Source organism: Cervus elaphus, chromosome 5 (assembly GCF_910594005.1).
Source record: "Cervus elaphus chromosome 5, mCerEla1.1, whole genome shotgun sequence".
Taxonomy (NCBI): domain Eukaryota; kingdom Metazoa; phylum Chordata; class Mammalia; order Artiodactyla; family Cervidae; genus Cervus; species Cervus elaphus.
In genome coordinates this window covers 115,820,992-115,887,604 of record NC_057819.1, presented here as the reverse complement: position 1 = coordinate 115,887,604, position 66,613 = coordinate 115,820,992, and the positions used below count along the sequence as shown (strand labels likewise).

At 48.2% G+C, this 66,613-nt stretch overlaps 1 protein-coding gene and 1 long non-coding RNA gene across 2 annotated transcripts; one reads left to right on the top strand and one right to left on the bottom strand.

The window, feature by feature from the left end:
* The first annotated feature begins 5,991 nt into the window (after positions 1 to 5,991).
* Positions 5,992 to 11,624, top strand: SOST (sclerostin). The gene is made up of 2 exons (XM_043904757.1): positions 5,992 to 7,027; positions 9,660 to 11,624. The coding sequence occupies exons 1-2, from the start codon at positions 6,811 to 6,813 to the stop codon at positions 10,079 to 10,081; spliced, it is 639 nt and encodes a 212-aa protein (XP_043760692.1). The 5' UTR covers positions 5,992 to 6,810; the 3' UTR covers positions 10,082 to 11,624.
* A 20,066-nt stretch (positions 11,625 to 31,690) lies between these two features.
* LOC122693466 lies at positions 31,691 to 42,235 on the bottom strand. The gene is made up of 4 exons (XR_006340906.1): positions 41,874 to 42,235; positions 34,453 to 34,681; positions 34,229 to 34,230; positions 31,691 to 32,089 (listed from the first exon to the last, which is right to left on the bottom strand). It is a non-coding gene; the product is annotated as an uncharacterized LOC122693466 (long non-coding RNA).
* Positions 42,236 to 66,613: the final 24,378 nt, after the last annotated feature.

Below are 66,613 nucleotides of genomic sequence, written 5' to 3'. Positions count from 1 at the left end.
TGGAAAATGTTCTACACTTTTATTTTTTCTGCTAAACAATATAGTGTACCCTCTGTTTCTTATATTCCCATTCATTTTACCAGCTACCTAGCATCCATTGTGTATGGACAAACTGTGATTTCTGTATACTGTCATTTTAAAGGTCCAGTCTGCTTTAATGAGCATCAAATATAAAATGAGACTCATGAATGATAATCACAGTGTTTTATCTGCTTTGTATCCAGTTAATTTCTGTTTTCCGTTGGGGTAGAACAGTGTCAGGCACAGCCTGATACTCAGAACTAAGGAAGGATGGTCTGTGCTCCCTTGTTAATTTCATGGGTGTGGAAATGTCCAAGCTAACTTTTAAAAAAAGACAGTCTCTGAGCTATGGCTTTCTGAATTTATGATCCCATTTATAAGAAGTTCAAATGCACGAAGGCTGCATTTTTTAAGTCTACATCAAAATGAGTTAATTTGCAGGCAATACCATGAGTGGGTCATCTCCAGTTCATTCAAAGCAGATGCATACCACATTGTTATAATGTGTGTGTGTATTATGTTTTTATTTATTTACTTAGGCTGGCCATGTGGTTGTGGGATCTTAGTTCCCCAATTGGGGATTGAGCCTGAGCCCTTGGCAGTGAAAGCACCAATTCCTAACCACTGGACCACCAGAGAATTCCCTATTATATTTTTAACTAATTAAAATGTACATGATTTTTAAACCATGAGCCATCTCTGTGGAAGCTTGGGTTCTGGGGGATCTAGTTTGAAGGCCCATGAACCAGAGGACTGCATATAGAGCCTGTGGGGCCACCCTGAGGAGGAGGAGGAGGGCAGAAAGAAGGGAAGGAATTGCTTCTGACGGGATAGACGTTTCTGAACACAAAGGGCGACAGAGTCTTCTTTGGTCAACTTTATTAGTCAGGCCCCGCTGAACTCTTCTTCAGCTAGGCCTTCCTTGTCTTTTAGACTTTTATGGTCATCTCTATTATTTCATTTTAGCAAGAATCCTGCCAAGTCAGTTTAGCCTGAATTCCCCATCCTCCATATCTGGTCACCTTCAATACCTGGTCAGGTTCCTCACCCCCCACCATCCCCAGGTGATGTCTGACCACCCCTGCCTGCCTTCAGCAAGAATCTTGTTAGGTTCCTTTTGCCAGAATCCTCCCTCACCCCCGATGTGTCCTCTTGGTAATTTTCCATTCATTGACTCCCCAACCCTGCTGTTTGGCTGTAAATTCTCACTTTCCTTGTTATATTCAGAGTTGAGTCCAATCTGTCTTCCCCACTACACAACCCCATTGCAGTGGTCCCTATACCTATTATGATGGTACCCCCACCTCCGTCTTTACCTTTCTTTCTTTTTTTTGGCTATGCTGGGTCTTCATTGCTGCACATGGTCTTTCTCTAGTTGCATCGAGTGGCTACTCTCTAGTTGCAGTGCACGGGTTTCTCATTGCAGTGGCTTCTCTTGTTGCATACGGGCTCTAGGTGCACAAGCTTCAGAAGCTGTGGCACATGGGCTCAGTAGCTGTGGCACACGGGCTTAATTCCATGGGATTTTCCCAGACCAGGGATTGCACTGAGTCCCCTGCAAAGGATTCTTAACCTCTGGACCATTAGGAAAGTCCCTTATTTATCATTTGAAACAAGGATTTACAGAGGGGCCTTCCTGCAGGCAGAGGGTGGCAGTTAGGTTCTGGGGATGACTCAGGGCCCCACCTTAAACAGCCTGGTCTGCCAGGCAGAAGGAAGTGGAGGTTTAATCGTGTTGGGGCTGGGGAGCCATTGGCCTGTTCTAAGCAGGAGGGTGAATGACACAGGCTCTTTAGTGCCATCCCTCAGGAGCTGCTGAACCAACAAGTAGATTTCCACCTGTCCGGAGACCCTGCCCTCTACAGAGAATGATTTCTCAACTGTGAATAAAGACAGGGTGATTTGGACTTCCCTCAGGGCAGACAACTGTCTGTAAACAGAGATTTCCCTCCAAATACAGATCCTCCATTTTTACCACTGATCTGTGGCAGCAAAATCTGTTTAAAAATACAGCCAAGGGACTTCTCAGTAGCTAAGACTCCATGCTTCCAGTGCAGCGGGCCCAGGTTTGATCCCTGGTCAAGGAACTAGATCCCACATGCCACAACTTAAGAGTTTGCATGCTGCAATTAAAGATCCCACAACCGGGAACAAAGATCAAAGGTCCCACACGCCACAACTAAGACCCAGATCAACCAAAGAAATCAAAATAAATATTTTTTTAAAGACTAGAGAAACAGATAAGGAAAAAAGATTTTAAAAAATATAAATAAAAATGCAGTCACTAAGAGTCCCAAGTTTCCATGAATTAGAGATGGGGGCTTGGGAACCAAGTAGAAACTGAAACTAACTTAGCTTTGCCAACACTTTCAGATTAAACATTCTACAAGCCTGAGGAGTCAGGAGCATAACTTACTTTCCAAATTTGGCCTATCCTTCAAAGTCTGGTCCAAATGCCACATCTTCCCAGATCCACCCCAGCAAGAAGAGGTTGTTCATTTCTCTGGCCCCAAACACTTTGTCCTTTTAAAAGAATGTATCTGAAACTTTCCTGAGTGGCACCAATCACTTTCTACTTGGTATTGGGGTTATGTGGATGAAGAATTTATTCCTTCCCTGATCCTGGAGCTCCTGGGTGGGGAGTATCTATCAGTTCATTGTGCCTGAGGACTTGCTTCATTAAATGTTTGACAAGTGAACTTAAGAATATGTAGCTTGATAGAAATGAAAACCAGTAAAATCATCCTGTAGAAAAACAGCCTTGCTAGAAATTCAACTACTGATAATTGAATTTAAATTATTAAATTCAATTTAAGGGACTTCCTTGATGGTCTGATGATTAAGACCACCCTTCCACTGAGGTGGCACAGGTTCAATCCCTGGTCAGGGAACTAAGATCTCACATGCTGCGTGATGTGGCCAAATAAATAAAATCAATTAAAAAAAATTTAACAGCCCATACTCAGGGTTGGCAGCCTTGTGGAAAAACATGCTGTTATGGATTAAATTGTTGATTGACTATGAATCCAAAATTCGTATGTTGAATCCAAGGACCTCAGAATGTGACCTTATTTGGAAGTAGGGTTGTTGCAGATATAATTAGTTGAGATGAGGTCATCAGGGTGGGTGATCCAACATGACTGATGCCCTTATGAAAAGGGGGAATTAGGACATACACATGCACACGGGGAGAATAGCATGTGAAGATGAAGACAGAGATTGGGGCAAAGCTTCTGCAAAACCAAGGAATGTCAAAGATTGCCAGTGAGCCCCCAGAAATCAGGGGAGAGGCACAGAACAGACTCTTCTTTGAAGCCCTTGGAAGGAACCAACCTTGCTAATGCTTTGATCTCAGATTTGTGCCTCCAGAAACTATGAGACAATAAATTTCCGTTGTTTAAGCCACTCAGTCTCTGGTACTTTGTTTCAGCAGCTCTAGCAAACTAGACACATGCCCATTTGTATGTCACTGTTGAGACTGCGGACTGTTTACGCTCTCAGACCCAGCATTCACTTCAGAAATAACCCTCCAGGTAAAAGAATACTTAATGGAATCAGTCATTCAGTTGCTCGGTCATGTCTGACTCTTTGCAACCCCATGGAATGCAGCACACCAGGCTTCCCTGTCCATTACCAACTCCCAGAGCTTGCTCAAACTCATGTCCATCAAATCAGTGATGCCATCCAACCATCTTATCCTCTCTTGTCCCCTTCTCCTCCTGCCTTCAGTCTTTCCCAGCATCAGGGTCTTTTCCAATGAGTCAGTTCTTCTCATCAGGTATCCAAAGTATTGGAGTTTCAGCATCAGCATCAGTCTTTCCAATGAATATTCAGGACTGATTTCCTTTAGGATTGAATACTCAGCAATAAAGAGGAACAGATTGTTGATACATGCAACAGCTCAGATGAATATCCAGGGAATGAGGCTGAGTGAAAAAATCCAGTCCTAAAAGGTTACATCCTGATTGATTCCATTTATATACCTGAGATGACAAAACTGTAGAAATGGGGAACAGATTCGTGGTGCCATAGGGTTAGAAGTAAAGGAGAAGGGCATGATTATAAAAGGGCAATGAGAGGCATCTTTGTAGTCAAGAGTTGTTCTTTGTCTTGACCATGATGGTGGTTACTTGAATCAATACATGATAAAGTTGCACAGAACTAACACACACACACACACACGTACAAATAAAACGGGAAATCTGAATAAGGCTGGTAGACTGTATCAATGTCAGTATCCTGACTTTTGCAAGATGTTATCATCAAAAGAAAATCAGCAGAGGGAATAGGAAATTTTCTCTATATTCTTACAAGTACATGTGAATTTACCATGACTCCAAAATAAAGTTTAACTCAAAAAATGACTTTGTCCAAGGATATTCATAGCATCCCTGCTGAGGACAGAGGAACATCGGAAATAACCTAAACTACCAACGACAGAAGTCAGCTAAAACCCTGAGGGTTTAACTCTGGGAAGTACTGTCTAGCTCTGAACAATGACAGGTCTGTGACTGAATAAATATAAAACTGAATCAGTGTTCAGTGAAAAAGCAGATGGCATCACAGCAGGTTCTCGTTGAGCCATTCTGTGAAAAGCATGGCTATACCTTGGCAGAGAGTAACTCAAAAGAATGGAGATAATTTACAAGTTCAAGTCTACTGGATCCTTCTTCTCTTCCTTCTCCTTCTTTTCTCTCCCTCTCACTCTCTGTTAAACATTATTTCAGTTTCAAATCCCAAGCCTCGCCATCCTCTGATCGCTGGCTCCTCCTTCCATCTCCAGCAGATGGCAGAAGTGTTACAAGGATGGTCCCCTTGGTCTCCGTTTCCTAGGGATGAGCTGCAGATCCCAACAGCAGGTGGGGCCCCAGCATCAAGTCCCTCCGGTTCAAGGAATCCAGACATCAGAACTGCCCTCTCCGAACTCCAGGGCAAGAAGTCTGGCCACAATAGGGTTAACAGTCCACATTCCAGAGTCAGGGAAAAGGAGGCTGGAAGGTCACAGACAAGAGGAGAGGGTTCGGAGGGCCCCCTTCTCACAACACAGCCAGCTCTGTTGGGAGAGATAGATCACCCGCAACAATGGCCACAGCTGTTTTCGTCTGCCCTGAAGGAAACTGAGTTAGGAAGCAGGTATCAGAGAGGGCCCTTCCTGCAGGGGCTTCTGTCTGGCTTGTAAAACTGTCAGAGCAGATGCATTTATGTGTCGAGTGATGGATGATGGAAAGGAGGGACAGACGGCCGCAGATGGACACAGTGACTTACAAGTCAAGACAGGTGGCAGAGGCTCTGCAGGTGGGGTGTGCTGATTCATTGCCCGGTGAAAATACCAAATACCACAGTCCACTTCCCAGCCTCCTTCAGGGCCTGGAGCGAGTGTGCCTCCTCCAACAATCCGCCTGCCACGAAAGCTTCCGCGGTGCTCCTTTCTCTTCCTGCACCTCAGGTGTGAATCTTCCTCCCCCTCCCCAGGCCCTCTTTCTTTTCCAGGGGGTGTGTGTGTATGTGGCTTAGTCGCTCAGTCGTGTCCAACTCTTTGCAACCTTATGGACTGCAGTCCACCAGGCTCCTCTGTCCATGGGACTCTCCAGGCAAGAATACTGGAGTGGGTTGCCATACCTTCCTCCAGGGGATCTTCCCAACTCAGGGATCAAATCCAGGTCTCCCACATTGAGGGCAGATTCTTTACTATCTGAGCAACCAGTGAAAGGTAGCAATTCCTTCTGAGCTCTCTGTAGCTAGCTGGACCTGGTATGGCTTCACCGAATGCATCCATCCCATGCTCTGCACTGATAAGGTTTTCCACACAGGACTCAAAGCTGGTTTTGAAGAATGTAATGGGCTGGGAAACAAGAAAAAAAAATATCAGCACTAAAAATGCTTGGCTTCCACTTTTGCTGAGAAAAGGGATTTTGTGCTCTCCACTTCTACCCACAGCCTGGCCCTGGAAATAACTGCCTTTGGCACATCAGCCTGCCAAGAAGTGCTTGTCACCAAGCACAAGATCCCCAAGGAGCCTGAGCCGAGGTTTCCTCCTTGTCTCCATCACCAGAGCCTGTTGACCTCTCACCCTGGCCTGGAAACCGGAATCCCTGCCCCCTCAGAAGAGGAAGCCCCTGCTGTGACCCTCCAGATTTCCCTCTTGCCTTCCAGAGGGATGATGACAAGCGGGGCCTTCTTGGTCAGGATAATTGATGCTGAGCCACATGTAGACCAATGAGGGTTCTTAAAAAGCTGCCTTCTGCCTCTGCCTGGGTCCATGGGGGGGCCAAATAGACACTGCTAGGGGCCGTTTTATTTTGGTGGGGTGACAAATGAACTTGGCCTGAGAGATGGGATCAGCAGGGCTAAGACCTGCGGAGGACTCAGAGCTGTAGTTTGCTTCATTAAGCTGGTCCCGAGTTTGTTTTGAGAAAGCCCGAGGGGCCCGGGGAGGTAGAGATGAGGAGCTGGAGCTCGTTTTGATATCCGAAAACTGCAGCCGCCTGCACGTGGGAGGCGCTGAGAGCAGGCTTGCCTCACACGCCCCCCTCACCGTTGGTCACCTGGGAGCACCAGCAGCAATTTGGGAGATTTCTGAGCTCGAGGAGGAGTCTTTGGGGAGGGTTTGCTCGGAGCACACCCCTTTCCCTCCTCCTGGGCTGAGGGAAGCATGGGACCAGCCCTGCCCCAGCCTGTCCTCATTGGCTGGCATGAGGCAGAGGGGGCTTTAAAAAGGCAAACGTGTCCAGGCTGGGGACCGGAGCCCGTGCTACTAGGAAGGCCGAGTGCCCTCCCCCAGCTGGCACGATGCAGCTCTCTCTTGCCCTGTGTCTCGTCTGCCTGCTGGTGCATGCAGCCTTCCGCGTGGTGGAGGGCCAGGGGTGGCAGGCCTTCAAGAATGATGCCACGGAAATCATCCCTGAGCTGGGCGAGTACCCTGAGCCTCTGCCAGAGCTGAACAACAAGACCATGAACCGGGCGGAGAACGGAGGGAGACCTCCGCACCATCCCTTTGAGACCAAAGGTATGTGATGCAGGAGAGTATTTTTAGCATAAGGGTCCTGGGAAGGTTCTCTTTGGGACTGTTACCAGCACCAGTGGATGGACAGCTTTGCCAGGAGGCCAGGGAAAGATGGCATGTCAGCTGTATCCTTGGAACTCAAGTGTGAGGGTGTGGGGCTGATAGGGTCCTGGGAGTGAAAGCCCAGAGCAGGAAGGAGGCTGAGGTGCTGAGGGTGCAGCCCTGGGACAGGTTCAGGGGCTCAGGAGGTTTCAAAGAATCCCCTCCTGACAAGAGAGGAGTAGGGTCCAACTGCTGACACAACTGGGGAGGGGACAAGGCAAGGAAGCTTCGCGTCTGTGAGCACCTGCTAGATGCAGACGCTACACGGACTATGCCTGAACCGCACCCCAGGGAACTCCCAAGTTCCTCCTCCCAAGGAGGCTTCAGAAATGAAGTGGCTTGTTAAGCCAGCTGAGATTTGAAGCCAGTTTGATCCAATTACAAGACAGCCCTGGCAGGGGACTGCCTGGGGGATGTCGGAGGCCAAAAGTCACAGCGAATCCTGGCAAAGCAGCGAGAAAGGGATGCCAGAGGGGCACCCCTTCAGCCCCTACCACCATGATCTATCCAGTGAGCTGGCCCTTGAAGGGAGGGGCGCTGCAGCTACCTGGGAGGGGCCCCTGGAGGGAAAGCAGCATCCTTGGGGCCGGGCGTGGACACAGGTGGCACCCTCTGTCCTGAGTCCCCACCCTAGACTCAGCCTTGCCTCCTTCCTCGGAGGGAGCCTGACCCTAGTGGAAGGGCAGAGACCCCACCTGGGTCCCTGGCTGGGTCTGCACAGAGAAGCCTGCGGGGCAGTGTGCGCAGCTGGCTCTGCAGCTGGCAGGAATGGCTGGGGGCGGGGGCCGGAATGATGCTCCAGAGGAAGGCCCTCTGGCTGCAGTCCAGGTGGGAGAGGAATCCACAGCCCCGGTCCTGGCATCCCATCCTGTCCCACCTCCCAACCAGCTGGGAATGGGGGCTCTGCAGAGGGCACCCCAGAGGAGCCTGCTCCTCCCCTGCTCCTGCCCAGGGAAGATCAAGTAAACTCAAGAGATGGGTTGTAAGGAACCCAAGACGTCCACCTCTCTGGGTTCCCATGAAACCCACAGGCGCAGAGGAAGCCACGTGCTCCAGAGTCACTCTATGCAGAGGAAGCACCTGACCTATGGGTACTATTCTTGGAAAGCCCCAAGCCTCCTTCCCTGGGCAAACAGGCCGTCCCCACGCACCACTCCTGCGGGCCTAGGAGCAGGGACAAGGGTGCCGGACCAGACCAGAAACCAAAAGGCTAGCCGAGGGAGGAAGGCAACCCCCTACATCCCCCACTGCTGTGCTTGTTCTCCAAGGTAGGGCGTGGGGGACTGGCCTTCTCTGTCTCCTCTTTGGTTTATGGTCATAGGATATTTTTCATCTCTTTGTGTCACATAGAAACTGACCCTATGAGACCCTTGGGGATCGACAGGTGCTCATATAAGGACCAGCTGTTTAAAAAAGCTCCTACCAGTCTAAGTCCATAGTAGGAGACATGATCAAGCTGTCTTCAGGCATCAAGCCAGACCTTAGAGCCCAAACATCCCCCGCCCAGGGAGCAGGTCTATGCCACCATTGGGTGTCCACAGAATAGCACAGAAGAGATGCGCCCAGCGCAGTGCCTGGTACACACCAGGTACTTAATAAGTGTTTGTGGCAACTGAAGCTTTAGGTTTTCAGTCAGATCTCGGCCCCCTGATAGGGAAGGAACGGTAGTAAAGTAGTAAAAGGCAGCCCTTTGGCCCCCCTCACCCCTCTGCCCAACATCCCCTGGTGCCCAGGCACACGACTTCCACTTTGCGGGAGCCTGGAGGTGCAGGGGCCTCAGAGGTGCAGAGTCAGGAGACCAGCTCTGCCTTTCCGGAAAGAGCTTTTCCTTCTCTGGGCCTCAGTAATAATCAGGGGGTTGGAGGTGCTGCCATCAGCTCCTTTCAAGTCTAAGGACTTCAGTCTCCTCCCCACCTCCCCTTCCATCCCTCTCCCCCTCAGTAGCTGCTCTGATTTATTACCATCAATTAACCCCTACTCTTTTCTCCATCCCCTCTGCACCCTGTCACCCCTCTCAACCTGCTAGAAAAGGAATTTGGGAGAAGTCAGAGCCATTCAGAAGGTGTGGCTAATAACTACCCTGCTGAGGCCAGGGGCCCTGTGGGACAGATGTGACTTAAGTCTGGCGAAGAGGGCCCCCTTGGAGAGGAATAATAACTGTAATAGCACCAACACTTCCAGCTCTATGTTCCAGGCAGCGTCCCCTGAATTATATATGTAAAGGATCGGCTCATTGAATCCTCAAGACAACCCATTCTACAGATAGGAAGCGCACAGAGGTTAAGCAACTTGTCCAAGCTCACACAGTCATGGAACTGATATTCGAACCGAAGCAGTCACTTGGCTCTGCAGTTTTAGGGCGAAAGGGTGGACCAGAGATCTTGCCACCAGCTCCAGAGTATCTGGGCCCTTCCCATAATAGACCTCCAGGGGCAAAAGCGTCCGGGGAGAGGCAGGTTTGGAAACGGCGGGCGGAGGTGGTTTGGGGGGAGCCGGGCCGGGTGGCCGCCCTCACGCGCGTCTCTCTCCGCAGACGCCTCCGAGTACAGCTGCCGGGAGCTGCACTTCACCCGCTACGTGACCGACGGGCCGTGCCGCAGCGCCAAGCCCGTCACCGAGCTGGTGTGCTCCGGCCAGTGCGGCCCGGCGCGCCTGCTGCCCAACGCCATCGGCCGCGGCAAGTGGTGGCGCCCGAGCGGGCCCGACTTCCGCTGCATCCCCGACCGCTACCGCGCGCAGCGGGTGCAGCTGTTGTGTCCGGGCGGCGCGGCGCCGCGCGCGCGCAAGGTGCGCCTGGTGGCCTCGTGCAAGTGCAAGCGCCTCACTCGCTTCCACAACCAGTCCGAGCTCAAGGACTTCGGGCCCGAGGCCGCGCGGCCGCAGACGGGCCGGAAGCTGCGGCCCCGCGCCCGGGGCACCAAAGCCAACCGGGCGGAGCTGGAGAACGCCTATTAGAGCTGACCCGCCGCCCCGCGGGCGGCCCCCAACCCAGGCGCCCCAGGTTTCCGCCCCCTGCGCGCGGTTTGATCGGTTGGGTTTCATTTTTAATACCTGCAACCCGGGGCCGGGGTGGGGTGCTGAGACCTTCCTGGCTGCAGGCCTTGTGGATCCCGGGGTCAGCAACCACCCCACCTCGCATCCGCGCAGCGGGGGTCCCGGGGGCAGGGGAGGGCGCTGAGAGTTACAGACACTGAGCCACGCAGCCCCGCCCCGCCGGGGCCGCCTACTTTTGATGGTCCCACTTGAGAGGAGGCGGAAAAGGAAGCATTTCATTGCCCAGGAACTGGTTAAGAGAATTCGATCCGATTCCCCTTCCCCCACCTCTCTGCCAGGCAGAAAAGCCTTGAGTGCCTTGCTGTGCCCAGAACACAAGGCTGGGTCCCTAGATGGGGTTTCTAGTCCTGCCCCTGCCCTCAGCGTGCCAGGTGATCTCGGACGATTACGCTCTTGTCTTCCTGGACTTCGAGTTCCTCTTTGTAAAATGGAAGTGGGGGTGGGATAAGCATCTGGAGCAATCTGCTGTCACGTGATTCCACGGACTCGGGTGCCCTTTGAATGGGCACAGGAGAGAGAGTTTGGATTGAATCATTGATGGGGTCGCTTCCAGAATTCGGAATTGTCATCCTCTGATCTGACAGCCAAAGATGAAAAAAGGAAAAGAGTCTATTTATGGCTGACAGACTCGTGGGAAAAGCTGTGGTGTGTCCCAGCCTGGGATCCCAGATGTTTCGCTACCTCCACTTTCCATCATAAAGGACACAGAAACAGCACCATCCATTGGAATAGTGAGGAAGGTCCCCAAGGGTGGCGGGAGGCACAGAGATTAGTCTCTGTACTCATAGAGCACCTCCCCCACCGTGCACCCATCATGGCCATATTTTATTTAAGGTCACCTTCTGTAGAGAAGCCCAAGGTCACAGCACACTGGGTTTGTGGGCCCAAGGGAGCAGCCACCACCCATTCAAAGACCAGAGGGTCCCTTTCAAGACCTCCTCCTGCCTACCACTCAAGGACACATTTCTGCTTGGAAAAGAGCTTCTTACTGCTGTTACATGTGATGGCATAGCTTACATTAAAATAATCTTATTGGGGAAAAAATTACAAGTGCTGTATATATGCTGAGAAACCGCAAAGCTTAAGAGCTGCCATCCAAAAATCTTTTGGAAAATCATTTCCAGGCACCACTTACTTTCTGTGCAGTTTTTAATTGCTTAAAAAAATTTTTTTTTTTTTTTAAACAGAAGCACATGCCATGTGAAAGCCTGCCCAGCTGGTTGTTTTTGTAATCTTTTCAAGTGGAATTTGTCCACAAGAATGAAAGTAGCAGTTTTTGTTTTTTTTCTAAAGAGTTAAGTTACATATTTATTTTCTCACTTAAGTTATTTATGCAAAAGTTTTTCTTGTAGAGAATGACAACGTTAATATTGCTTTATGAAATACCAGTCTGTTCTTTCAGAATCCAGAGGCATTGTTAATAAAGATAACGAATTGTTGCGGAGAGGATGTGGTCTTGTTTTGCCAACCACGTGTGGTCATTTCTGTCAACGTTAACATTCTTCTCTTGGTCACTAGAGCTCAAACCTGGGAGACACCTTTGACAGTGTTATGGTGGCCCTTGTGGCAATTACATCCTTCCTTTGAAAGGTCATGTTCATCCCTTTCTTTCCAAACCTAGACTTCATCCCTTCACCTCAGCCATTGTATTAACCTCAGCCTAGTCTCACTTCCGCAGCCTGGCCCCACACTCTCTTTCAAAAACACGGTTCTCCTCATGTCATACCTCTGTTCAAAAATTCCTCAGGACTTCCCTGGTGGTCCAGTGGTTAAGACTTCTGCTCCCAATGCAAGGTGACTGGGTTCAATCCCTGGTCAGGGAACTAGATCCCACATGCTGCAACTTAGAGTTCGCATTCCATAACTGAAGATCCCGAGTGCCACAATGAAGATCAAAGATCCCACGTGCCGCAACTAGGACCTAGTGCAGCCACATTAAAAGTATTTTAAATCCTTCAATAGCTCCTCCTATCCAGGATCAAGTTCAGGCTTCTCAGTCTGACATGGAAGACTGCTTGATCCCCATCCCCCACTCTCCCAAACTCCCTTAATGACTCCCAAGTGGCCCCAGACTGTCCTGACCTGTAATTTACTGCCCTCACTTACCACCCCCAACAACTCCTGCTCTTTCTTTGGGGTTCATGTTCCTTGTCACCTCTTCCCTGAACCTTCCAGAAATATTCCAACTCCCGCTGATCCCCTCTCCCCCGATGTCCGGCCCCTTTGTCCCTGTCACTCCTTGGACTTCTGATCCTATGTCTTCCATTTAGCATTCCTTCATGGGTCACCTGTCCCACCCAGCCAAGCCATGTTTAGTACCAGAATAGACACAAAGTCAAGTGTCAGGACCAGCTCACAGGAGTTCAGTCAAGCTTTTTCCCAAATGTGAATCTTATGCCTCCGTGATGAAAATGTAAACTCTTCACAAACAAGGATCATGACTTGTGCTTTTTTCAAAACTCCTGTCTCACTTCATAGTGCCAGGCACTAACAGAGACTCAAGAAATACTCTCCCTTTGCCATAAGAAGGGATGACCCTTTGCAAACATTTGAATCCAGCCCGTCTTGGGGTAACCCCACCCCAAGATCTTCCTCGTAATTTTCCCCCTTAACTTCTAATAATCCCTCCTAAACCCATTATCATCATCCACAAGCCTTTGATAGGTGTCAATGGATGTTGCTGCCTCCAGGCCCCAAGGAGACCTCAGTGAGACCCTGCAGAGAATCCATGCATCATGAGGAGAGCCCCAGGGCCCAGAACCAGAGCTCAGGTGGGAGATGGATACATCGCCCAGTCCCCCAGAGGCGATGTGTCACAGGTGGGTGGGCAATGGGCTCTGGAGCCAGGTTGGTGTTTGAATATGAGGACACGGAGTCACCAAGGGATTAAATGTTTTGCCCATAGCCAGCTGTGGGCTCAGATACTTACCCTGACACCCACTCGAGCTGCTCAGAGCCTGGTGGGCATGTGGGCAAGTAATCAGGTCACACTGTTCTGTACAAAGTGTTACAGGGACCAAGGATGGCAGCAATTTGCTCTGCGGTGGGTGGAAATGAGGGATCAAGCTTAGGGAGGGTTTCAGGGAGGTGGATTAGCAGTTTACCAGATAGAGAAGGGAGCATGGACATTCTAGGCAGAGGGCATGGCCCTAGCCAAGACACTGAGGCTGAAGGTTCATGGGTGGAGGAGACTCAATTCCTTAATGCGTACTGAGTCCTTGTCATGTGCGAGGCAGTGCTGGGGAACAGAGGATTCAAACCAACCCCCTAACCCCGAGTTAACACCTAGGGTCTGTTTCTGGGACCCGGAGATTTAGGAGGGATGACCCAGGCTATAATCCCATTACCACGAGGGGAAAAAAAACCCAAAGGCTAAATTGTAGGTCGGGTTAAGGGTTATTTATGGAAAGTTATATTCTACCTACATGGGGTCTATGAGCCTGGCGCCGATCAGAAACGGAACAGACAACAGGCTCAGTTGGGAGGGCAGTGTTGTGCTGTGGGAGTGTTATGTTCTGGGGGTGCAGCCAGACATGGGGCTTGTATTAATAGTCTGAGAGTCAGACAGACAGAGGGACAGAGGGAAATATTAATAGGTCTCTCTGTCTCTGTCTCTCAGACACACACACTTCTTGCTCTACCTATATCACAGCTACAGACCAGACCACCTTTGCACAAGGAGGTAGAGCAGAAGAAACTCAAAGAAGTCACAGGAACCCATTTTCCTTGAAGCAAGCAGGACTTGGGCAGCTGGGGAGGGTGGAGAACCTGCAAAAGGCACCTGCATGTGAGCTGAGCTCCCAGATGTGGCAGCTGGAGGCTGGTGCCATATCCCATACCCCTCCTACCTGATCCCAGACTCCCTAGATCCCGATCACCGAGCTCTGGGGCCTGCAGTCCTTCCTGCTCGCCCCTCCCCCTTCCTGTTGCGCATCCTCTGTGTTCTCTCTCGTCCATGCGCAGGCAGAAGGGGTCAGATCTGGCAACTTTGACCAGTAGCCAAAGTGCCTTTAGTGGCCAGAGGGGCGGAAGGCAGGGGGACTGTTGCTCTTAATACAATCATGTGTCTGGTTTGTCCAGGACACCTATGGGCTCAATGTAATTATTAACAGCTTCCCCTTTTAGTCTCAAAAATGTCCTGATTTGGACAATAAACTATCTGGCTCCCCTGTTATTAAGAGACACAACTTTCTGTGGAGGGACTGGGGTTACCCATTTCTAAATGCTGGTCCTTTCCCTGGGCTACTCCCTGGGTTCAGGGACCCTTTTGTCTGGCACTGCTCCCCAGGGCACCCCCAGTACCTAGCATGCAGTAGGTGCCTCATATGCATCATGGTTGCATAGTCGTTGTTCAGTTTCTATAGGATTTCTTTCCTCATGAGATTAGGTGGGCTTCCTAGGTGATGCTAGTGGTAAAGAATCTGCCTGCCAATGCAAGAGACCTAAGAGCATGCAGGTTCAATCCCTGGGTCTGGAAGATCCCCTGGAGTAGAGCGTGGCAACCCACTCCAGTATTCTTTTTTTTTTTTTTAATTGAAGGATAATTGCTTTACAGAATTTTGTTGTTTTCTGTTAAACCTCAACATGAATCAGCCATAGGTGTGTATATATATATCCCCTCCCTTTTGAACCTCCCTCCCATCTCCCTCCCCATCCCACCCCTCTAGGTTGACACAGAGCCATTGTTTGAGTTTCTTGAGACATACAGCAAATTCCCATTGGCTATCTTTTTTACATACTGTAATGTAAGTTTCCATGTTACTCTTTCCATATCTCACCCTCTCCTCCCCTCTCCCTATGTCCATAAGTCTATTCTCTAATGTCTGTTTCTCCATTGCTGCCCTTCAAATATATTCTTCAGTACCATTTTTCTAGATTCCGTTATATATGTGTTAGTATACGATATTTATCTTTCTCTTTCTGACTTACTTCACTCTGTATAATAGGTTCTAGGTTCATCCACCTCATTAGAACTGACTCAAATGCACTCTTTTTTATGGTTGAGTAATATTCCATTGTGTATATGTGCCACAACTTCTTTATCCATTCATCTGTCGATGGACATCTAGGTTGCTTCCACGTTCTAGCTATTGTAAACAGTGCTGCAATGAACAATGGGATACATGTGTCTTTTTCAATTTGGGTTTCCTCAGGGTATATGCCTAGGAGTGGGATTGCTGGGTCATATGGTGGTTTTATTCCTAGTTTTTTAAGGAATTTCCATATTGTCTTCCATAGTTTTCCACTTCAGTATTCTTGCCTGGAGAATCCCTGTGGACAGAGGAGCCTGGCGGGCTAAAGTCTATAGAGTAACAAAGAGTCAGGCACGACTGAGCGACTTACACACATGCACATGAGATTAGGTGAATGAAATGGACTGGGATGTCTGGATGATGGTGGGAGGAGGGAGAGGCTTGACCAGATTATTTCATTTTGGGTTTCTGAGGATAAGACACAGCTCTTACCCTCAAGCAGTTTCTAACCTTGCTCAGGGTCAAGCGGGAAACGAGGGCACCAGGTACCATGGTGGAGTATGTGACCATTTGCCCCCAGAGTGGCAGAGTCAGGAGGGGGTGGGGGGCTTGAGGAAACCAGGCAGGGGTGGGCTCCCTCTGAGCTTTGCAGGCTGCTAGGACTCAGAGAGGACAGGCAGTAGAAGGCAAAGGAGCTGGGAGGGGAGCGCTGGTGATGCTGGCATGGGACCTGGCACACAGAGGGCTCTGTCTAGCTATGATTATTACATAAGGAAGCAGAAGCCAGGAAGGAGAGAAGGGTGGGGGCAGAGGTAGATACTGTCTATCATGGCAGGAGAGAGGGGGCATCCACTAGCAAAGTGGAGGGGCTGAGTCCGTATAAGGGTGGCACTGACTCTCCGAGGAAAGGCAAGGAGCTGAATCGCAGGTGCCAAAGGGTGCCCCAAGCGATATTCTGTTCTCCACCAGCCTGGCAGTGCTGCTTTGGAGACCAAGTCCTGACTTTCTTACAACCTCCCTGGGCCCCAGTTCCCAATTTCCCTCCAAGTGCCTGGGTTACCTGAGCTTGGGTCCTGCCCATCGAGAAGGCCAGAGCTGGCAGTGGGCAACTGCAGGTGGGAGACTAGTACCCAGGAGGGACAGTAGGAAAGAGAGGTGGAAAAAGAGGAGCCCAGACCACAAACCTCACTTGCTTGACACCTTCCTGAGGGCTGATCCTGCCAGCAGTTTGAAGGCGGAGGCAGGAGAGATGCAGACAGGAGAGGCAGTGGGAGAAAGGAGAAGATGGACATGGGAAGGAGAAGAGAAATAATCATTCATTCATTCCACTGAAATTGACTGGGTGCCGGAGGCATGCCAGGCATCACCCTAGGTTCTGGGCACGTGGTCGCCATCATGGAGCCTCTTGAAGTTCACGGTCTAGTGCTGGCAGGGAGGTGGATATTAGAGAACAAGGAAATACATAGTGTGATGCCCAGGAGTGAAAAGTTCTGTAAAGAAAAATAAAGCTGGTGAGTAGACAGAGCACCATGGAGGTGGCCAGGTCAGGCCTCTTTGAGGAGGTGGTATTTGAGATGAAACCCAAATGCAGTGGGGGAGTGAGCCACACAAGGATGGGGTGGGACGGGGAGGGATGTGTGTGCCTGGAGGGGAACGGCAAGTGCAAAGGCCCTGAAGGTATGGAGGGGGTGGAGAAGCGACACCACTAATTGCCTTGGGTGCCTTTCAGGCGTCTCCATCCCAAGGCTGCTAACCCCTGATCTGGAAGCCAGCATAGTAATTATAATTATAGTAGGGAGAGGTGTGTGCGTGTGTGTGTATAAAAAAGAGAGACTCTCTCTTTGTATGTTCTCCTGTCTCTGTATGTTAAAGACCAAGTGACTCCCAGAAAAGAATAATTTGCATATTATTAATTATGTAGAGAATTCTCTAGGGGTCCTGCAGTTTGAGCTTCCCAGGTGAGACAGTGGTAAAGAATCTGTCTGCCAACACAAGAGATGCAAGAGATGCGGGCTTTATCCCTGGGCTGGGAAGATTCCCCTGGAGTAGGAAATGGCAACCCTCTCCGGTATTCTTGCTTGGAAAATTCCAAGGACAGAGAAGCCTGGAGGGCTACAGTCCATGGAGTTGCAAAGAGTTAGACATTACTGAGTGACTGAGCACATACACACATGGGACCTCCCTGGAGGTCCAGCAGTTAAGACTTCACCTTTCAACGCAGGGGTTATGGGTTCGATCCCTGGTCAGGAAGGCTAAGATCCCACGTGCCTAGCGGCCAAAAAGCCAAAACAGAGAACAGAAACAATATTGTAACAAATTCAATAAATATTTTTAAAATGGTCCACAAAAAAAATCTTTTAAAATTAATTATTTATTAATTAATAAATAATTATTAATCAACTATTCAAGCCTTTATTCTTTTTTTTTTTTTCAAGCCTTTATTCTTAAAGCATGAGATAAGTTTGATTAAAGTTGTGGGCATTGGACAGATGTCTTCTTTCTAAGACACACATATGTTATGGAGTCCATATATAAGAAAGTCCTCAGCTTTCTTATAGTGGCTGCCTGCAAAATTCAGCCGGGATTGGAAGCAAAGACTAGCTAGGCTGGGGAAAATGCAAACGTGTACATGTTGATTATTCTTCCCTGCCATGGTTCTAACCCAGACATATACATATGTGTAGACATATACATGTTTATTCTGAGACCCTGGATCAGGGGATGGAGATCTGAAGGGGAAATAGGTGTCTAGAAATTAATTCCTTTCAGAAAGATTTGTTCTTCTCGAAACTGGATAAGATCGTTCCCATCAAGGGGCACACTCATGTGGCAGCATCCACTACAAACCCCTTTCCTAGAAAACTGGCTTTCACCCACGCTGGTAAGTGTGCCTAGGACACTCTCCTTCCACATCTCTGGTCTAGAAAGTCCTCTTGACCTTCAAGTCTCAAATGCTGCTACCTTATGGGGGCAGACCACCATGCCATGTACACACCTCATCACAGAACATCACACGGGCTGAACCTGGCTACCTCTTCTATCAAATGTGAGTCTATGGGGGGCAGGGCCCCAGGCTTTGCACATTTGTAGCCCCAGTGTCTTTGCACAGGCTTGGCCAGAGTTGATGCTTAATACTTGTTTACTGAATTAATGGAGGTTTGGACAGTAGGGCATGATCTGAGCAGCAATGAAAACTCCAGCATCCTTCCAGCTGAGCAGCAGGCAAGAGCTCTGGGCCAACCTTTCCCAAAGTATTTCCTTCATTCAAGTTCCGTAGCTTTGCAATGCTGCTGGGGGCAGCGGGGCCCCTCCCAAGAAAACCAAGGCCATGGTTGTTTACCCAGGAAATTATCAAGCATGCAAATTACAGACACCTCTATCACTTGGCCAACAATTTGGTGTTGTGGTGTGAGGTTATTTCTATGTCTGAAGAAAACAGCTCAGCTCTGACTAAAGAAATAAATGATATCATTTTTCGTTCAGGCAACCAGATTCCTTGGTACAAAAGGCTCCCTGGGGAGGAACGCCGGGACAGCGTGGCTCCTCTGAGGCTATTTACATCTGTCAGCTTCTCTAATCTCTGGCCTGCCTTCCTCTGCCTGTTTCCTTCCTTCACACAGAGGTTGGTGTTGAGCCCTGTCCTCGCAAAGAGAATGCTGGGGCCACTGGTCCTCACGTATGCACTGAGGGTGGGTGGGGTGTGAGGTTTTGGCTGAGTGGCATTTGGGGTGTTTTTCCCCCTTTTTCTTAGAAAACAGCTTCAATTTAGATAATGACTCTCTTGGCTGGCTGGTGATCGCTATTTGGAGGGACTTATTTTTCCCTGTTCAATTTGGCTGGGAGAAATTGGATCTAAAGATTAACATTTTCTAAAAATGTTGCTGAACAGTTTGTAGGGCACCAAGGGATGTTTTCCGGGTCACCTGTTCATGATAGCCTGGGTATCTTTGTCTTAAAAGAAGAGCTGGAGCTGGAAACAGACTCCCAAGCCTTTTATGACCAATGGGGTCAGGATGGTTCTCCAAAATGTCACTGACTCTGCAGTGACTTTAATGGGAAGGGAATCTAAAAAAGAGGGGATGCTTGTATACGTCTAACTGATTCCCTTTGCAGTACAGCAGAAGCTAACACAACATTGTAAAGCAACTATACATCAGCAAAATTAATTTAAAGAAATGTCACTGAAATCCTGGGTAATAAAGGCCCTGAGAAGTCATTTGGCCCAGACTTTGCAGACATATTCCCTTTCCTGCACAGTCAGCTCCCATCTCCTCTCCAGCTGTCCCTCACCTCCACCTGACTCCCCACTCCACCCACACTGAATTCCTCAAAAATACCTGCTCATAGCTCATGACAATGCTGTTCCCTCTGCCTGGAATGTTCTTCCTGAATTCTCTGCACTCCAGTCTCAGCTCAGATGCCACCTCCTCCGAGGCCTGCCCTGACCTCCCCATCTGGAACAGGACTCTGCTGGTCTCTTTCCCACCCCTTCTCACAACGTGTCATTTTGCATTAGTGTCACGTTGCGTCTGCTTTGGCTGCCCAGTTGTAAGCTCTATCAGGCAGGGGCTGAGTTGGCCTCCTCCCCGCCGTGTCCTGTGCTGAGACCAGGAGCCCGGCACGCAGCAGGGCTCAGAAAATGTTTGCAAATGAATGAACTGGCAAGGGGCAGGGGGGCTGCCAGCACACACCCTCTACCACCCATGTTAAGAGGACTATTGCAGGCATTGTTTAAATACCGGATCGCAGTCACAGCCGAGCTGCTGTCAGCTCACACAGCCCTCCTCCCCGAGAGCGGGTAAGAGACCCAGACCTGGAAAAATGTTTGAAGCTTTTCTATTTCTCATCCTTTGTTTCTTTAGCACAAGATGCTTTCCTTCCCTTAATCACTGTATTTCCCTTCCCCGTTCCCACTATTCACTCCTTCATCAGACTTCATTTTTATAACAATACCATTTATAGAATCCATTTAGTGGTTCTCCTGGTCCTGTGTGCTGTCTGGGGGAGACCCAAGAGTACCCTCTGAAGTCAGGGTGGGGCTCCTTCACTCGGCAGTTTTTGCTTGGCTGACCAGCTGGGCATCTCCAGCCCAGACACCTGGAATGTCCCTGCCCCCTCATTCCCTCCATCCAACCCACGACCACCATGTATGTGGTTTTTACCTCCTTCTCTAGGCCTAATGGCTCTTGAATCCATTCATTTCTCTCCAGTACCACTCCCTGTTTTAGCCACCCTCTCCCCTGTCCCCACCTCCAAGGTTTTCCAGGCCCCTGGCCTTAACCTCCTCCAAGTCAGTTATGCAAAGGTGTGGAATCTGATCCTGCCCCTCCTCTACTTACCACTCATGATGGTGAGCCCTCACCTCAGCAGGCCCTGGGCCAGACTGATCAGACCTCCCAGTTCCAGCTCCTTCTCTTCCCAAAGCCCGGCAACCTCCCAGGTGCCTCGCTGGGCCCCTCTCAAAAACCACCCGACCCACACCCTCTCACACCTCTGGCTTTTACATAGTTGGTCACTCACCTACAAGCGTTTTCCTGCATCACCTGCTACTCTTGCCTCACTTACATCACTTTCTCCTGGAAGTTCTCCTGCCACCAAGTTTCCCAACCTGGGCCAGGACCCTCCACTGAATTCTCAGAGCAGATCGCACTTTCCCTTCTTGTGTCCTTGGCATAGAGTCCTTTTATGGCCAATTTACTGCTTATTTTCTCTGTTAGACTTGAAGCTTTCATGAGGACAGGGGCATGTTGTCTTGCTCAGGGCTGCAGAGAAGACCCTGATTTGAAAATTCTGTGACTTGGACATGCAGGAGCAGTCAAACTGGAAGGATACAAAATTGACCCAGGTTTGCCTCGGGAGCCCAGCCAGGAGGCTCTTCTCTCCCAGAATCAGAGTCCTGAGATCCCTGGGAAAGGAGGAGGCCCAGGCATCCTGTGGTCTGCTCTTGTCTTCAAGCAGCATGACCACGTTCCAGGAAGAAAAACCAAGGGAAAGCTCTCTGAGACCTGTAAATAAGACCTGGAGCCAAGGGGCTGGACCCACCTGTCTCTCCTCCTGGCAGGTGACCTGAGGAGGGCACAGCTCTCCTATCATCTGATTATGAGAGGGTTCACTCCTTCTCTAGCCCTGGATATTAAGAGGTCTACCCCAGGTGAGGTGTGTGTGTGTGTGTGTGTGTGTGTGTGTGTGTGTGTGTTGGGGGAGATGCTTATGGAGATTTTTTTGTTGTTGCTCTTAAAAAGGGACTCATGATAAAGATTGTATTGATCAGGATCCAGCCAAGGAAGTAGCATATATGGGAATAAGGGGTTTATTATAGGCCTGAGACTCCACAGTGGGAGGAGCTGGGGAAATGACGTTCTGAAAGGGGAATTGGATGATCAGAGAAAATATCACTCATCAGTCTTGCCACCAAGACTGTGGCAAGTTTGAGTGGCTGACAAGTTGGAGCTTGCAGGGAAACTTGAGAAACCAAGCATGTCCAGCCACCAAAGGGACTGCGATGTGAGCTAGTGTGGACGTCAGTGGGAGCCATGGCTCCACAAGGCCAGCGTTGGGACAGGGACCACAGGTTCTGGTTCCTGTCCCTTTCGTTTCTGACAGTCTCAGTGCTGAGAGTCAGTGCAGCTTCACTGCACTTTTCCAAATCTCACAAAATTTCCCCTTTTGACCTACTCTACCCCAGACCTATATGGAGAAAGGGATTCTGGGAAGTGTCATTCATTCCCAGACTAACCAAGTTGCTGTAATACAAGCCAGCCTAAGGATCTGCCCCTCATCTCCCCAGCTTCCTCTCCTTCACCTCCTCCGGTGCCCTGGCCCCTATTTACATTTCCCCATCCAGCCGCTGCAGTGCCCTTGATCTGCAAAGCCCATGCTTGCTCCCTTCTTGAGCTGGTTCACTCTACGTAGACTTCAGGATCTGAAGATCCCTGAGAAGCTTTTCCTCTCTGAGATTCCTGCTTTCCTCTGGGCTTCCAGAGGACATTGGGACAAACCCATACACTGGGACAAATCCCATCGCCTGCAGTGTCTTCCTCATCCCCAGGTCACCGAGTTTCTAAGGAACAAGAAGCCTGCAGTGTGAGCCTGTGCCCAGCACAGGGTGGGGTGTGGGGGCGCCCCAGGGAGACGCCGGGCACTCCAGCACAGAAGCCACTCAGCCACTGGTTGGTTTTGCTGTGCTTCAGAGTAACCTGGGGAGCTTGTTCAAAATTCAGGTTCCTGGTCCTCACCTCCTTGAGTTCTGACTGGGTAGCTCTGAAGTTGGGCCCAGGAACCTGCATTTTGTAGCAAACATGGTGAGTGATTCTAATGTTGGCTGTACCACCACATGAGGTTGACTCTTTCTGTTTGGGGTGAGCTTTTTTGTTTTTCCTCCTTTTTGGCCACACTCTGCAACACATGTTGCAGAGTTCTCCAACCAGGAATTGAACCTGTGCCCCCTGGAGTGGAAGCGTAGAGTCTTAACCACTGGACTGCCAGGGACATCCCTGAGCTTTTTTTTAAAAAAAAGTTTGATTTTTTTTATAGAGGAAAGTTCTGTCTCTTGTAACAGAAAAATAAACGACTACTACAGAATTTATTAACAATGCGTGTGTTAGTCACTCAATCATGCGACCCCATGGACTGTAGCCTGCCAGTCTCCTCTGTCCATGAGATTGTCCAGGCAAGGATACTGGAGTGGATTGCCATTCCCTTTTCTAGGGGATCTTCCTGCCCCAGGGATCGTTTGAACCTGGATCTCCTGCATTGCAGGCAGATTCTTTTCCATCTGAGCCACCAGAAAAGCCACTTACTGTCAAAATATTTCTAAGTCCCTACAGGTCATATTCAGCTTTCATTGAAAGCGTTGACGCCAGACTACGGGATTTAAAAGTTCCCATATTTCCTAAAGGGTTGGAGATGGGAGAGCCAAGGAAAAGGTGATGGGGGCACATGTAAAGTTTGTATGGAGCCCTACCAGGGGCCCAGCCTGGGCACAGAGGCCCAACAACATCTTGACCCCAAGAAAATCTTCCTGCCGACTTGGGAACCCATGCTGAGACATTCAGAGAAGGCATCAGTGGAGAAATGCTGAGGGGATGGTGGGTGGACTCAGGCCCGTGGGTGGGCACCAGAGCATGTGCCTTAGCAGCGCAGGATCTGAGGACCTCCCCTGCGGGTCTTCCAGGGAGCTAGAACAGGAAGTAAATTCTTTCCCTATCACATCAGGGATAAAGATCTGGTGTCCTGGAGGCACCTTGGGCCCAGTTGGCTGGGCATGCGGACATGTGCCGGGTGGAGGCAGCCAGCCTCAAGGCTGCAGAAGATTGACAGTGAAGGAGCTGGCACCAGGGCAGGAACCAGAGCATGCTGGCTCCCACAGAGCCGGGCCTTGCCAGCTTCAACATCTGCCTGGTCCTTCAAAGAAAGTGACCCAGGGCCCCAGGAGAAGGGGAGGAGACTCTCTGCCCTTCCAGACCTTCTCAGCCAGGTGGTGGGAATTTGGAGTGTCCTCGGCTTCTTCCAGAGGGCTGCTGGATGGGATGCTGACTCATTTATCTCCCAACCTGGGCCATTATTTTATTTAAAATACAGAGCAGGGACTTCCCTGATGGTCCCAGTGGTTAAGAATCCACTTTCCAATGCAGGGGACACTGGTTCGATCCCTGGTCAGGGAACTAAGATCCCACATGCTGTGGGACAACTAGACAGTGGGTGAACCGCAATAAAAGATCATGCAACTAAAACCTGAAGCAGCAAATAAATAAATTAAATTAAACACAGAGCAAATAACCCCACCCCTCCCAATCAACACAAAGCACAGCTTGCATTCAGGTATAATTCCTTAGTCTTGCTTCTTGTGTATATGTGTGTATGGTTGCAGGTCCGTAAAGTTATGCATTCTTCATGACAACGTAAGCATTTTCCATGTTGTTACAGAGTCTTCTTTTTTAAAAGAATATTTATTTATTTGGCTGTGCCAAGTCTTAGTTGCAACACGTGGGATTTTTAGCTGTGGCACACGAACATTTAGTTGCAGCATGCGGGATCCAGTTCCCTGACCTAGGATCAAATCTGGGTCCCCTGCATAGGGAACATGGAGTCTTAACCACTGGACCACCAGGGAAATCCCAATGCACAGTCTTCATAACCATTACTCCTAATGGCTGCCCAGGCCATTGGGATGGTGGGCAATGGTTTCCTTAAGAATCGACTATTGTCCTCTGACTCACGCATTAGTCACAATGTTCTGTTTCTAGCCCCAAACCCTGGTCCTCTCAATCTGGCCCCTTACTTCCTGACGTCGTCCTGAATTCTCACTCCTAGAGACTTTTCTCTTTATCTCCCAGTTGGTATGTCATGCTCACCCCTCAGAACTGACAACTCAGAGAATGCCATCTCAAAGACTGGAAAAACCTGAATTCCCATCCATTTGAGACTGCTAGTATATTACAAACAGAAGCTATGACACAAGAGGATTATAAAGATTGCCAAGTATTTGAAAGTTTACACTGAACAGATTGATACTTTTATCAGGTAATAATATGCTGGGACACTGTCATGAAACTCACAAGGAATGTACAAATCCATAAGGCATCACAGTTGGTGCTGACTCTCCAGGGGTGGAAGACAAGATCAAAGCCAAGTGACAAATGTTCTCTTTCAGTCTTGTCACAGTTGTTCTCTGGGACTGAGCATGAAACTGCATTTGAAAATAATAGCAAAAGTCTAAATTTGAGACTTACTGAGAATATTAGACCTTTGACAACAGCTCTCCAGACAGACACCATGCTCATACACAGTTTAAAAAAAATAATAAGGTAATTCAAAATGCTTCTCTATAACTGGCCTTTGACTTACCTTCTCAGGCTGACTATGTTATCCATCCTCAGATCTCATGACTTTTTGCCTGAGTACCTCCCCCATCAGGCTCAGATCCTGGGATGCTGCCTGGGTCACACCTTTGACTGTGCAAGTCAGCATTTGGAACATCTGATGCTTTATAATATTTTCATTATTATAAATATGGTAGATGGGATTCTCTGGCCCTGTCAGCCTCTTTCCCTTCTCTGTCATCATCCCTACTGAAGGGTGAGTCTTTTATTTTTTGTTTTAAAAAAAATTGCTTTTAAGTCATTATTGAATTTGTTACAATATTGCCTCTGTCCTACCTTTTGGTTTCTTGGTCAGGAGATGTGTGGGATCTTAGTTTACCGACCAGGGATCAAACCTTCACCCCCTGCATTAAAAGATGAAGTCAACCACTGGACCACCAGGGAAGTCCCAGAGAGAGAGTCTTTTAATGTCATAGATCATTACAATACCTTGAGAATCCACCATAATCAGAGAGTATGATTATGTTGAGGGTCCTCCACTCAGAGGACAGAGGGAATGTAAGGCAGGTGGTCGTGCCCACCTTGGACATTGAACATCTTTGCCCAGGTAGGTTTTTCTCTATTTAGGATTTTTTTTTTTTCCAGGAGAGGGATATTTCAGTGGTTCCCTGACAGATTGCCTGATTGCTTTCCAGCTGACAGGTACCAGTTTACAATCCCATGACCCAAACAGACCGAGAAAAATGTCCCTGTCCCGGCACATATTAATATGCAATAAATAAATGTTTAATAGCAAGCAGAATGGAAAATCCCACAGGCAGTGGGGCAGCATGCTGTTGCTGAAGAGAGAACATCTGGATTTGTAACCCCTGGGGCCACTTCAAATACATTTGCACAGGATTTAAAGGTCATTAGTAGATGTTGCTAAACGAAATCGATAAAATGGATACGGCACACTCTTCAAAGGTCTTAGAGCAGGGGCAGATGGGGTTTTATTCTCAGAAATCCCACAAGGCCTTGACGCTGATCCTCGTGGCAGGAATTAATTCAGGGCCCTGCCATCAGAAGGCTTCTGTGGCCACTGCTCTCCCCCACTGATGACTTCTTCCAGATTCAAATTCCTGGGGTACAAGTCTGATTGCTTTAGCTGTTTATCTAAACAAAAGGTAGAATACAACGGAATATTATTCATCTTAAAAAGGAAGGAAATTGTCACACACGCTACAACATGAATGAACCTTGAGGATAGGTTAAGTGAAATAATGAAAGAACAAACACTGTATCATTTATATGAGGTACCTAGAAGCAGTCAAATTCATAGAGACAGGGAAGTAGAAAGATGCTTGCTGGGGTTCAGGGGAGGTAGAAAATGAGAAGTTATCATTTAATCGGTATAGAGTTTCATTTTTGCACATGAAGAACATCCTGGAGATGGATGGTGGTAATAACTGCACAATGATATGAGTGTACTTAATGCCATAGAATTGTACACTTAAAAACAGTTAAGGAACTTACCTGACAGTCCAGTGGAAGACTCCACCTTCCACTTCCACCCACAGAGAGAGCAGGAGTTCGATCTCTTGTCAAGGAACTAAGATCGTGCATGCCGCAAGGTGTGGCCAAAATGAAAAGAAAATGGTCAAGATGGTAAAATTTATGTTATAGGTATTTTACTACAATTAAAACATTTTAAAAATCAATTGACTGTATATATGTGGGTTTATATTTATATATAAGGGCTTCCCTCGTAGCTCATTTGGTAAAGAATCTGCAATGCAGGAGATCCAGTTTCGACTCCTGGGTTGGGAAGATCCCCTGGAGAAGGAAATGGCAATCCATTCCCATTCTTGCCTGGAGAATCCCATGGACAGAGGCCTAGCAGGCTATAGTCCACGGGGTCACAAGAGTTGGACATGACTTAGCAACTGAAAGAAAAAGTGAAAAATGTATGTGCCATATGACCCAGCAATCCCACTGCTGGGCATACACACCGAGGAAACCAGAATTGAAAGAGACACGTGTACCCCAATGTATGTGAGACAGCAAAAGAGACACAGATGTATAGAACAGTCTTTTGGACTCTGTGGGAGAGGGCGAGGGTGGGATGATTTGGGAGAATGGCATTGAAACATGTATATTATCATATATGAAACAAATCGCCAGTCCAGGTTCGATGCATGGGACAGGGTGCTCGGGGCTGGTGCACTGGGATGACCCAGAGGGATGGGATGGGGAGGGAGGTGGGAGGGGGGTTCAGGATGGGGAACACATGTACACCCGTGGCAGATTCGTGTCAATGTATGGCAACACCAATACAATATTGTAAAGTAATTAGCCTCCAATTAAAAGAAATAAATTTATATTTAAAAAATTAAAAGAAAAAGTAGAAAGTGAAAGTGCATTGCTCAGTCGTGTCCGACTCTTTGCGACCTCGTGGTATGTAGCCTGCCAGGCTCCTCCATCCTTGGGATTTTCTAGGCAAGAATACTGGACTGGGTTGCCATTTCCTTCTCCAAGGGATCTTCCCGACCCAAGGATTGAACTCAGGTCTCCTGCATTGCAGACAGACTCTTTACTGTCTGAGCCATCACGGAATCCACTTAGCAACTAAACCACCACATATGGGTTTACAGAAGCTTTCAAAGAAATACTTCAAAGGACGCCTTTCAGATGTACAAGGAAAATGCTATCCTTAGTTCAAAATAAATCACAAGAACACGTTTAAAGTGAAGTTCTAGAACTGTGGTGGTACTTTCTAGAACTTTACTTTCAGGGTTGCATTCTTGTCACCTTCCCAAGGCATACCTGTTGGAGACTTGTTGTTTAAAGAGTAGTTTCTGGACCAGCAGCATCAGCATCACCTGGGAGTTTGCTAGAAAATCTTTGGCCACAATCCTGTTGCAATGAATCAGAATCTCTGGGGCTGGGGTCCAGGAATCTGTTTCACCAACTCTCCAGGTGATTCTTTGATCACCAAAATTTGAGAGGCAGTGAACTTTTCCTGTAAAGGGACAGAAAGATCATTGATGGAATCAGAGTAAATATTTTGGGTTTTGTGGGCCTAGAGACAAAAATCAAGAATGCTATGTGTGTACTTTTGTAACAAGAGAGTAAACAAATTTTCCACAAATTTTTATTAACAGAATTTAAGATATAATCATAATATTCTGGAACAATTTTTTGTAATACAGGTTTACTAATGAGAAGAATGGATTTTGAGGGGATAACTTTCACTGAATTGGAATTCATTAGATCAATTTCAAATGTTCATCTGTATAAACCATTCTTAGCTCACAGGCTGTTAAAACAAAAAAAAAAAAAGCAAAAAATAGGCCAAGGCTCAGATCTAGCCTGTGACCATACTTTGCCAACCCATCCTAGCACATGGTAACCGCTGGTGTGTTAGTAGTTTGGCTAGTATTGCTTGCTTTCTTCCAGTTTTAATTTTTTTAATTAATTAATTAATTTATTTTTGGCTGCACTGTGTCTTCGTTGCTGCACACAGGCTTCCTCTAGTTGCAGAGACGTGGCTACTCTCTAGTTGCTGTGCTCCGGCTTTGAATTCATCTATCCATCTGTCATTCATTTTGTTTATCCTTTTATTTTGTCTTCCCATTCTGTGGGGTGCATTTTCTCTCTGATTGTGACCTTTGATTCACTTAAATTTTTAATTTTGATGTAGTCCAATCTATCAATTTTTCTTTGTTACCTGTATTATTGGTGTCATAGCCAAGGAAATATCATTGCCAAATACAACGTCATGAAGCTTTTCCACGGTGTTTTCTTCTAAGAGCTTTATAGTTGTCATTCTTATGTTTAGGTCTTTGACCTGAGTTAATTTTTGTATATAGTATAATGTGAAGGGCTTCCCTGGTGGCTCAGCGGTGAAGAATCTGCTTGCAGTGCAGGAGACCCGGGTTCGATCCCTGGATTGGGAAGATCCCCTGGAAGAGGGCATGGCAACCACTCCAGTTTTCTTGCCTAGAGAATCCCATGGACAGAGGAACCTGGCAGCTGTAGTCCATAGGGTTGCACAGAGTCAGACTCAACTGAAGCGACTAAGCAGCTGCAGCAGCATAATGTCAAAGTCCAACTTCATTCTTTTGCGTATGGATATCCAGTTTTCTGGATATCCATAGATATCCATAGAAAAAGATTTTTCTTTCCCCGTTGAATGGTCCCTGCTCCCTTGTCAAAAACCACTTGATTATATATATGTATATGAGTTTGTTTCTGGGCTCTCTATTCTGTTCCATTCATCTAGATGTCTGTGCTGAATGTCTTTATGGTACTGTTGGGTTACTGTAGCTTTGTAGTAACTTTTGAAATCAGGAAATGTAAGACCTCCAACTTTTTTCTTTTTGAAAATTATTTTGGCTATTCAGGATCCATTGGGATTCCATATGAATTTCTGGATGGATTTTTCAATTTCTGAAAAAAAAAAAGCTATTGGAATTTTGATAGAGATTATATTTAATCTATAGATTGCTTTCAGTAGTGTTGACATCTTAATAATACTAAGCTTTGCAATCTATGAACATGAGATTTTTAAAAATTTTTCAGTGTTTTCCCCTCAGCAACATTTTGCAGTTTTCAGTGTACAAGTTCTTGCACCTCCTTGGTTAAGTTTATTCCTAAATATGTTATTCTTTTTGATACTATTGCATTAACTGATTGAGAAGGGTGTCAAGACTGTTTAATGGGGAAAGAATAGTTGTTTCAACAAATGGTGCTGGGACAAATAGATAGCCACAGGCAAATGAATAAATTTGGACCCATACTCCATGCCATATACAAAAATTAACCTAAAAAACGGATCAAAGACCTAACTGTAAAAGTTAAAAGTATAAAATTCTTAGAAGGAAACATAAATGTATATCTCCATGACCTTGGATTAGAAAATAGATATCTTCTTAGATATTACACTAAAAGCACAAGCAGCAAAATTTAAAAAATAGATCAATCATACTTTGCCAAAATTTAAAATTTCTGTGTATCAAAGAACACAATCAAGAAAGGGAAGAGACAGGACTTCCCTGGTGATCCAGTGGTTAAGACTCTGTGCTTCCATTGGAAGGGGAACAAGTTTGATCCTTAGTCAAGGAACTAAGATTCTGCATGCCACGTGACACAGTCAAAAAATTAAAAACACACACACACACATTTTTAAAAAAAGAAAATGAAGAGACAAACCACAAAAAATATTTGCAGGCCACATATTTAATAAGATTTAGCATCAAGAATATATAATAAACTCTTAAAATTCAAATAGATAAATAACCCAATTTAAAAATGAGGAAAGGATTTGAGCAGACATTTTTTCCAAAGATACACAAACAACCAATAAGCATGTGACGAGATGATTAACATCATTCGACATTAAGTAAATATAAAACAAACCACAATGATATATCATTAGGCACATACTAGGGTCTCAGACAGTAAAGAATCTGCCTGCAATGCAGAAGATGTGAGTTTGATCCCTGGGTCAGGAAGATTTCCTGGAGAAGGAAATGGCTACCCACTCCAGTATTCTTGCCTAGAAAATGCCATGGAAAGAGAAGCCTAACGGGCTACAGTCCATGGGGCTGCAAAGAGTCGGACATGACTGAGCGACTAACACTTTCACTTTTCAAGATGACAATAATCCAAAAAAAAAAAGGATAATAATAAGTGTTGTCAAGGATGTGGAGGAATTAAGACTCTCACACATTGCTGGTTGGAATGTAAAAGGGTAAACGCAGTCATTGTGGAAAGCAGTTCCACAGTTCCCCAAAAGAGATTTGTGTTTCTATGGAAGGGTCTGTAAAACTTCTTAAGCTTTGCTTTTTATTTAAATTCTGCCCTTGTGTCAATGTTCTATTAAATTTCAATTACGCAAAAGAGAAAAAAGAATGTCTACAAAATTTATAGCCATGTAGGGAATTCTCTGGTGGCCTAGTGGTTAGGATTCGTTGCTTTCACTGTGGAGGCCCACGTTTAATCCCTGGTCAGGGAACCATCTCCCATGCCACTTGGCACAGCCGAAAAAAAAAGAAAAGTAGTAGTAGTTCAAGCTACATGCTGCAAGCAAGGATGAAACCATATAACAGATAATCCCAGCTAAGTTTCAGCATCTGTGTGTGCAGAGAAAAAAAGACTGGAAGAAAACACACCAAAACATTATGAAATTATAGGTACTCTGTGTTCTTTTCTCTAAAGCCCATTATTTGATAAAAGTATTAAAAAAAAAAAAAGACTGCTGCTTCTTTGAGTGCAATTAAACTCTTTCAATAATATCTCTCTGCTTTTTTCCCCTCATCAAAGTCAATGGGAAAACAGAACTCACGAGAGAAAAAACACAAAAACTGCTGCTAAGTTAAGATGGAACACGGTCAAGGACACCACAATGGGGCTCTTGGGATTAGTGACCGACCTGAACTGGCTGTTTTGACTGGCTGACTTATCAAGAAGTGAATAATACCAGAGACAATCAAATACCGCATGGAAAAGAATTTATAGCACCTTTTGTGTTTGTGGTTGGAATGACCGCGGATGTGGTAAAGTCAGAATGTGTATCAGCGACCACAAAATAGATTTAGGTTTTTGTCTTGCAAAATCCATCTGAACTTCATGGCTCCAGTCAGGCAGCCCAGGGATTAAGTCATCACCCCAGGTAGAGCTTCAGTGAAGGCTAAATCAGATCCAGAGAGAAAGAGAACGCAACACCGGGGGTGTTCAAGAAATGTCGAAATACAATTTCCAAGTGTTTATTGCTGGAAAGAAAAGCTGGAGAGCGCAGGAAGCTTTAGAAAAGGGGCTTCAGATGCCTGATTGTCTGCAGAGGGTGAACCAGGAAGAACCAACTGACCTTTTGTTCCCGGAAGTGAATCTTTTCTGCAGCTCCTTGGCTGCCTTCTTTGAGATGGCTTCAATCCTACCAATATATGAGGGATGCTCTCTGGGTGCTCTTTCTCATCTTTGGTGCCCAGGGCTACAGGTCATGGTTGAAACTGAATGGCCCAGGGGCCCTTGGAGTCAGGGACTGCAGCCAGTCTCCATTGCTGCTGGATTATTCTTCCAGAATCCCAGTTACTCACCCTGTCATTCATCTTCTCATAAACCTTCATTTTAAACTAAAATGAAACAATATACGTAAAGTGCCTGGAACAGCATCTGGCAAAGAGCAAACACTCATTGCATATTAGCAATTGATTGCCATTAACTGTCATGATGAAGTCTTCCTAGATATTTTGTGTACATTTTAAAGAATGTGCCAGGTAAATGATGTCAGCTTTTAAATGAGATTTGAACCCCAGGTTTCCAATGGATATTTGGAAGACCAGGAGAAGCAAGTATTCATAAAATATACAAATGACTCATTATAAATCTTCCCCAAGAAATATTCTATATGAAGACACAGCACAGAAATTTGATTTATTTCTACTCTCTCTTGAAAGGCATTATAACACAAACTCCTGAGAGTTGTTTGGAAGCCCCACTCTTTTCCAGTCCTGGGGGAGACTGTCTCTCCCTCTTTCCACTCTAGGGTATCATCTTCCTATTTTCTTGTCTGTTTTCAACCACTGTTCAAAGCAAAGTGCTAAATCTCTCCTAACAGCTCCTTTTCTTCCTGTTGTTAGTTTCCCAATGCTGTTGTAACAAAGCTAGTGGCATAAAATAACACAAATCTATAACATTATACTTCTGGAGGTCAGAAGTCCACAATGGATCAGGATGCCGGCAGGGGAACTTCTCTGGTGGTCCAATGGTTAAGAATCTGCCTGCCAATGCACGGACACGGGTTCCATTCCTGGTCTGGGAAGATTTCACATGCTTTGGAGCAACTAAGCCTGTGCGCCACAACTACTGAGCCTGTGCTCTGCAACAACAGAAACTGTGCGATGAGAAGCCTGAGCACCGCAGATGGAGAAAGCTCTAGCACAGCCAAAAATAAATAAATAAATTGAATCAATTAATTAAAAAAATAAATAAAATTTTAAAAAGATGCCGGCAAGATTGTATTCCTATCTGTAGGCGAACACTTTTCTTGCCCCTTGCATCTTTTAGAGGTGGCCTATGTTCCTTGACTCATGGCCCCTTCCCTCTTCAAAGCCGGCAATGGCCGTCTTGAGATTTCTCACATCGCATCCCATGACTCTCACCCTTCTGCTTCCCTCTTTCACACATTGAAGAACCTTTGTGGTCACTTTGGGCATCCTGGATAACCCAGGATGCTCTCCACATTTCTAGATCCTTCCTCACATCTGTAAGTCCCTTTCGCTATGGAAGGTAACATATTCACAGCTTCCAGGCATTAGGATGTGGACCTCTGAGGGAGGGGAACTACTCTGCCAACTACATCTCTTGATCTTGAAATGTTCCCAGTCTCTGTCCAGCCCCACGGTCCTCCTCGTCACCTACCCGGGCTCCGCTTGCCCTTGCCCTCTCACCTTCCTGCAGGGTCCGAATGGCCCTTCCTGAAGTAGAGGCGCTGACTCCTGAGCTGGTCCTGGAGTGTGGGGAGGAGCAGGGATTCTGAGGCCAGACTGCTGGTGTCTGTGGGCCCCCGGGAAGCTGTGGGCCCTTGGGTACAGCTCTCAACCTCTCTGGGCCTGCTTCCTCACATACACAATGGGCACAAGAGGCGCACCTTCGTCACGGGGCTGTAGTTCACAGGCACATAGAACAGTGCCCGGCACTCAGTGCTGTTCTGAGATAGGCACTCTTTTGTTTTCTTGTTGGTGGGGAGAGGCCCTCTCAAACCGTGCAGCATGTGGGGTCTTAGTTCCCCGAGCAGGGATCGAACCTGCAGCCCCTACAGTGGAAGCTCGGAATCCTAACCATGGGATCTTCAGGCAAGTCCCTGGCTGCTGCTATTAATGAGCTCAGAGGCCCACCCTCCTTGGGAACAGCTCTTCTATCCTCCAGTCTGCCTTTGTAAAGGGTGCCTACTTGTTTTTCACTTTGAACAATTCAAAGACACCCAGAAACTTGGAACATCTTTCTAGCAACTTTGTCAACCAGTGTTTCTCCAAATGTCTACTTGCATCAGAATCCCTTGGGGTGCTTTTAAGAGTACACGTCCCCTGGCGGTTCAGTGGTTAGGACGCAGCACTTTCACTGCCATGGCCTGTGTTCAGTCCCTGCTTGGGGAACTAAGATCCCAGCATTAGCTGGTGGCACAGCCAAATAAATAAAATAAAAGCACACTTGATTCTTCTGCATGCTGAAGTTGGAGAACCCTAGTGTGGCATTCCAGAACAGGGGTTTACAACTTGTAATCAGAACAAGTGGGAAGAACCCCAGCTTGCTACCCCATTCCACCCTCTACTGCTAAGAACAGCACTGGCCACAGGGTCAGGAAGAAAAGTCCTCTAGGAAGGATGTTTAGCAAGGCAGGACCTTCTTAGGGACCTGCCATTAAGTGCCAGGGATGATCTTGACCCAAGAACAGCACTGGAAGGCAGGAAATAGGGAGAGGGAGGGAGACACTGACCATTTGGCCGATGGTGTTTATCCTTCTGGAGGCCCAGCCTTGCCCTATGTCCATCATCAGAAGGGGAGGAAGCTGGAGCCTCCAGCCAAAGCAGAAGTTGGGAAAGCCGGGAAGAAGCCCAGGCCATGTCAAAGTTTCAGGTCACCAGAAGTAGGAATTGTTGTCAGTTCAGCCCCTCTGCTGGGATCCTGCAGCTGATGTTAGGGAAGCTTCCAGAATCTTCTAGAACCTGCAGAGACCCCCAGAATTTTCTAGTCAGTGAATAGGAAGAATCTCTTCCCCACCTTTGAGACATTCCAGGCCTTTCCAGAGCCCACCCAAAACTTAAATAAGCACCCCACTGAGATGGTGAGACTCCAGAGCTAAAATAGACTTAAATAATATCCCAGAAAACTGTGTATTTTAGAAACTGGAATGTATGAGGCAGGGTTTTCTCTCCCTCTATTACAGCTTTCATGAAAGGGAAACAAATAATAACGCTCCCCCAGGCTAAAGTTAGAGTTGACGTATAGTTTACACCAGAAAATATACAGTTAGGTGTCAATTTGGAATGCATGTACTTCCAGTGTGAAATCCTCTCTGTGACCACAGGCTCCTTAAAGCCAAAGTCAAGGGCAGGGGCGGCCTCTGTGTGGTCCGAAAGCTCAGGAAGGGAGGGAAGTTGAATTTATTGAACGTTTACTATCTACCTGGCATTTATCTCCTTACAATGATTTTACAACAAAACTGTGAAATAGGTTTTCTTAACCTCATTTTACAGGTGGGGAAACTGAAGTTTGGAATGGATCGGTAATTTGCCCAATATCATGAATAGAGAGGGATCATTATCCTGAAACCAATCTGTCTAATGATTTATTTGCTTAATCACCTGCATGCATCTTTGAGTGTCCTAGTTCTCCCTGTTCTTCGAGTATTCTAAGGGCTTTGTTAAAAACTCATCTCAGAATATATTTCAAAAATAGTCTGCTGATTATTTTTCAAAGCTACTGGGTCCCACAGCTCAGTGAGTTGGGACTCACACCCAGTCAATCTGAGCCCCCTGCCCATGAGTTTAAGCTCCCCTTTCAATGAAAGGAGGAAGACAGGATTCCCCCTGAAATCTGACAAAGCTGGAGTTGGGGCGAGGGCAGAGGCAGAGGCAGAGGCTAAATGACCATACAAGATCCTCCCATCTGCCCTCTCCAGGGGAGGGAAGCCTTAAGCCTGTGCTGATGATCGCTTCTCTGGCTTCAGTTTTCTCTTCTGTCTGCCGAGGGCACAGGAGAGTATTCTCTAAGGCTGCTGCTGCTGCTGCTAAGTCGCTTTAATCGTGTCTGACTCTGCGTGACCCCATGGACGGCAGCCCACTAGGCTCCTCTGTCCCTGGGATTCTCCAGGCAAGAACACTGGAGTGGGTTGCCATTTCCTTCTCCAATGCATGAAAGTGAAAAGTGAAAGTGAAGTCGCTCAGTCGTGCCGACTCTCAGCAACCCCATGGACTGCAGCCTGCCAGGCTCCTCCGTCCATGGGATTTTCCAGGCAAGAATACTGGAGTGGGGTGCCATTGCCTTCTCCAATTCTCTAAGGCAGTGGTCCCCAGATGCTGGGGTATGTGTGCTGTGCATCAGAACACCAGGAGGAGCTTAAACCTAGATGCCTGGGCTTCCCTCCAGGCCTACTGAATTCAAATCTCTCAGTAGGGGCAAGGGCAGGGATGGGGAGCCAAGCATTTGATCTGTTCTCCAGATGCTTCTTCCATACCCCAAGGAATGGAACTCACTTCTTTATAGCATCTCCAGGCTTCCCGGGTGGTGCAGTGGTAAAGAATCCACCTGCAAATGCAGGAGACGCAAGAGATGTGGGTTTGATCCCTGGGTCTAGAAGATCCCCTGGAGGAGGAAATGGCAACCCACTCCAGTTTTCTCACCTAGAGAACCCCATGAACAGGAGCCTGGCAGGCTCCGATCCATGGGGTTTCAAAGAACAGGACACGACTGAGCACGCATGGTATCTCCAGGAGACTGGGTGTTCTGGGTCATCTTCCAATGCTTCCCCCTTGGCTACTGGTCTCTCGATAATAAGGCAAGGGTTAGTGGTCCCAGTTGTTGCCTCTAGATGGTGATACCTCAGTTGGCCATTCCTGCCCCATTTAACAGGTGATGAGTGTGGCTGCCCAGGAACTTGAAGGTGATTTAGGAGCCCTGTCCATCCTTCACAGTAGAAGACTACCTCCTGTTGGGAAGATGGAGTGACTCTGCTGGCTTCAGAGGCACCCCTGCCTTCGCAGGGTTATTGCTGTTCCTTAGGGGTTGCCAGTCTGAGGGCACTGGTCCAGATCTCTCCCACTTAGCCAGTTGCCTTGGTCATCTGTGCATCAGAACACCAGGAGGAGCTTAAACCTAGATGCCTGGGCTTCCCTCCAGGCCTACTGAATTCAAAAGCCTGTGCTTTTCTGGCTGCCCTTGAGGAATTTACTCAGGCTTCTCTTCAGTCTGATATCTCCTTTGCTGAGTAGCCTTGGGAAGGTCACTTAACCTCTCTGAGCCTCAGTCTCCCTTTGCAAAAAAGAAATGATAGTAGCCACTTCAGAAGGATTTTATGAGGATGAAACAAATCTCTGCCCAACTCTCAGGACACCCCACACTTTTCACTCAAAGTGCATGCATTAAGTAATTGTTTAATGTTTGTCTCTTGCTGGACTATGAGAACTGTGAGGCTCCAAGTCTATGTTCATGTTGTAGAGCCCAATGGGGCACTTAGCAGTTGTCCATGTTGAATAAATGATATGAGGAGGGGCAGGACCAGGAATGGAGTTTGTTGTCAGTGAGTCTTTATTCCTTTCCTTTACTTCCCTAAGATACTGCCAGGATCTCTTCTCCAGAATATATATTCCGTCTAGAATATACATTCATTTGTTACCAGCCATACACAGTAACAACTTCATTCACTCAAGTTCCCTAGAACAAGGGTCGCTAGCACACACTCACTGGCCTTCTTAGTGGCCTTCTGGCAGGTTGGCTTAATGGGTGGTAGAGGCATAGATATCAGAGACTAGGGGGTCCTACACTGTTCTAGTTATCTATGGCTACATACAAAAGCTCCCAAACCTGGTGGCATAAAACAATACCCATTTTATTAGGCTCACAAATTCAGAGGGTTAGGAACTGGATTCCAGCCCAATGGGGTGGCTTGTCTTGGCTCTACAACGCCAATGGCCTTAGCTGGGAAGACTCAAATAGTTGGAGGTGGCGCAAAAGTCTGAGGTCTGAAGTCATCTGGGGGCTTCTCTCACATGTCTGGTACCTGGGCTAGGATGATTCAGCGATGACAATCAGAGTGTCTACACAAGACCTCTTTATACGGTTTGGGCTTCCTCACAACATGGTGGCCTTGGAATAACTGAACTTACACAAAGTCTCAGGGCTACAAACACAAGAGTTCCCTTCCCCAGTTAACAAGGCAGAAGCTGATGGCTTGTGATGACCTAGACTCGGGAGTTACATAGCATCACTTCTCTATACTCTTGGCTGAAGCAATCACAAGCCTGCCAGTATTCAAGGAAAGGAGACATAGACCCTACATCTCAAGAGGAAGAGTATCAAAGAATTTGCAGCCATGTTTTAAGACTCTTGTGCATATCCCATGTTGCAGTAGCTTGTGATAGAACCTGGGATGGGGCCTGGTTCAGGAGAAGGGTTCAGAAGTGGTTTACCAAGTCCCAGGATCTTGGCCTGATACCGCTACTCACTCACATTACATGGAATCAGTGTGAGTCTTTTCCACTTTTTAAATCTTCTGTTTTCCCCTGTGACATTCAGGGTATAAAAGGCGACAGGATCAAACTTCTTCCCTTCTTTGTTGCTGGTGACCCTCGCTTTTAAGTGCGGACACAGCTCACAATAGGGACAAAGGTCAAAATGGCGTGTGGGCACCAACCAGTTTGGAAACTACCAGAGCAGAGGGGACTGTGCATCCACTATGTGTTGGGAACCCTGCTTTATCACGCATCCAGAGGCAATGGGAGCCTCCCTGGGCCCTGGGGATAATCAGGGGTCACCTGGCTTTCCCAAGGTCCCAAGGATGCCAAGGGAGATGCTGGGCAAGGCAGTGGTCCTGGAGAGTCTTGTGGGCAAGACTGTGGGAGGCAGAGTTCATGGACTGATGGTCACTGAAAAAGGATGTGGATTTAGCAGACACCAATGAGGTGGAGTGACCATGCCCCCAGAGCTGATGAAGACCGATACCAAAGGCCATGGCTCAGCACCCTCTGTCCTCCAGCTCCCTGTCCCAGGCCACAGAAGCCCTTGGAACTAAGGAGCTGCTCTGGGGAGATGGATGAGAAAATCCTGAATAGGTGAACTTAAATCTGAAATTTCTGAGTTCAGCTGAAATTGATTATAAGTAAATTAAATTTGCTGCTACCAGGTGGGATGGGCTCTCAAAGAGAGATATAGGAAAATAAAGTTGTGTTTTTTAGAAGCATCCTCCCCCCCAGTTATAGCTAGTTCACTTCTTCTTTCTCTTCAATCAGGAGCTGGTTGAGGTCTCCGGCCTTTCCAATGATCACATTCGCTATGGGTCTGACTTCCCAGACTTCTTGACTTTGTAGCTGCCACTGCAGCTACAGCTCAAGGAACTACCTAGAGGAGCACAGGGCATGTCTAGTGGGCTTTTGTTGGACCAGATCTGGAATGTGAGTCCTTCAGCCAACAGATCCTGTTAAGAAACCACTGTGTGCCACTATGAAAATGATACGGAGGTTCCTCAAAAAACAAGAAAGACAAAGACCGCATGATAGCACTTATATGTGAACTTTAAATGTGGACACAAACATATTTTCGAAACAAAAACAGACTTACAGAAATAGAGAACAGACTTGTAGCTGCCAAGGGGAACAGGGTATGGGGGAGGTAAGGACTGGAAGTTTGGGATTACCAGATACAAACTATTACATGTAGAATAGATAAACAACAAGGTCCCACTATATAGCACAGGGAACTATCTTTAGTATCCTGTGATAAACCATAATGGAAAAGAATGTGAAAAAGAATATATATAGCTGAGTCCCTTTGCTATATGGCAGAAATTAAACACAATGTTGTAAATCAGCTATACTTCAATAAAATTTAAAAAAAGGAAGAAGCCATTGCATGCAAGTCCTGGGCTGGGCATCATGCCTCGTTCTGGGGACAGCCAGTTGCATAAGACATAGGCCCTACTTTCAACACGCTTATAATCTTGTGGCTTCAAACACAGAAGACACTGGCTCTAGGACCTTCATTATGAATTGCTCCTGATGGCTGCTTTTGTGAAGAATTGGCATCAACACATCACTGGCTGATCAGTCAACAAGGATTTATTAAACACCTACTATATGCCAGGCTCCTAGGTGCTAAGGAAACATCAGTGAACAAACAATAGGAATATAAATAAATGGGCCTTGAAGGCCTCTTTTTTTATCTTGGTCCTGGCAAAGCAGGAACTGGTGCTTTGAGCTGAATGACCAGATGTTAAATTTAATTATAAGCATTTCCCACCCCCATGTTCACAGCCTGAACTCCCCATCCCCTTTTGATCCCCAGTCAAGGCCAACTTCAAAAATCCCTTGGTAATCAGCTGGGAGCTTGCAGGCCCCAGATAGTCCTTCAGCGGCCTGTGGGAATATCCCAAGAGAAATAATTTTTGTCAAAAGAATGCCAAGAGTTTAATTACTGTGTGGCCTGTCTTGCTGATTTCTATTTGACCAAGCAGAGCCCAGAGAGTTCCTAGGAAATCCTGTTGTGAGAGGCTGCGGCCTCCAGGGCCTGCTCTAGCCAGGGCAGGAACGAATCTGTGGCCTGTGCCTGAGCGGGGGCAGCAAAAATAGTTTGAATGCCTCCTCTGCATGTGGCCTTGGGTTTTACACTGGATACTGGGGGCAGTTTAATTAATAATGTCCACTGCTTGTCATTCATTATTAGCCAAAGAAGAGGGGTAGAGGGTAGGGGCAGCCAAGAGGGCAGGGGAGGCACTCTCCAAACAAGTTGCATCCGTAAATTAAAGTTATGCCCATCCATCTCAGGGGGCAGCTGCCGCCCGGCTGCCCCACGTTGTTCTCTTGTTCTGAGGCCAATCTTGTCTTTCTGCCAGGACTTTGCAGCAGCTCGCAGGGGGTTTGCATCAATGATTGTGATTCCCCTGTCACATCTCAGCAAAGGACTGTATGATGTGATACCCATGGGAAGGACAGAGAACGGAATGTGTCCTGGGTATTGGTTCCCATTCGGCCTGCAAACCAGAAGTCTACAGTGGGTTAAATCATGCACCTTAGACTCTCAGATCCCACTGTGCCCATGGCAGGAGGGCTCTTAGTTCCCTGACCAAGGATTGAATGGGTGCCCCCTGCATTGGAAGTCCTTTTTTTTTTTTTTGCAGCATTTTTCTTTTTTTTAAATTGCAGTATAATTGCTTTCTTTGGAGAAGGCAATGGCAACCCACTCCAGTACTCTTGCCTGGAAAATCCCATGGATGGAGGAGCCTGGTAGGCTGCAGTCCACGGGGTCGCTAAGAGTCTGACACGACTGAGCAACTTCCCTTTCACTTTTCACTTTCATGCATTGGAGAAGGAGGTGGTGACCCACTCCAGTGCTCTTGCCTGGAGAATCCCAGGGACGGGGCGGTAGGGGGGGGCCTGGTGGACTGCCGTCTATGGGGTCGCACAGAGTTGGACAGGACTGAAGCGACTTAGCAGCAGTAGCAGCATTGCTTTCTTTACACTGTTGTGTTAGTTTCTGCTGCACAACATAAATCAACTATAAAGTGAAGTCACTCAGTTGTGTCTGGCTCTTTGTGACCCCATGGACTGTAGTCCAACAGGCTCCTCCGTCCATGGGATTTTCCAGGCAAGAGTACTGGAGTGGTTTGCCATTTCCTTCTCCAAATCTGCTTCCTCTTGAACCTCCCTCCCGCTGCCACCCCCACCCCCATCTCACCCCTCTAAGTCATCACAGAGCTCTGAGCTGAGCTCTGAGCAGCCTCCCACTAGCTGTTTATTTCACACACGGTAGTGTATACATGTCAGTGCTCCTCCCTCTATTCATCCCACCCTCCTCTTCCCACTCTCTGTCCACAAGTCTGTTCTCTATGTCTGCGTCTCTATTTCTGCCCTGCATAGAAGTTTTGTCAATATCATTCTTCTAGATTCTACACATATGCATTAATATGCGATATTTGTTTTTCTCTTTCTGACTTACTCCACTCTGTGTGACAGACTCTAGGTTCATCCACATCAGAAAGTACTGACTCTTAACCACTAGACCTCCAGGGAAGTCCCACCCCTTTTCTCTTTTGCAAATGCTACGTCAGAGTAGTTACCTAGTGCTGTTGAAAAGATGAAATGGGGTGACATTTGGCAAGAGGACAGCACAGTGCCAAGCACCTGACCAGTGCTCAGCAAACCTTACCTATTAACATCATCAGCCATTCAAAGAACATGGGCTGAAGGTCCGCCCTGTAATATGAGTAAGATGAGATTCCTGATTTTGAGCTGGTAAAGCCGGGGCAGAGAGGCAAAGGCTGGAGAAGCCAAGATCAGCTGGTTTATGCTGCAGTAACACATGATTCCATGGTTCCAGAGGCCTCGTGCATCACAGTCAAGTTCATTTCTCTCTCACGCTTTATGCATGTCATGAGTCAGTTCCACTTTCCTTTACTCTAGTGCCAGGCTGGCAGCGCGGTTTCTGGATGGGGCATTGCCATCCTTTGCAGCAAAGTGGAAAGAGAGCATGGTGAACCATAGTTAGCCTTGAAAGCTTCTGTTCCTCACTGACTCATGAGTCCCACTTCACAGCCCAGGGCAAGTCACATGGTCAAGCCTGAGTGAGGCCAGTGAGTCAGGGAAGCAGTTTCCTTCTCCAGAGAGGAGGAGGGAATATCTGTGAACAATAGGACAGCGAAGCCCAGGCCAGCAAGCAGATAATTACAGGCTGGGAGAAGTAGCATATACTTCTACACAGCCGGCAAGGGAAAGGGGCTGACTCTGCCTGGAGAGCAAGGAAAACTTCCTGGAGGAGGTGACCTATGAGCTGGATCTTGAAGAATGTGCAAGAGTTCACCTGGCAGAGAAAACAGGAAACATTTGGCAGAGTGGACAAGGCATGGGATTGTGGAAAATCCTGCTGGGGGGGAGGGTAGGAGAGGGGGGTTGCTAACTGCACAGATGAACTGGGCAGTGGGCAGGGATGCTCTTTGACCATCATGATAGAGATTTGGAACTTTTCTCCAAGGGTGATAGAGAGGTACTGAGCAAGGAGATAATGATTTTGGAGTTTCGTTTTGTTTTGCGGGCTGCGCTGTGTGGCATGCGGGATCTTACTTCCCCATCCAGGGATTGAACATGTGCCCCCTGCAGTGGAAGCGCAGAGCCGTAACCACTGCATTACCAAGGAAGTCCTGGAGATAAGATTTTGAACCTTCGTGTGGCTGAATGTGTGATGCTTTCATCCTAAGCGCAGAGAAGCAGCCAAAGAAAAAGCTGCCCTAAATCAGGGAGAACACCACCCCACCCCCCCACCTCACCCCCAAGAGGCAAGGTTTTCTGTACTGGAGCCCAGATAGGAACGATCTCTCCGGGTCTCCTTTCCTGCTGCCAGAGACGGGGCACACTTGCTGGCGAATGCTACCAGGGCGCAGTAGGGACCGCGATCCCGGCCGGGCTGAGCCCCGCGGACCCGCTTGACCCCGCGCCACCCCCACCTCCCCGGCCCCCGCGCTGGGAGAGAGGCCCCTCCCGGCTTCTGGAGGCCTGGCGTGGCGGATATTTGTCTGTGATACGATTGTAATTTGGGCGCCTTTTGGCCGCAGTAAATTGTCCTGTTTGCACAGCGCCAGGCTGAAATAGCCCGGCGCGCGCGCCCCAGGAAATGAGCTCAGGGCCGGGCCGCCGCGGGGAGCGCGCTGCAGCCGCCCCGGCGCTCCCTGCGCCCCCGCCGGGGTCCGCGTGCGGGCGGAGCGGCTATTTTTTCATTTGACCGACTTAAACAGGTAATTTGAATTATGATCATGAAAAAGTGCCTCGAGGCTCTGTCTGCCGCTGACAGCTCAGAGCAAAGTGAGAGACTCTGCAGACGGAGACTTGGGGTGGTGGGGGCGGCTACAAAATCTTCCTTTGGGGGAGGAAAAGGGGATGGAGGAAGAAGGGCCGGGAAACAAGACTTGGTCTGAGATGGGGTTCTTCGACTACCTCCCATGAGGCAAGAAAGCAAGCCAAAACCCGAAGTGACAAATTACAACTTTTCCAAAAATGACTTCTCAATAGGACTCTACATCCGTGGAAGAGGGCAATGGAAGTACCGTTACACCTGCCGTCCCCGCCCCTATATGCAACACAACAGCTATTAAAACTAAATAAAATATTTATTTAATATGTATTTATTTATTTGGCTGAACTGGTCTTAGCTGCGCAGGCGGGATCTTTGGTGCAGCCAGAGAACTCTTAGTTGCCTCCTTTGAGATCTAGCTTTCTGACCAGGGATGAAATCAGGGCCCTCTGCGTTGAGAGCGCTGAGTCTTAGCCACCAGGGAAGTCCCTCAACAACTACTGTAATGCCTCTAGCTTGGGGCGAATCTTCGCCCCTACATATACACTTGTCAGCTTTGGAATAATCATGGCATGTATACAATCCTATGCTCCTTTTCCTACCTGTTTTTCATTTCTAAACACTGCTTCTTGTGGTTACACAATTTCCCAGTGTACCATCCTTACTGGTAGCGGAATATTTCATTGGATGGATGCGACATCATTTATAGCACCATCCCCCTATGTTGGCGCCAATTTTCCCTGTCATAAATAACGTCACAGTAAATGTCTCTGTAGATACAGAATTGTTCTCGCTTCCTGGTGAATTATTTCCTTAGGCTTAATTCCCAGGAGGAAGATTATTGGGCCAAAGGCGATGAACATTTTTATGTCACTTGATGTTATTGCCAAATTGATTTCCAAAAGGGTTGTGTCTGATGATTTACAAGTTCAAATGGAGGAGCTCACCAAAGGTGTACACTGTGCTTCCTTAGCCGCATACAAAGGACATGACCTTGGGGGTCAGGAAGCAGGTCCCTAGGGGCAGCTGCAGGTGGGGGTGGGGTAGAAGTACAGATGAGGAGTGAGGGATAGGAGCGCCTCACCGGAGTGTTACTTCAGGAAGGCCAGGCTCCTGGATTTTGGACCTTCTCTCCTGCTGTGTCTGTTCCCTCTGTTGGCTGTTCAGAGCTGTCACTCCCAAGCCATCCTCAGTGTCCATCCTCAGAGTTCTTCCTGCCAGGGCCACCTGGGAACTGGCCCTGTTTAGGCCCTGAATCATCATGATTTGCTGAGCCAGCTATATCATGAGATGGGAGCTGTTTGCACCTTTGGCTTCTTGGCATCTTTGTTTTCTGAGCCGCAGAGCTAACGCCTCTTTGACAGTCTGGGGTGGGCGGGGGCGGGCAGCGGGAATTTGTAGCAGAAACCTCCTATCTCACAGTCCATCCAGGTCCTTGCTGGGTTCAGTGTTGGTGGAATCTTCTGTGTTTACAAAGACAAAGAGAGGAAGACAAAACATGTTGTCTCACCCCAACTCTCCGATTTATTGAAGTCATTTCTCCCACGGTCACTTTTGGTGGCACCCCACATGACATCCTTGCACTGTTTTGTTGCATTCCTGGCAACATTGAGAAGAAAGCACTTGTAGGGGCCAGTTGGACAAAGGGAAGACAGACTTGATTTCTTCTCCTCTGCAGTAACCCATATATTCTTGGGACAAGCCACTCAGAGAACGTGGGTCCCAACTTTTCTGACAAGACCAAGACCAAGACCAAATTCTGGATGGATCAGCCACATCGTAACTGTCCTTAAAACCCTAAGTCCTTGACAAAGTATTGTTTATGCTCCCACGTCTTCCTCCCATGGCTGCACCGTGGAGAAGTGGACAGAAGGTGGCCCTGGCAGGAGGGAGGGACCCTGAGGTGACAGTGAGGCAGAGCCTTGGAAGTGACTTAGATCTGAACGCCTGACAGGGGAGGGAGAGGGCAGGACAGGGAGTCAGAAAGCTCCTGGGATACACCGTTACCTGCCAGGGAGAGCCCAGATCCAGGGAACACTGTGCTTTGCTCTGACCCTGCAGGTCCGTAGCACCTGTCTTCAGGGCCTGCTTCCTGAAGGACCGCTGGAAAGTCACCACATTATTCCAGAGGGTGTCACACTCAGAATTACATTTCTCCATCCCAGGATGCCAAGATCCAGCTGTGCCTCTGATCCCCATCTCCTCAGGTGAATTTCATGCTCATGGGCTGCCTTGCCTGAGAGGACAGAGGGAAACCATTTTCACTCCAGCTGCCTGGAGATCACGGTGCTGGTACCTCATGGGATCCCACCACGGCTCCTTCCCTGATGATCCTTAGCAAAGCAGAAGCTCACAGACAGGTGGACTCCACAGACTGGTAATGGGTTCACCCTTAGTCCCTGCTGGGTGAAAATGGGTGTAAACAGGGGACCTGGGTGCTCACTCTTAAGTCAGTCCTTTCCTGCTGTGGGCTGTTTTCCCATAGGCACCGCCTGCTAGCAGGCATCCCTCCCCCTGTCTTACTCAGCTGTTTTCAGTCCCTTCAGCTCAAGTCCCCAATCTGGAACATTGTCCCAGTGTCTCCAGTTCTCACAGTCTAACTCATTTTGTACTCTGTGATGGCACCCCCTGATGAGGACTCAACGTCCCTGCTCCAAATGTCTGAAAGGTCCAGTGAAACCCAGCTTCACTTCCTCACCTGGTTCATGGTCTCTTGCATCATCTATCTCCCTGGGACATCAGGACCCCTGGGGGTGCTGCCCGTGTCTTACGCATCACTTGAACATGGTGCTCCCCACCCCAGGGCCTGCCTCTTGGAGCATCGATCCATTTCAATTGTGTGTCCATCTCCTTCTGAACCTGACCTGGGTCTTGGTTGCAAGTGATAGAAACTGATACTGGCTAAGAAGTAGCAAGGGAGTTGATTGGAAGAATATAAATGAGCACGGGAGGCTCAGGAAGGCTGGATACCAGGAGAGAATGGGCAAGGGAGGCCAGAGGAAACAAGCCAGCATCACACCTCAGGAACTGGGGTTAGGAGGGAACTGCCCAGTTACCACCCCGACTGGCAACTCCTGTCACCACTATGGAAATCACTGCCAGGTGTGAATTCTGGGCAAGATGGAGGGTCAGAGGGGGTTGGATTGGCTAAACCTGGGTCACATGTCCAACCCCAGACAGAAGTAGGGGGATGTGGCCTCCCCAGCTTCTGGGGTGGGATCTCCGATTCACCCTACCAGGCCTACTCCATAGGAGACTCCACCCACCAATGTGGGATGCTGAGCAGCACGCCAAATGACAAATGTCTAAGTCACTAAGGGCTTCCCTTGTGGCTCAGCTGGTAAAGAATCCACCTGCAATGTGGGAGACTTGGGTTTGATCCCCTGGGTTGGGAAGATCCCCTGGAGAAGGGATAGGCTTCCCACTCCAGTGTTCTGGCCTGGAGAATTCCATGGACTGTATATAGTCCTTGGGGTCACAAAGAATCAGACACGACTGAGTAACTTTCACTTCAAGTTACTGAGAATCTGCCAAGTGTTACTCTGATGCTAGAATATGGACATGAGGAAGCCAGACACCAGCCGGGCAGGGAGGCTGGTGGGAAAGTAATCCCAGATCTGTTAGTCATTTATGGGCATCCACTCCATGCCAGGCACTGTCCACGGGCTTTCTCAGACATCATCCCATTTAATCCTCACTGTGGTCAGAGCTCAACTAAAGGGGCTAAGGGTCAAGGGAGCAGCAGGTTGGCCAAGTTGTTATGACAGCATCACAGAGAAGCTACCATCTAGCTGGGTCTAAGATACAGTAGGTAGACTCAAGGCAGGGAGAAGAAAAGGAAAGGCATTCCAGACAGAAGGAACAGCATGTGTTAAAGCACAGAGGCAGGACAAAGTCAGAGCATGCTCAGGTCATCATGGCTGCCTGGTGTGGTAGGAATAAAGGGCACGCAGGTGGGCTGGGGGCTGTGTCAGAGATGAGGAAGCCTCGAATCATATGGCAATAAAAATAGCTACTCTTTCTCAAAAACTTAGTAAATGACAATCTTTATACAAGACCCTTCCTATTTATTGGTTCTTCCCTGGTGGCTTAGACAGTAAAGAATCTGCCTGCAGTGCAGAAAACCCAAGTTTGATCCCTGGGTTGGGAAGACCTCCTGGAGAAGGGAATGGCTACCCACTCCAGTATTCTTGCCTGGAGAATTCTATCGACAGAGAAGCCTGGCAGGCTATATAGTCCATGGGGTCACAAAGAGTCAGACACAACTGAGCGACTAACACTTTCACTTTTTCACTTCATATTTATTATCTCCTTGAATCATTACTTTTGCTTGAAGAAACTGAGGATTGGAGAAGTTAAGTGATTTGCTCAAGATTACACAGCTAGGAAACTGGTAGAACCAGGACTTGAACCAGAGCCCATGTATCCACCACCGAAGCTGCCAGAAGTAGCACGCATGTCCTGCCAGTGATTATCTTCCACAAGGACTTGTGGGATTCCCTGTCTACTCCATCTTCCCGTCCCATGAATAGTGACCTCCATAGTTCGTTGAGTGTGGCTTGTCTTACCCTTTGCTCCATCAGGTCACATCAAGGAGGCTCCAGCAGAACTCATTCCTTTGCATCATGGTATTAGAAAGTCACTTTCCTATTACCACTTCTTAGTTCTGTATTCAAGGAAGAGGAACTGCCCACAGAATCTTTTGTGGGGAGGGGGGGATTCTTGAAAGGAGAAAATACAGCTCCTGCTTTGGTTGAGTCCTTTCAAGGCACTTCCAGACAGAGGGACAGATGCAGAGGGCATCTATCATGCTGGTTTTGTGCTAACCCAGCCACCTCATTTAATAGTATCATGACCATAGGCAAGTGGACTTAAACCTCTGTGCCCCAATTTCCTCATTTATAGAACAGAATATAAAACAGACTCAGTATGATTTAATGCACATCCAGTGTTGTTACCTCTGTGCAGAGCATGGCCAGAGGCATGAGAGCAAATCTGTAATGGCCAGAAGAAGGACAGGTCTGCCCTGGTTGAGGAATCAGGAAAATTTCGTCGATAAAGTTGAATTTGGGCCCAGCTTTCAAGAACATGTAGGACTGTAAAATTCTGAATGGGGAAACATCAGTTCAGGTGGAAGAAATAGCAGATGTCAAAGGCTGGAGGTAAGAGAGGGGAGAGCACTTTTGCACCTCAAAATAAGCCCTGATCATCTGACAGCCTCTAAATATCTTTCTTCCCGATGCTTCCTGACAGCTGTGTGTTTGAACATAGAAAGATCAGAGAAGTTTCTTTCATTGACAGGCTGGTCTTATGAGTTGGGTGAGGGTAGCAGCCCTTCCATCCTGAGGCTTTCTCACCCAGGCTGACATCTGCATGAGACTTCACAGTACTGTATAAAGACGCTAATGTCAAGTCCTGTCCTGGAAGAGTCCAGACTGGGGACTGAAGGGAGGAAGCCATTTCCTAGAAGAGCCATGGATCTAAGTCTCCACTCTTCTCCTCACTGTTCATGTGAACTTAAGCAAGTGGCTTCACAGCTCTGAGCCTTGGTTTCTGTATCTGTAAAATGGGGATGGTAAGAATTGTGCCTAGCATCCCAGTGTGCCCTCACACTCTTTGTATTGTCTTGAGGATTAGGAAACCCAGGTGCCTGCCCTTTAGGAACTTCCTCTTTCTGCCCCCTACCCCGTAGAGCCAAGGGGCCTCTACAGCTCAGCTGGGGTCTTGAATGGGAGCCCAGGGATGGGGGAGGCAACCAGAGAGTTTTGGTTCCTCTAGGGCACTCAGGAGAATGTAATGAGCAGTTCCAGATCCTGAGGCCCATGGCACTCACTGGGTCTGACTACTCAGAACCTCTTCTCCAACTTCCCTCACCGTTCTATGAACTCCCTTTTGCCCTTCCAATGAGTTTCTGGTTTGCTTAAGTTCACTGGATCCCAGGTCAACGACTTTCAGTCAAACAGTCCTCCCAACACAGCACTTTTATCCAACTCATAGATTTTTCATAGAGATTAAAGATGAATGCAAATGGCTGGCACATCACAAGGGGACCATAGATGGTTGTTGTCACCATGCTATTCTCAGTTAATCTCCATAATAACCCATACATGAGGCAGGGGAATATACCCATTAGACAGATGAAGAAACAGAGGCTCAAAGAGATGAAGTGGCTATCCTGAGTTTCCTCTCTAAAAGGTAGAGCAGGGACTCAATCTCAGAGTGTCTGATTGCAATGTCTCTATGCCATATACTGTCCTCCACTGCCCCTGGGCTCCTTCTGTGCTGGTATACCTCACCAAAGTATCGATATTACCCATCAGCTGAAACTACATTGCTTCCCAGAATGCCTACTGCAGCTCAGGTATTGGCCCTGCAGAGCTTGGCAGGCTCCTAGAACATCGCTCTGGGGGGGCGGCCAAGCCCTCCACGTGAGTGTCCTGCAGCCGGGGGCTTGTCCCTGCTGTCTCAGGTAAAACTTTGGAAACCTCAACCCTTAATTACTGCCTGGCACAGGGCACCCAGTGGTTTCCGGGTGACTTGTATTGACTCGCGCAGTCTTCATTGGACATGGGTCTGGGCTAAATTTAAACCCTGTCACAGACAATTTAACAGTTTTCTGTGGGGGGGTAATTTAATGGTAAACCATAATTACCGATACAACTGATACCTTAATTCCCAAAACAATCTGTGGAGGTGTGTGGAATTCAAATCAGTCCAATTAGAATTTCATCTTCTCATAATAAAATACAGCATAATTGCTAATTGCCCCCTGGCTCGCCATATTTTAAGGCAGAAATTTGGGGTTGTTTTTTAATATGGCTTTTATTTTAAAGTGTTTGTTTTCAATTTTGGACCATTGCCCATGAGAGGAAAAAGATCCAGGTTGCTGTACTCGGGACTTCTGTGGGGCCTCAGTGCTTATTCTTTTGGCAAGAGCAAGAGGCCTAGGAGAGGGCCAGGTATACGCAGGGCTCCAGGGATATCAGAGGTCCAGGTCTTAGCAAGGCTGAGGGAAGCTCTGTTGATATAAGCCACTGGAGTTTTAGGGCACTTTTGAGTTGACAAAGCAACCTGATGAACACTAGAGTCAGGCATGCAGAGGTTCAAAGCCAGACCATAGGATGTGGGGCAAGTTATTTACCCTCTGAGTGACTCAGGTGTGAGATCTGTAAAATGGGTACAATTGACCTTCCTTATGGAGTTGTTGTGAAGACTGACATGGCATCTGGCACATAGTCAACCTTCCAGAACTGGTAGCTATATTGTTATAAATTCATTCATTTGTCCACTCAACACAAACATGCTGAGCTCTATAGGTGCCAGGCATGGTTTAGGTGATGATATAGGATATAATGGGCCTTCCCAGGTGGTGCAGTGGTAAAGAATCCACCTGCCTATGCTGGAGATGCAAGAGACTTGGGTTCGATCCCTGGAACAGGAAGATTCCCCTGGAATAAGAAATGGCAACCTGCTCCAGTATTCTTGTCTGTAAAAGCCCGTGGACAGAGGAGCCTGGCAGGCTACAGTTCATGGAGTTGCAGAGTCAGACACAGCTGAGCACATAAACACAAACACACAGGATATAACAGTGAAAGTACCGGTCAAACTGCTCCATCGTAGTGAGAAGACAGCTGGTGGGGCGCAAATAAAGATAAAACAATCTGACCCCTGCAAGAATGATGGCTTGGGTTCACACAGTGTAGTCAGGGAAGACCTCACTGAGGAGGTGGTATCTGAGGTTACCCACCCTCCCTAGAAAGCTGAGTTTACAGATTAGGAAACGGAGGCTTAGAGGTGAAACCCTGGGTGGCTTGGACATCCCCCTAAATTTGGGAAAGATGAGATGGGAGGAGCAATTTCTTAGTGAAAAGGAACTAGGTAGTCAGACTGCAAAGGCCACGGAGAGGTGGCCAGGACCTGAGGTGCTGAAATCTCAGTTGGAAGGTGTCCTCAGGATCACCTGGAAGTCACTGAGGAGGAAAAAGTACTCAGGCAGTGGAGTCTGAAAGGCCTGGCTTCAGATCCTGGCCCTCACCGCCCAATTAGCCGTGTGATCCATGACCACTGCTTCATCTCTCCCAGGCAGCATCCACTCCCCTATAAACTGAGAACAAGAAAGCTGTGTCACAAGGCTTTGTGGGCAAGGGCTTGTGTGGGATCATGCATGTCGAGAACATGGTACATACTGGACACTTAAGAAGTTCCAAGTCTGTCCCCCTACTTTTTAAAAAATTATTTATTTATTTACTTCTTGCTGAGCTGGGTTTGTGTTGCTGCTCGTGGGCTTTCTCTAGTTGCAGCGAGTGGGGGCTACTCTTCATTGTGGTGCATGGGATTCTCATTGCAGTGGCTTCTCTTGTTATGGAGTGCAGACTCTAGAACACGGGCTCCAGTAGTTGTGGTACCCAGGCTTTAGTCGCCCATGTCATGTGGAATCTTCCTGGCCCAGGCCTCGAACCCGTGTCTCTTGCATTGGCAGGTGGATTCTTATCCACTATACCACCAAGTGAGTCCCCGTCCCCCTACTTTTAAAAACTCAGGCCCAGAGAGGGAAAGTGACTTGCCCAAGATCACACAGCAAGTTGTGGCAGAGAGTAGGCAGGTTTTAGCCTGGTGTTCTTCTCACCTTTCCTGACAGCCTGGAGGCAGCTTCTCAGTGGCCCGGGAGAGGGTCTTTACAGGGCAATTGCTGACAGGCAGAAGGTCAGAGAAAGTTTCAAGGAAGGGAGAAAGAGGATTTAGCCAAGAGGCAGCCCACTCTGACATGTATCAGAGTTAGTACAAAATAAGCCGCCCTGATTTTGAATTCAGGCATTTGCTGGGTGTGTCAGAAACACCGAGGAGGTGCAGAGCCATTTTCTGGGTTTGGAGGAGGTTGGAGGGATGCGGGGGGACTGGTCTGGAATGGAGACATATTGCTCCAGGACGACCCCCTTCTGCTGAGAAGCCCTCTGGCATTCCCAGACGGGCTCTCCCCTCCCCGAATGACAAATCCACTGTCCAGCTGAGATGCAAGGGGCCTCCAAGATTAAAAACCTGGTCACCCACTGGTTGTGGGGCAAATGGCTCCTATTACGAGAGGGCTCCAGGGGCCTGGGAACCCAGCAGGGTTTGGGCAGGCACCTGCTGACACCATCTTATCCGGGGCCAGGGCCATTCACTGCCCACATGGAGGTGGGGGTCTGGGGGATCCACCTCAGCTCCCTGAACCTTGGCAGTAATTACCACTCTTGGGCTGGCCACTGCCAAGACCACCCCATGGATGGGAATGTGGGTCTAGGCTGAACGGGGCTTGGCCTACTGCTTGGGGGCTTCCCTTCCCACAACTAGGGCCTGGGGGATGGGGTTAGGGGGACCAATTCAGACTTCCAGAAGTCCACGGGAGAAGCAGTGAGATTGAAGGACAGGGTCTCTAGAGACAGGGGCTGAGAGGCTGGGAAGACTCATGGGGTTTCAGACACAATTTTAGCCAAGGGACCCCCTCATCTCCTGCCCCATGGCCTCAGAGGCTTTTATGAATATAATTTTTAGGCTCCCAGGTGCCCTCCTAACTTCTGTAATGGCAGGTGTAAATGACACTCTGAACAAACACAATTCCTAGTATCGACTTGATTTTTGTCCCTCATTTTCCTTTCAATTGTCTCTCATGAGAGAATCTCCCTTCTTTCTGAATGAGAACCCCACAGGCCCATGATTTTTCTGTCCATTCTTAGGTAAGAGAGAATTCTAAGGTCACTTTAAGTCACAAACATGGTCTCAGTTCACATGCTGGAATTTCTGGGTTCTGTGCAATATTACTGTAGGAGGAATAGCCCCTTAGAGTAATGTTAACTAAAATAAGACAGTGTCTACATTTGTCTTCTGACACATTCTCACATACTCACTCATTCTGCAAACTCTGGTCCAGGGTCCATATGTGGTTGGCACTGGTTGGGAATGCTCCAGAAACACAGAAGACAGCCTCAACTGGGTGTTCAAAGACCTGCACTCAGTCATGCATCTCACAATGACCAGAAGTTCAAAAACACCCAGAGTAAGGGAAAACCCATCTCTATCCTGTTGAGGCAACAATCAGGAAGCATAGTGCCCTGTAGTTTAGAGGATACTTCAAAAGACCACATCTCCTTTAACCTTTGGCACCACCCATTTTACTGATGGGAAAACTGGGCCTCAGAACGATTAACTATCATGCATAATAACACTCTGTTCATAAATCGCAAAGTTTAGACTTGAACCAAAGTCTTCTAGCCCCAATTTTGGACTCTCTGCCTCACCACCGCCTCTGGAATATTTAGGGTCATGATCTGACTCTCTCTTTTGTTACCTGTGTGGGAGAAGAGCGAGGCAGCGCACTGCAGTCTGAGAACTAACCGAGGAAGAAGGGCAGGCGGGCTAAATCTTTCTCCACCATCAGCAGAAAGCAAGCAGGGCTCAGACCGTCACTGTGACCAGGGAAGCCAGAAGGTGAAACTCTATAAATCTGGGAACCACATAAGCCCTTCAGTGCTATGATAGTATTGGTGAAAGAAAAAATGTAGGGAAAAGCTAAGATTTGGAATTGTTCAAAAGAGTAAAAACTGTTCGGAGGTTGAAACGAACAGTGGCTATGGGAGCTCTTGGCTCACATTCAGTCTCCCAGACCCCCCATCTTTAGGAGAGGTTTTCTTTTCCTAAGAGTTCAGAGAGAAGTCCCAGAATAGATCCTCATTGGCTCTAGCAGGTCATGTGTCCCTACACCAGCCACTATGGCTGGAGGATTCTGTGATCTGATTGGCCAAGCCTGGTCACGTGATTGGTCTGTGGCATGGCAAAGTGGGATCAGCTTCCTTTGAACTACCTGTAAGGCTGGTAGGGAAAAGGCTATTTCCAGAAAGAGGAAAGAAGAAATAGGAAATTAGATAGGAAAGAAGGCTTTGTATGACAGATCATGGATTTCTACTTTATAAAGTGACAGTAGGAGCTAGTAGATGCTTTGACCCAGGGAAAAGACATTATCAGCAGGGAGGTGAGTCCCTCCTGATTATAAATCATGAGTAGCAGCAGTGAAATTGTTGCTACTCATGACTTAAAATCATTAGGTGTCAGTTAAACATACATAGTATCTATTAATGTAAACCACTTAGCAATATGGCATAATGACTAAGAGAATAAAACCTGGTTTTGTCACTTACCAATGACTTTGAGGAAGTTTCTTAACTTCTCTATGCCTCAGTTTCCTCATCAGCAAAATGGGTATAATAACAATAGCTCTTCCTAGGTTTGTTGTGCAGATTAAACGGATTGATACACGAAGGAGGGAATGTTTTCGCAGTTCCCAGGAGCCAGGACACCTCAGAAGGCTTTGGAGAAGCCTCTGGCTCTGGCGGCACAGACCCGCCCAGACTGGCCTGGCAGCAGTAGCCAGCCTGAGCAGAGACCCACTTGCACGCTGCCCTCCTCAGCCTCTCTCGGCTGACAAACAGGAAGGTGGCAGGGCTGCCTGGTTGCCCCTGCCGCCCCCACAGCCCTGTGTCTGGCCCCAACCTTCACCTCTACTCAAGGCTGCGGTGAATTTGGATGGTGCTACTCTCACCGCAAACCACAGTCCATCACAAATTGCCCTGTGGTGAGTTGCAAGCACATTTATAATTGATGGAATCAGGGGGTGAGAGCTCATTGCTGAGTTGTTTAGTAAACAAAACCCTGGGCCCTTGGGTGGGGAGTAGGGATGCTTGAGAGAAAAGGACAGGACAGAAAAAGGGGGAACCAGCTCCCTCTGAGAATGTTTGAAAGGCTCCACCTGTCAGCTTTTGTTTTTATTATCAAACTTATTTTGAAAATGTTCAGTTCTACAGAAAAGTTGCAAGAATGTTGCAAAACGTCCAAATGCCTGTCACCTAAATTCTCCCATTCTTAGCATTTTGCCATATTTGCTTTCGTTCTTTCTTGCTGTGCATACATATAGCTAATATAATAAAATACATCGCTGTTCTTCTTAGTCTTTTATTTTGCTAAACCATTTAAGAGTAAGTTGCAGAGATCATGATCGGCCCGCTCCTCAAATACTCCAAGGACATTTTCCTACATCCCTATAGGAAAATGCTCAATCTCAAGAAGTTGAATACCAACACAGTACTATGATCTAATTTCCAGTCCATTTTCTAATTCCGCTGATTGTCCAATACCATCTTTTATAGCAGCTCTTTGTTTCAATCCAGCCAGACAAACTCTTCAATAGTTGAAGTCCCAGGAAACAGACCCCTTTGCCCTCTGCCTCACGGCTGGCCAGGACCAGCAGTCATATAGGGGGAATGAAGCTCTGATCAGAAAACAAGGCCAAGCTTGGGAGGGCAAGTGGGGCCAGATGTAAGATCTGGCTAAGCTTGGGGAGCCCTGAAAGCTTCTTCTAGGAGATCCCAGAGGATGGAGTCCAGGTGCGTTGGGGGAGGAGAATACTGGTTCTCAAAGTTATTGGGAGCCCAAGGGAGACAGGAGGCTCCCATGCCTCCCGTGACAGCACCAATCCCTGGGCCCAGTTTGGTGGGGGGAGGGGAGCTGTGTTAGGGAGATGGGGAGACAACCAACATTTAGGCACAGGAGCTGGGAGGAGATGGGCAGCTTTGTCATCTGAATGCTAAACGATTAGTTTATACGTTCCTTCAACAAGTGTGTTGCACCCTCACTGTGTGCTGAGAACTATTCTAGATGCTGGGGATAAAACTTGGATTGCGCCCCAGCTCCAGCCCCTGTTTATGTTCTATTGAAAGATGTGACAGTTTGGGAGTCTTTAAAATATATTTATTTATTTGGCTGCACTGGTCTTAGTTGCGTCACATGGGATCTTTATTGTGGCATACAGGATCTGGTTCCCTGACCAGGGATCAAACCCGGGCCCCATGCACTGGGAGCGTGGAGTCTTAGCCAGTGGACCACCAGGGAAGTTCCCGGGGGATATGATAGTTTGGACTGCAGTTACGGAAAGAGTCACTCACCTCCCACCCCCGACCCGCCCCACCCATACATCCACACACTTCTTGTGAGGGGTATATATTTCCTCACTCTGCTGATATTAGACTTAGCCATGATGTTTCTTTAGCCAGTAGAATGTTAGTGGCTTGCTCCTTGGAAGAAGAGCTATGACCAACCTAGTTGGCATATTAAAAAGTAGAGATATCACTTTGCCAACAAAGGTCCATATAGTCAAAGCTATGGTTTTTCCAGTAGTCATGTATGGATGTGAGAGTTGGACCATAAAGAAGGCTGAGTGCCAAAGAATTGCTGCTTTCTAACTGTGGTGCTAGAGAAGACTCTTGAGAGTCCCTTAGACAGCAAGGAGATCAAACTAGTCAATCCTCAAGGAACTCAACCCTGAATATTCATTGGAAGGACTGATGCTGAAGCTGAAGCCCCAGTACTTTGGCCATCTGTTGCGAAGAGCTGACTCATTGGAAAAGATGCTGGGAAAGACTGAGGGCAGGAGGAGAAGAGGGTGACGGAGGATAAGATGGTTGGATGGCATCATCAAAACAATGGACATGAGTTTGAGCAAGCTGTGGGAGATAGTGAAGGACAGGGAAGCCTGGCGTGCTGCAGTCCATGGAGCTGCAAAGAATCAGACATGACTAAGCAACTGAACACCACCACCACTATGAGCATCCTTAAACGTGCTGTGACATTTAACTTGGGTTTTAAGTTCCTGCCATTCACCACCATGGAAAGGCTAAGTCCCACTGGTTCAAGGACAATGAAGAATTACCTGGATCTGCAGTGGAGCTACAACGTGGGGCTGTGCTGCCGAGCAGCCCCACAGACTCACGAATAAGAGAAAAAAGAAATGCTGTTGTTTTAAGCCCCTGAGTACTGGGGTGGTTTGTTACACAGCATTGCTTCAGTAATAGCTGACTAAGATGGGCAGCGGCAACAGAAACCAGCCACCAAGTAAATGCACCATGTCAGGGGGTGATAGAGACAGGAAGAAAAGGAAAGCTGGAGAAGAGGAAGAGGGCAGTGGGTACCGCTGAGCTTGGGCAGCCAGGGAAGGCTCTCCGATAAGGGGCCTGGGGGAAGGAAGTGGGGATGAGTCATGTGGTTTTATCTAGGGGAGGCAATTTCAGTCATAGGAAATGGCAAGTGCATAGGTCCCGAGGTAGGAATGAGCTTCCTGGAGGAGCAAGTCTGAGGCTGGAGGAGCAGGAGCCAACGGAATTGGGGGTGACACAAGACGGCTCAGGAAGGGTGCTGGGGCCAGACCCTGTGGGAAGGATGTGGACTTTTATTCTCATCATCTAGTATAACTCGTAAGCTGTCTGATGAAAGAGCTCGAGAACACGTGCAAGGGCAGAGGGGTTGGGGGGTCACTGGCTGAGCCCCCTGCTTTGAGGCCTACAAGGAAAGGACCATTGTAGGCCACAATCCGGCCAGTGTCCGGGGGCCTTTTCCCAATTCATCTTCCTGCTTCTCTGTGAGGCCCTCCCCACCCTTGGCCTCGGTGACCCTTCCCTACGCTTCCTCCCCTCCGATGTCTCCAACACCCCCAATGCCTTCTCTGCTCCCCTAGCCCTTCACTGGGCCTTCCCGACACCGACCCCTCCACTTCCTGCTCCCCCCAGTCAGCTCTCAAGGTGGGAATGACTCTCAGCTCTCCAGCCCCATCTTCTCTCTGGGACCCTGGCATTCCGTCACGAGCTCCCTACTTAGCCGTGTCCCCCCAGGTAGCCTCACACTCCAGACTTGGCCTAAACTAAGGCCATCCCCAGGGGAGGGGCTCTCAGAGACTGTCTGAGACCTAGGAGATTCGTAGATCCCCTCCTTACCCCCAGAGTCCATTCAAGTTCACAGGTCAGCACCCCTGGGCCACCAGTTCCATTTTGATAAAATGCCAATTTCAAAATGGCACTCCTTAGCCCCCACCTTGGGTGGCTGCTCCCTCCCGGAGATGGAGAAACCCTTCTAGGGCCAGCACTGAATAGCCTCTCCAGTTGGTCTCAGGTTACCTTCGTTCCCTGGGTAGACCCTCCCCTCCAGCGTAATGGGACCCTCTCCTCTGCCATGACCTCCAGCACATTTTCACCTCTGTCTTCGTCTTGCCTTGAGCACATCATGTATTTACTGAGGGCCTACTGCGTGCAAGGCACTGTCTAGGGTGCTGAGAAGCAGAGGGGTACCCAGCAGACTCCATCTCTGTCTTCTTGGAGTCTACAGCCCCTGGAGCCCCTCAGGGGGCCCCTACCACCCTCCCCGATCTTTTCCTTACCATCCCCCCTCCAGGTGGGGCCACTCAAAGGCTCAGTGACCAAGTGGCCTCTCCACTACTTGGCTGGCTTGGCACTTAAACATATCTTGCCTTGAGTCTGCTTGTTCTCTTAGATGAAAATTTCCTTTTTAATTGTAAAAGTAATGCATGCTTTTACTTTATTTCAAAGTTTTTAGTTACTGATTCAATTTCCTTAATTGATATTAGGCTATTCAGATGGTATTCTTTGAGTTAATTTTTATAATTTGTCTTTGATTTCATCCAGCTTAATTAAGTTGTCAAGTTTGTTGGCAAAATAAGTAAATAATGCATACTCATCGTGGAAAAATGGAAAACACAGAAAAGATAGAAGAAAAAAAATCTTATAATGTAAGAATAGTTAAATCTTCCCTTTGAAAAAGACGTTGACTTCCCTGGCATTCTGGTGGTTAAGATCCAGGCTCCTAATGCAGGGGGCATGAGTTTGATCCTTGGCCAGGGAACTAAGATCCCACATGCCACATGGTGAGGTTTAAAAAAATATCAGATTATCTGGAACAAAAAAGAAGTCTTTAACAGCTGACTTTCCACACCCCTTCCTAGCGGAGAAGGGCAGCCTCGGTTTCCCCAGTAGGAAGTGGAGCCAGAGCCTGGGTTGTTGTTCAGCCTCTCGGTCGTGTCTGACTCTTTGCGACCCCATGGACTACAGCATGCCAGGCTTCCCTGTCCGTCACCATCTCCCAGACTTTGCTCAAACTCATGTCTATTGAGTCAGTGATGCCATCCAACCATCTCATCCTCTGCCGCCCCCTTCTCCTCCTGCCCTCAATCTTTCCCAGCATCAGGATCTTTTCTGATTAGTTGGCTCTTCGCATCAGGTGGCCAAAATATTGGAGCTTCAGCTTCAGCATCAGTCCTTCCAATGAATATTCAGGGTTGATCTCCTTTAGGTTTGATCTCTCTGCTGTCCAAGGGACTCTCAAGGGTCTTCTCCAGCACCATGCCGAGTCTCTTGAGCACCTGGGACCCCACAGTAATTTGGGCCTGAGCTGTGGTGCAAACAACCAAACAAAATCCTTTTCTGAGAGCAGGAAGAGTTTTCCAAGGGAGAGAAGAGAGAAGAAAGAGCATAAGAAAATTGAGTTTTTATTGGAAAGCAGGGGCCCCCACAGAGGGAAGACCCAGCATCCAGAAGTTCCAAGAGAGCATGTTAAAATGGACAGCAGAGCCCCAAAAAGGCACCAGGAGGTCTCGGCTCATTCCCCACTTACCTCCCCACTTGCCAATCCTCACCCTCTCTGAGATGCAGTGCTTCCCGTGAGACTGGGCATGGACCCTACTTGCTGCAGCTAAAGAGTATGTGCGCTGCAACAAAGATCTCGCATGCCACAACTAAGACCCGATGCAGCCAAAGAAGGAGAACAAGAAAGGGCATGACCACCCTTCATAGGGAGCAGCACGTGCCACAAATCCCTCTGTGAGTCGAAACCTCCAGGACAGATATGAGGGCATGCTCTGTCCTGCGTATGTCCAGCTGACCTGTGCCCCACCTCTCAAGGACAACGACCACATTTATTCATATTTCTTCTCTGCGTGCCCTCACACCCAGCACTGGAGAGGGTGGGAACACCAACACATTTATTATGCACCTGCTGTGTACTAGACACCTGCCAGGGTCTCACATGGATAGCTAGAAGGACACTTGGAGCTCAGATCCACCTTCTGCACCAATGGGGAAAATCAAGGCTCATCAAGGTGACCTGACGCTCCCAGGTGGTGATGGAGCTGACGCCCAGGCCCTGAGGGATGGGGGAGAGAGGGAGTGAATGGAGTGAAATGGGGCAGCGATCAGCATGAACAAGAGCGGATCCGTAATGAGATTTAACCTTGACTTTACTCAGCAGTCATAGCAGTACCTTTGCCTCTCCAAGGCTCTCAGGAGTCTCCAAAGAGCCCCCGGATATGCAGGGCACAGAGGGCAGACCCCAGGGCCCTGGTATGGACTTGTGCCTGTGGGCCTTGCCATAGGCTTCTCAGCTTTGCCAGTCTGCTCCAAGAGCTCCAGCCTGTCCCCAGGGTGCAAGACACCACCCCCAGCCACTCTGGCCCAATTTCTTACAGGCTGCTCTGGGATGGCGTCCCAGTGCCCTATAAATAGCATCTCTCCTGGACTCCAGACGGCCAGTTGGCAAACACTGTAATTTGCTGAAAAGTTTGGAATGTGTCTAAAAATGAAGAAGGCAAATGAGACCAGCCTGGAGCGGGTGCGACCAGCGTATCCATTTCAGAGAAGGGCTAAGACGCTCTCCTGCTCCTGGCCAACGTCTTCATGAGGGAACCACAGGCAAGGCTTCAGGCAGAGGGGACAAGTGTGAGTCTAGGAAGTCAATGTTATCATTTCCAGCAACAATGGCTGCCTCTTGTATTGTCCTCACCCCTGACCTTCCTGCCCAAAGAGGGAGAGGGGCTGCCACCACTGGGAGGGGATTGCCATGGCTTAACCTTTTCTTGGACTGTTTCTTGGACTAAATCGAAGAGGACGTGGTGAGCATGTAAGGATTATGAGAGCCAGAAGGAAATCCCCCAAATAATTTCATTCAACTCCCCCAGTTGACAAACAAGGAAGTGATTTGACAAAGAGCAAATTGAAGCAGAACCAGATTTAGGCTGAGGTCTCTAGAATCCCAGTTTGGTGCCACATCTTGGGTTCATGGCCTCCTGAGAGGGTCTACCTCTCTTAGCGATGGGGGGTGGGTGCAGGGGAAGGGTCGGTGGTTCTCTGATCACACTGAACGTTGACAAGTCTTTCTGATGTTCTGATCTGATCCTCACTGCACTCCTGGATGGGGCAGCCACTGTGCTTCTCCTGGCCCCAGGGATGGAGATTCATTCTCATTAACAAACCAGAGAAAGGCCAGAGGGGAACTCACCACTCTGTCCTCAAGCCATGATCAGGGCATTTCCCCTCTTCAGGTAGAACTCAACTGCCTCAAAAGCCATCTTTTATTATCCTGTGTGCTATCTTCTGGGCTTCCCTGGTGGCTCAGTGGTAAAGAACCCGCCTGCCAATGCAGGAGATGCAAGAGACGCAGGTTCGATCCCTGGGTCAGGAAGATCCCCTGGAGAAGGGAATGGCTACGTGCTCCAGTATTCTTGCCTGGAGAATCCCATGGAGAGAGGAACCTGGCGGGCTACAGTCTATGGGGTGGCAAAGAATCACTGTCTTCTGGGATTTTTACTTTTCCCTAAAGGAAGAACCAGAGCACTGAGAGTAGTGGTAGAATGAGAAGCAGGAATTCTGAGCTGGAGCCCCCAGATCCAACACGCCTTGACTATGTTACCTTGGGCAAGTCACTTCCCTTCATGCAGCCTCAGGGAACCCATATGCAAAACTATAGTGACAACAGAAGCTTCCACTGATGGAGGCCATGAGCGTGTGCTTTACATGCATTCATTCTCTTTGTCCTCATATCGACTATACACACAGTGTATATTCTTATCCCATTTTACAGAAGAAGAAATTGAGGCCGAGATACAACAATATATAACCAAGTATATTGTTCAAGACCACAATATTTTTTTAGGTTCAAAACCCACTGCACTGCTCTGAGGTCCCTGTTAGCTCTAATATTTCTGCATTTGGTGGCTCCGAACACAATTCTGTTCTTGTTGTTTAGTTGCTGGGCCTGACTCTTTTGCGACTCCATGCACTGTAGCCTACCAGGCTCCTCTGTCCATGGGATTTCCCAGGCAAGAATACTGGAGCGGGTTGCCATGCCCTTCTCCAGGGGACCGTCCTGACCCAGGGATCGAGCCCAAGAGTCTGTCACTGGCAGGTGGATTCTTTATCACCACCACTGCTGCTGCTGCTAAGTTGCTTCAGCCGTGTCCGACTCTGTGCGACCCCACAGACGGCAGCCCACTAGGGAAGCCCCAAACACAACGAAGTGAAGTGAAGTGTCAGTCACTCAGTCGTGTCCGACTCTTTGCCTCCCCATGGACTGTAGCCACCAGGCTCCTCTGTCCACGGAATTCTCCAGGCAAGAATACCAGAGTGGGTTGCCCTTCCTTTCTCCAGCCCAAACACAACAGGAGCTAGTAATAGTTCGCTTGGTTGCTCCCAGCTCTTGTCTGCTGAGAGTCTTTGTTTGAGGCAGGGCAGGCTGGCACCGAGGACAGTTCACATCCTTGGAGAAGCTGTACTTCGAGAAGGAACCAGGACATCGAGGCATTGGTCCTTTGCGGAAGGCCACCGTTTCTCCGCAGAAGGTATCGGCCTCCCTGCCCGGTCACACGGTGGGGAATTGTGGCTGAAAAGCGACATCTTGTGGCCAGTTTTAGAACTGCACCCCAGCAGGACAATTTCCAGGGTGGTTTAAGAGGACAATGAAGGATGAGGGGAAATATTGTAAATATTAGACTTGGATGGTCATCTAAGATCTTTGTAAAGATTTTAAAACACAGGCTTAAGGGCTTCATACCAGACTTAGAGAAACAGAACCTCGAGGTGAGAGAGGGGGGAATCTGGCTTTTAGGCTCAAGGAATTCTACAGCAGTCTAGCTGAGAAACAGGCGCCAGAGTGCCGGTCAGAAGAGCTTGTCCATTGCAGCACCTCCAGCTGGTGTTTCACTCCTGTCTGAGCCAGTGGAACTTTTTAGGCTGCTGGGAAAACTAAAGCCATCAGGTCTTATTTACAAAAGTAAATCTACCTGCACCTTAAATTTGATTTGTTGTTTCTGTTGTTCAGTTGCTAAGTCATGTCTGACTCTTTGGGACCTCATGGACTGCAGCACGCCAGGCTTCCCTGTCCTTCACTGTCGCCTGGGGTTTGCTCAAACTTGTCCATTGAGTCCATGATTAGGAAATAAAATGGCAGCTAAAAGGCACTTCCTATTGGTCCAGTGGGTAAGACTCTGCACTTCCAGTGCAGGGGGCCTGGTTTGATCCCTGGTCAGGGAACTAGGTCCCACATGCCCCAACTAAGAAACCTGGTGCAGTCAAATATGTATATATATATAATGGCAGCTAATAAAGAAAATGTTCTTATGGCATTGGTCATTTTAGATCAATGTCAATGAATTTTAGTCCAGGAGCAGAAGATACAAACATCTTTTTTTCCTTTCTTTTTTACGGCAGTGGTTCTCAGCCGGCAGAGACTAGCTCAATGAGTCCCTCAAACACTAGCAACAACAGAACTCGCACTGTGGTTTATGCCTTCCAAAGCACTTTTTGTGTTATTTACCTAATCAGTTCTTCCCAATCACCGTAACCTCCCTTTAAACAAATGAGCCTGAGTCTGAGGCTTGGGCGGCCACAGAGCACGTTAACAGGAGCATCTGTGTCGTGTTCTCATGTGACCTGCTGCAGCTCAGTTCCTTGCTCACCCCCGGGTTGGGACTGTCATCCTGCCCTTTCCCCTATTCAGGAAGCTTCTCTGGCTCCCCAGCAATCAAGTCCAAGTGCACATAGGCCTGGTATCCAGGCCCACACAGCCTGGAACCATCTTCTCTCTCCACCTGTATTTCCTGGCTCTTCCCAGCTGGGCTCTATCTTACCCTCCCCGCCTCCCTGCTGGTATTTGAGCTGTTCCCCTGCAGAGCGAGCCCCCGCTGGAGGGAAAAGAACGAGGGGAGGAATAGAAGGAGTCCTCTTTGGGGTGGGGGATGCTGGCAGTGAGTCCCCTTCACGACACCCTCCAAACCCCCACAGCCGGCCTCACTTCTTCAGCCTCTCCCAGTACCTCCTCCTCCAGGAAGCCTCCCCAGCCATGGTTGACTATCCACTGCCCAGCGGTACAGTCACAGACTTTCACTGCCTTCTATCTGCCCTTCCCTACACATACCTCACACATACACCCACCATTTTGCCCTTTCTGCCCAGCACCTTAAACGTTTTGAGATATTTCTGTCCATCCCTTCTGTCACAGGAGGGGGTGGGTAGATAAGAGAGTGCCACCATCCATGCTGGAACCCACTGTGAGTTTATCAACAGAATGGGGGTGACAGACAGAGCCCCCCTCCTGCCACCTTACGTGCTGGGGGCCATCAGCAGAAATCACCGCAGGCTACTGTGACCGCTAAAGGCGCTCACTGGTCAGCACTACAGAGTGACCACGGGTCTGCTTTCTGGCTCCGGGAGTGAAATAACAGAGTCACTCTAGGGTCAGGAGGGCCAGCTTGAGTGGAGGGCTGACGTGGAGGAGGGGCCAAGGGGACTGGAGCACTGTGGCCACATGCCATTCTCATACCATCCTCAGGGCATGAAAGTAATGTTTTTCTTTTTTGGCTGCACCCTGAAGCATGCGGGATCCTAGTCCCCTGATCAGGGACTGAACCCATGCTCCGTGCAATGGAAGTGTGGTGTATTAACCACTGGACCGCCAGGGCAGTCCTGGAACCAAATATTTTTACCAACATCTCACATCTTACAGGTGAGAAAATGGAGGGTGGAGAGGCAGCAATGAAATTTTATGGCAGTCCTTTCTGCCTTTAACACCTGCACTTGGCCCTGAGGCTGGTGCTTCAGAGTCCTCATGGTGCAACATCATCACGGGTGGGCGCTTTAAACACTTCCAAGTCTCACTCAACACCCAGACCCTCTGTAGGTGGGACCCAGCTGACAATATATTTCAGGTCGCCAGGGGATTCTGGTGTGCAGCCAAGGGAAGAATGGACACTGAGGACTGAGACTGCACTTCGCAAACTGTCCCCACATCTCACTGTGTGGCTCCTTCTCCACCTGAGCCACTTCTTTCCTCATCTGTGAAATGGGAATGATCACAGTCCCCTGAGTCGATGAGTGGAAGCGCTCCCTTAATTAACACTAAGACCTGCATGCCTGGCTCCCTTTACTCTGCTTTATGGCAAAGCCCTTATCATCTTCAAACATAATATATTTTTAGATTATCATGTTCACACTTTTCTGATTAGCATCCCCTACCTCTGCTGGGCATCGTCCACATCAGGGCCAGGGTCTTCGTCTTTACTTCATTCTGTCTTTTGCTGGATCCCAGTCATCAAGCAACTCACATAGCACTTGGCACACAGTAAAGGCCCAATAAATATTTGTCAAATGAATGAATGATTCATGAATGAATGAATCACTGCTCACCGCAACTAGAGAAAGCCCACGCACAGCAATAAAGACTCAGCACAGCCAAAAATTAATTAGTTAAAAACAAATAAAGTCATCCAAAGTCAAGCTGACTGTCCCTTCTTCTAAAACTTGCCTCTGTGCCCTGCTCCTCAGACCTCCCCATCCTGGACACCAGCTGGGAGAAGCGACAAAGTTTCAAGATTTCATTTGTAATTCTTGGCTGATGAAGTGTCAGAAATATTGGAAAGGCAGAGTCATAAATCTGATCCTAATATAGCATTGAGCTTATTAATGAAGAATAAATCACCGAGGGAAACCTCCCCGGAGTGCTTCGCCGGGGCCTGCGGGGAGGATGGCATATTTATGTGCAAGCGTATCGGGTCTTTTACTTTCTCAGATATATGGCCAAGGTGGATTTGTCAGGGCAGTCGCCTTAACATCCACCAATTATATTTTTTCTAGTAAAAATTAATCTCTTCTGTAGAAACCTCCTAAGCATTTATTGGATTAGGACCACATCCAAATGTAAAAAATTAAACATATACACACACGGCATAGGTCTTTGGCAGGTCTTGAAATAGAATGACTATACCCTGGCACCCAAGGTACTCCCCCAGCAAAAAAATCAGATTGAAAGAGCTGGAGAGGTCCATCTTCATTGCAATCAGGTGGGGAAACCAAGGCCCAGACAGGGGACATGCCTTATTCACGGTCACAGTCACCAAAATCGGCCCAAGGCCAATAAATGAGATAAGAAACTCTGGTCTTTATTCCAACCCCTAAAAGATGTTCACATCC

Coding starts and splice junctions, on each gene's coding strand:
- SOST (XM_043904757.1), top strand. CDS start 6,811: ATGCAGCTCTCTCTTGCCCTGTGTCTCGTCTGCCTGCTGGTGCATGCA. Junction 7,028..9,659: donor CCATCCCTTTGAGACCAAAG/GTATGTGATGCA, acceptor CTCTCTCCGCAG/ACGCCTCCGAGTACAGCTGC.